Below are 72089 nucleotides of genomic sequence, written 5' to 3'. Positions count from 1 at the left end.
GGTAGTGGAAAGAAGAAAGACAGATGACTATGGCAGACTCATAGAGGTGATATAAGGACAGAAGGGCCTTGACGAATGGAACCCTGATCATCGGACATAGCAGGGCAAGGGTCAGTTGAGTGTGCACAAGAGGATAGGGTTACCAGAAGCCACCCTGAGAGATGGCAGGTCCATGGCCTTTATATGTTTGTCCATGTGTCTGAGCCTGGAGTGAGAGCGACACAGGTGCAAGGTGACATTATCCGGTACCAAGAATATGTCCATGGAAATCATCAGAACCCCTTCCATCCCTCCCTTGTAACGACTCAGCCTGGGTTCCCCCATCTCCCAGGCAGAACCCCAAGATCTCATCCAGCTCCATGTACTCCAGCTTGGTGCTCATGATGAGCTCTCCTGGGGACCTCCTTCCTGGGGGGCTGTCAGAGCAAGCTCAGTACACAATCAATGGAGTCTCTCAGAAGCAGCTGGCAAGTGTTTGCAATGAGTTGGAAAATCTGGTTGAGTGTGCCTGAAGTCTGGTGCTTACATGGAAGCCCGGGCATGGGAAGTGCTTTTCAATTAGGCCTGCCTTTGCTGTCTTCCTCCAGTCTCCTCCCCTCATTCTCCAGAGTTTTTTAAAGTTACAATGTGGCACATCTTTTATTAATAACTTGTAAGACATGCTTCTTCAAGTAAATGGTTCTTTGCCTTGGGGATCAATGTGATAGTGTGTTGGGGGGAAGGGGGGTGCTAGCCTGTGCATGAGTGTATGTGTAGGTCTGTAGGGGAGATGCTGGGCCAGTGTTTACTGACGATGCTCACCTGTGCAAGTGTTACGTTTGCATTTTTATTGCAAGTATGTCTTGCATCACAAGTACACACGCATACAGCTTTTTACACACATACAGCTTTATCCCTCTTGTGCCTTATTTTCAGTTTCTGGATGTCTTGAATGCTATATTCTGTCTGGATGAATGGACAGAAGGCACACTCATGGGGCTCTCAAAATGTCTCTGACTCACCAAGACCCGCTGCAGGAGAGGGAGGTACATGTGTCCAAGGGCTCCCCCATCTTCCTTTCTCTCTTCCCTCTCCAGCCTCTTCCAGAATTGGTCCCCTTCCTCCTGCTTCTCCATAGGTATAGAGGTATACTTGACAAGAATTCAGAGCCACAGCCATCACAACAGAAAGGCCTTGAAACCACTGCCAGGCACCCGTTCCATGGATGGGCACACTGGGGCTCAAAGACACAAAAGATTTTCTCCTATGTGCCCAGAGAGGTCCTTGCAGAGCCAAGACCAGATCTCGATTTTCCCCATTCTATCACACCACCCTGTCCTCAGCTCGGGAACACCCCACCACCCCCACCCCACCACCCCCACCACCCCCACCCCCACCACCTCCACCCCACCCCCACCCCACCCCCACCCCACCACCCCCACCTCCACCCCACCCCACCACCCCACCCCCACCTCCACCCCCACCCCCTCCATCCCCCACCCCACCCCCCTACCCCGCTCAGGTCAGAGCTGAGGGCAGAGAGTATTGCTGATGAGCGCGGCCGTTCAATGAGATGGTCACAGTATCCATGCTGATGTTCAAACTGTCTCAAGGACATGGTGACCAGGTAGCCTTTCTTCCTCAGGAGCAGGAAGGGGAGGAGAGTCCTGCTTCTCTCAGACAACCCAGTCCCCTGTGTCCCCGGGGCCCCTAGGGACACCAGCATGTCAGAGTATTGAGGCCAGTCTGTTCCACGAAAGAACTGAGGGGAAGGCACAGACCCAGAACCCTAGGCTTGGGCCCTGGAGGGGGCTTTAGAGTTGATTAATTTTTAAATAATCTCTTGATATGCAGAAACTCAACACACAAGGACTTGGTGACCTGCCCAAAGAAATATGGAGAGGTAGCCAAGTTAACAAACCCTTCTCCTCCATCCCCTATTCGGAGTTGATGCTGCCATGCTCCTATGAGAACAGTTTGATCAGCACAGGCTGATCCTGAGTGACTCACCCATGTGGTCACTACTCTCTCAAGCCCAGATCACTCTCCTCCATCTCCTTTTCTTCCCTACACCACTCTCTGCTTCCTGAGAGACAGAGCAGATGAGGAAGGCACAGGATTAAGAACGCACAGATGTGCCAGGATCTGCACCTGGCAAGCCCCGGGAGCCCTCTCTCCCAAGCAGTTGCTCTACCCTACCCTGCACCGGTACCAAAGAAGCAAAGACTTTGGGGATGGATGAGCAAGGGGCTGTGGGAGACACAATTCATTCTCCAAGGACAGGAGCGCCCTCTGCTGTTACAATGATGAACTGCGGGTTCCGACCCAACCGCACTGACTCTGACAGCTAGCCCAGTCGCAACAAAAACAGAACTAAAGAAAAGGTCAATAATAATAAGACCCAAAGTGGAATCTGGGAGGAGAGAGGCTGCCTGAATTCTTTCATGTGGACCTCAGAGCAAAGGTCAAGGTCCTGCCCATCCTCCCTTCCCACCTTTGCCCTCTCCAGGTATTTTCCAGTCTCATTTCAAAGTCAAGGCTGTGTAATAAAGAGTCTGAGGAGCCATAGAACATGCAGGGATTTTACTCTATGACCTCTTGAGTTCCAAGAGTTTATAAATATTCACCTTGGCAGCTCTGAGCACAGATCAAAACTGCAGAAGAGAGGACCCAGGACTAGGACCCTCGGAAACTGCTCCAGGTCTGCCACTTTCTGCTTGCCTTTTTCTGCTTGTCTTTGGCTAAGTCTAGGGGGATTTCCCTGTGCCTGGCTCTTCTTGTCTGTAGAATGGGTCTTCTATGTCCTAGGGAATTCCGGTTGGTAACAGATGGTGCAGCTTTGCCCTGGGGGGGGGGGGGATGTCACACGACACCCGACTGTGTGTCGGGGCTCAGTTTTCTTTCCCATTAAATGAGCAGTCCTAACAGGAAGTGATAGACAGAGCCTAGGGCATCTTCCCCCCCCCCCCCTCCATTTCTCTGCCTGGATGCCCAGAGGACAAGGGCAGCCTTGACAATTTACAGAGCTCCTACCTTAGGTAAATCATGACATGCAAATTCTGCTGGCTCCTAGGGAATACGGCACAGGAGGGCACAGAGTAGAGATCCCAGGACAGCATGGGCACCTTGAGATTGGAGCTTGGGAGGGCCAAGAAAAGGCCAGCTTCCTCTGAGTCTAGTATTTCCCTGAGGCCAGCCCTGAAATGACTTTCCTTGTCTGAGAGGTCAAGAGCGTTGGGGAGAAGCGTTGTAAGATGGAGGCGTGTCTGGGATGGCTGCTGGGTCTCTTGATCGCATTGACCACATCTATAAAGCAGAGCCATTAAGCAGACCTCGCCCATGATCAGTGTGGAGGGCATGCATGCGTTGTTATCATTATGATCATGGCATCTATCAGCCCTCACTCTCCTATTTTCTGCATGACGCTCCCTTATTTGAATTTGTTTCCTCAACAGAAATGAGAACTCTCTTTGTCCCTCTTTCGGTCCCAGAGCTGTGGTGGGGGCGGGGATATCCCAGGTGCATCTGCGAGGAAGCTTCCAGAGGGACCCAGAATGCTATTATTGAAGGCTAAATGTTCCGTGGCTAAAAGCTGCTGTAGCAATCTTGGCATCCACTCTGTTTGAATGGGTACATTACTGTAATGTCCCATTGCGCCGTCAGCACGCGGAGGGCTGAGCTATTTGTAACCACGAGATGCCTGAGCAGCATAAAGATCAAATGGCAGAGCCTCTGCCTCACCTGAGACTAGCAGGCTCAGAGCTTTGAACTTGGCAGGCCACCTGCCTCAGGAACAGCTGCCCAAGGCTTTCCTTTGGGGACAAGGGTGGGGGTTGGGGAGATGGGAGGGGTGTTAGTGAGACTTCAGAGAGGAAAGTAAGGACAGAGGGGGGCACAGAAAGACGTGGACACTGGGAGGGAATACTTTGGGTGTAACTCCGTCTCTAATCTCCTCGCACCACCCTGTTTTCTGAGGCCACCATCTGGCCCCCCACTTCTGCCCCTCAGATTGATGGCTTACCTTGAAGCTGTTCAGGTGAGCAGTTCCAGATTTCTGCCCCTGTTGTCACATGCAGACGGACAGTAGATGCAAAGGCAGTCATTCCCCAAGGTCCAACGTGGGGTAGAGGCGGGGCTGGGGGACATTAATGTCCTGGACAGGGTGTAGGGGGTAGAAGGAGATGGATACATGATAGACAGGATCAGTATGTCAAAACCTTGTTACCGCGTTACCTTAAAGGCTAGCTCTGCCTTTTAAGGCATTAACACCTTCCCCTGCCGAGTCCCTTTATAGGCTGATTGTCCTTCCTCTCTTGGGTCCCTGTCCACATTGTTTGATGTCCCTTGACACACATTTCCACATTGGGAAGGAAGGGGAAGGGTGTCCTTTGGCTTAGCTCTAGTGACCCATGGGAAGACAGAGTATTTGTCCTCCTGTTTGTGTTATTTTTTTCCTTCCTGACTCTGGGAAGATCTCTAGGTCTTGATTTTGTCCCCTGTAAAAACGAGAGCAGAAGTTGGTACCTTTTAGGGCCCTACTCATTTCTAACCAGTGTTCCTCTTTCTTTTTTCCTTTTATTGAAAATAGATTTTTCTCCCCTCACATAATAGATCCTGATTACAGTTTCCCTTACTCCTCCCGCTTCCTCAACTCCCCTCCCACCTGGATCCACTCCCTTTCTGTCTGTCTCTAGAAAACAAACAGGCTTCTAAGGGATCATAATAAGATAAAACAAAAAACTGGCACATTGATGCTGGACAACACAAACGGAAAAGAGCACAAGATAAGGCATAGGAATCAGAGACCCACTCATTTGCACACTCAGGAATCCCATACAAACACTAAACTGGAAGCCATTATACATCTGCAGAGGACCTGGTGCAGACCCCTGCAGCCCCTGTGCAAGCTGCCTCAGTCTCTGTGAGTTCCTATGAGCTTTGGTCCTGTTGATTTAAATGGCCTTATATTGTTGGTGTCCTCCATCCCCTCTGGTTCTTACACTTTCCACCTCCTCTTCCTCAGGGTTCTCTGGGCCCTGGGGGGAGTGATTTGATGGAGACATCCCACTTAGGCTGAGTGTCTGTGGTCTTCCTAATGACACTGTCACCTGACACCCTGTGAGGCCGTGCTGAGCCATCTCACCAGCCCCCTCATTCTTATATAATTATGGCCAATTACATACAATGTGCTAATAATTAACCACTCATGTCCAAAAGGGCAGCACTAAATACAACTCCAGTGTGATGCAATCACCATCACTATCTATACCCAAAGGTTTCCATTATCTATAACACAACTAAACCTTTGCCCCATCCCCATCATCCAAACTCTGCATCTTACCTCTGTGGATGTGACCACCCTAGGACTAACGCCTGAGTAAACCCACAGCGAATTCACTATTCCAAGCCTGGCTTATTTCACCTAGCACAATGCTTCCTAGATCCATCCATGTTGTACCACATATCAGATTTCCATACCAAAGTTTCATTGATATTGATATAGCCAATTAAGATCCCACTAGAAGCCACATTTCTCCATTTATACATCAGTGAATGCTTAGGTGATCCCGGGCTTTTAGCTATGGTGAATAATGAACGCTGTAATGCACACGAGTATAGGAGAAATCATTTGAGTCTCTGCTCTCAGGTTTTCTGGCTGTAGACTTAGGCGTGGACACCCCCAGCAGGTGGTATCTCTGCATTTGTGTTTCTGAGGAGTAGCCAAAGTGTTTCCCAGTGAGGTTACACCATTTACATTGTCACAGGCCGTGTGGGGCTCCAGTTTCTCCACACCTGGACCAACATTTGCTATTTTCCTTTTATTTGTATTATGCTTATGATTATGATTATCCTTGTAGATATGAAGTGCTTTTACTCCAGGCTTAACTCCGCTCAGCACCTAGGGCCCTTGTGCTAATGGTCCCAACTTTTCAGCCCATTGAGTGTAACCTATGTACTTTAAGACCGGCAATTTCTGGATGATAGGAATTGTCTGCACATGGTTCTGAGTCCCATGGTCTCATTCCCACCTGCCGTGAGTAGAGGGGGGACCACAGGCAGCTAGTCTCACCTCATGAATCTGTGTTGGTCACTACTGTCTGCTTTAGACTGCACATTTTCTGGTCCAGCTGTCCCAGTCTTTCCTGTTGATAGGATCTGGAAAAACGAATGACTTGAAGATAGCTTTTTGATAATTGAGAGTGAGAAAAAAAAAAAAAAGGAAAGAATTTTTATTTTATTGTTTTACATTTAAGGACCCCAGGATGAAAAACGCAGGGCCCAGGGGTGATGAGAGAGGAGACTGAAAGAGTGAACTAATCACAGACTCAAATCTCCGAAGAGGTGGAGCCTGCAAGCTCCTATTCCAAAACCATCAAATCTCCAGAGAGGTGGAGCCCATAGGCTCCTCCTCCTCACCTTTCTGCTGCCTTATGGACCTCAGCTGCAGAATTACTACCAAGTTCCTCAAAACCTTAGCCACCATTAGCCTTGGCCTGCTGATGGGCATGGCTTCCCCAAGGGCTCCTGCCGGGATGCAGGGAAGTCTTGGTTACATCCTAAAATCCAGCTGGAGCTCCAAGCACAGTGCTCAGTTGTTACCAACACAGCTAAAGCTCTGTCATTGCCAAGGGAGCACACTGCTGGGACCTTAGAGGACTGCAGGTTACTCTGAGATAAGAGTGTGGGACAATGGTGGTTACGGAACCTGTGTGGTCCACATAATTGGCCATACGATGTACCTGCTTCTTCTTGTCTAGACGGCCATAGGAAAGGCAGAAGAGCCCAGGAGCCCACTAACCAAAGGATGATAGAAGTAGGCAGAGGCTGGAGAGGAGGTGGCCCTGGGGGCCGAGGGAGGAACAGAGCAGAATGATCTAAAGTAAATTGACTGCAATAGGTCTAACTGCCCCCCATCACTTTCTGGTCCCTTCTCTCCCCATCTCTCTCCCAGTCACTATCAAAGCAAAATTTATGAAGGGCTCCAGGCATTGGATATTCCTTGTATTTCAATCTAACTTTTTGCAATCTCAAGTGAACAGCTTGGCTCTCTCTGCCTGTCAGGGAATTTAAATTGCAGATGGGATGGTGAACAGGCTGCCCTGCGCAGGAGCAGCCCCTCTGGTGAGCACCATCATTGCTTAGCAACTAGAAGTTTATGAGGCAGCCGGAAGTTGCACTCTGGAAAGTGCCCTTGACCCAGGGCATCTCCCAGGAAATGAGAGGAAGCTTCTCCGAGAGGGGCCTAGGCGGACAGGAGGTCAGCTTGTGTCACAGCCAAGGGACATAATCAGCGTCATCCTGCACAGCCGTTGCTGCATGTGTCTTCTGTGACATGCAGTGGCCTCACCAGATTCCATGTCATTTTTGACATTCCATTGTTTCAGAGATTGTTTTTTAACTGGACATGTTTCTTCTCTGTGTCTCCTCTTAACTCACACACCAACAACCAGCAGAGAGAAACAGTAGTGAATGGTATACACACGGACCACACATATACACCCACACCATTCACCTACACACACACACATACACACACACACACACACACTACATACACACGCACACACATACACACACATACACACACACACACACACACACACACACACACACACACACAGGGTCAGGGGATGTGCTTCTATTGAATAACAAATTGCCAACAAATACTTATAGCCAGTGCAAAAGAGAACCAGCCTACTGGGTCTGCTCCTAGTTAGACCTCAGTTCTCTAGAGCATGCGTATAGTTATGAGATCTGCCTTGACCAGAGCTAGTGAGAGGCCCGTCAAGGATCTCCACTTTCACATCCTATTCTGTAAGTCAAATGCCCCAAAGTGCTTAAGCACATTGTCAAGGCACACCCTCTTGTTCAGATGCTTGTCTTTAGGAATAGAACTAGGAAGTAGCCCCATGTGAATGGCTGGCTAATCCTACATATACTGGTACCCAGTGATGTTGAGTCATTGCACACCCCACATGCTTACCCAGGAAAACTCATCCCAACATCAGGCACACCCAGCTCCAGCTTGTGTTTGGGAGACAATAGATCTATTTCTAGATGTTGGGGGTGAATTATATCTCCCCCAATAAACGATATGTTGGAGTCCACCCGCATACCACAGAATGTGTCCTTATTTAGAAATAAGGTCTCTGCAGACTGAATGAATTCAGATAGAGCTGTCTTGAAGTAGGATGCTCAGTATGACTGATACCATTAGGAAAGGCAGAGCCACCACATGACAACGCAAAGATGCAAGAATACACATGGTGATGGAGACCAAGATGGGAGCACATAGCCCAGCTGCAAGGCAAGGAAACCAGATTCTAGAAGCTGGAAGAGGCAGGGACCTCACATGCAGGTCTTGGGAGGTGGCATAACCTTATGGAAACTTCCGTCTTGAACTTCCAATCTTCAGAAGAGTGAGGCAATACATTGCTAATGATTAGGTGGCCCCATTTGCATTCCAAAGAAACTAATCCAAAAGCTGATACACAGCTCAGCTGGTGGAGTGATTGCCTAGCTTGCAGAAAGCCCTGGGTTTACATCCCAGAATAGCATAAAGTAGGTATGGTGGTTGCATGTCTACAATCCCAGCATGGAGGTAGGAGGATCAGGGGTTCAAGGTCAACTACATAGCAAATTCCAGGCAACCTGGGCTACATGAGACCTTGTCTCACAAGAGAAATGAAACATCACTGGGTACCAGTTGAGAGGAGGAAGTAAAGTAACTAACCCAGATCCTCTGTCATTTTCCTGTGGAAGGGAACCAGGATGGTCCTACATGGACCCAGCAGCACCTAGGAATGTGATAAAAATGATATGCATAGGACAGAGGTGACAGCTGGTACTGAGGGTTGAGCCTCGGGATGTACGTGCCCAGGTGGAGGTTGGGGCCTTGAATATCTTTGTGATTGGGAACAGGGAAATTGATGCTGACTCTGGAGCTACACTGATGTTTTCCTAGCCCTGAGTGTTCGATCAGAGGTGGTGCCCTCACCCTCACCTCATCTTCCTCAGATGCTGCAGGAGAGGAATGAACATCTTCCCGGACAAGTGCTGTTCCCTACCCCTGTGTATCCCAGAGAGCGCCACATTTTTTAATAGCTGCCCAGTTCATGTGTGGTAGATTGACGCATGAGGCATAAAAATACAGGAATCGTAATTTCCCCAGACTGTAACCAGGAGAAGTCAGACTCGGCCCCCTTCATCTCTGAGTTATTACTGCTGTGACATCAGTAACTTACTGGCATGAGGATAATTGGAGCTTTCCATTTAACTAATTCAGAATATGTTTATATGAGGTACTTGACTTCGTATTCCTGGTGAATAATGCTTGCCCAAATGAGAAAGAGAATGAGTGTGTGTGCATGTGCACAAACACACAAGAATATATATGTAAACACACATACACACACATACAGAGAAAGAGAGAGAGACAGAGACAGAGAGAGAGAGAGAGAGAGAGAGAGAGAGAGAGAGAGAGAGAGGAGATGCTGCTTAATAATGAAGATCTGTCCTCTCAAAACTCAAAAACAAAAATCTCTGGCCAACTCTAATAGTCTCCAGCCTGCGTTAGGCCTGTGTGTGCCATCTCCAACTGTTTTCACAGTCAGAGATCTCAAGCTGTCAGCCATATTTAGCCCCGGCAGAGCTATGGGCCAGCTCACCACCTCTAGAGAGCCTCTCCACCTTCCTTTTAATGCCCCTCAGCATCAAGACTCATGACTACCCATCCAGTCAGGGACTTGGCCACCAGTTGTCACCTCCAAGAGAAAGGAAAAGCCCAAGTGGAGGTGCATGAGCTCTGCCTGCGTGCCGGGAGACCAGCACCTCGCCAGCCAGATGTGATGGATGGGAATAATAAGGCCCCTTGAATTACCCATTAAGTGTTGTCAGCATATCACAAGCTCTCTTTTTCAATATTGCACATATCTGGCCTCTGGAAAATGATGATGATGCTATCTCTAGCAGACCAGATCACAAGCAGACATCCTGTCCCCTGGAGCCACCACCCTCCTCCAATGCCAACTCTGAGCAGGCACAGATAGGGTAGGGAGGGGGCACGTGACCCAAGCTTCTGCATTTGAGTTCCATCTTCCCCCTCCCCTTCCTCCCTTAACAGACAAGTGAAGGGCCCTCGACATCTCTCTCCATATCTCCCTCCAGCCAGTTCTCCCTGGTGTCCGTGGTTGGGTGGCTGAGTCATTGGTGTTGCTACTTCTCAGTGACTTGTAGACTTCCCTACCCAAACGGGTACCTTCTGTGATCCTCTCTCTGGAGCACTCTCCTGTCCCTTCCTGGCTATCCTGTGCGTTTGTTAGATGCACCACACATGGTCTGCCTTGCTCAGAGTTCAACCTGCCCGGCTTCCATGCAGCCAGGGACAGGCTGGTCTATGGGAACTTTCCCAGTAGTGTTACACTGCATGGAACCACTTGAAGCACTCCATGCTTCTCACACTTAAACATGTCTCAAAACTACCCAGTTATACACCCTCTGTTCCTGAAAAGGTATGTCCAGGGTAGCCTGTGGGTTCACCCTTCCAACCACGTCCTCGGTTTGGGTAATGCAGCTAGCCCACTGTCTGTACTTTGAGAACCACATCCCTTAGCACTCACTGCTCATAAATGACACTCATTTCATGCTTTTGTAAACTTCTGGTCACGTTTATCAAAATTGTGGGAATACAAGTGACAGATTCAGAAAAACCTGGCTCTTCAAATCCAGTTGGTCCACGTGAAATAAAATGACTCTTACCCCTAGTAGGTGGGAGCTACAGGGAGGCCAGTAGATGCAAAGCAAGGCTGCGGACTGGATCTTCAGCCTCTGTTCCAATCGCCGAGCTGCATTTTGCTCACACCGACTGTAGGAGTGAGTTGGCTTCCAAGTGGCTTATTAGAGAACAAATTATTATGAGTTAATCTGCAAGTCTAAAGTCCAAGCAGGTGCCAGAGTTATTCCTGCAACTGGCACCAAACTGCATTCAGAAAGCTCAATTAGCGCTTGGTTAATGTGGCTCAGAATAGGATAATCTACATCTTACCCAAAAGTGGTCTCGGCCCCTCGGCACTTTACTGTAGTTTGCCAACACACAGGTTGCCTGGCTTTTGCCTTTGCAAAGTCCAGCATTTGCCAGGCAGGAGGCTCTACCCTTTCATTTCAACAAAACGGAAATGCCCCACCTCTGCAGTTGGGAACTAGAAAGACATCTTTCTCCTCCCCCTCTTTCCTCCTCCTTCCTTCTCCTCTTCTTCCCGTCTCTTCCCCACTACCTCCCTCTCTGTATCTCTCTGTCCCTTCCTTTCTTGAACTTATCAGTCCTCAAACCCTCAGGAGAAGATGAAAAGAGCGAGAGCCTAGGCCAGAGCAGATTCAGTGGACTCCTCCTCCAAGGCACCTCAGCTCAGGGGACCAGGTCTAAGGCTGTGAGAGAGTTCTCTGCAGGACAGGGGCCAAGGAAAGGAGCCTGGCTTTGGGTGTCACAGTCGCAGCAGGGGGAGGGGCAGTACACAAAAGGGGTTGTGGACCCAAGAAAGAGGAAGAATTTCTACAAATTCAGGGAACAACAGGGCATCAGCAAAGTCACACAGGAGGAGCACCCATGCCGGGACGGGGAGCAGCAATCGAAAGGTGGTATACTGGGGGACTGATCTGTTCAAAATACTTCAGAGCTGTGGGGACACCTCGGTGGGTAGAGCCTACCGTGTAGGCATGATGATTAGCACAAGAAGTGCCATGTGGAGATGGGGGTCAATCTATAACCCCAGTGCTTGGGAGGCGGGGCAAGCTAGATAGCTGGACTAGTCAAATCATCGAGCTCTACATTCAAGTAAGAAACATACTTAACATGTAAGGGGGGAATGATTAAAGAAGACATTCGACGCTAACCTCTGGTGTCTCGCTGCATGTGCACAGATGTGCCTACACACATCTGAATACACATATGCACATGCCCATACACACATACATGCCAAAAATAATTTAAAGATAGCCAGGGCTGAGCACTATCAAGAGAGGAACTACAAATATCAAATGGAAAAAAAGATAAAGTGAATCTCAGGTACTGCGGGGTTTGGTATCAATGTGACCTGTAGTTAGTTGGTTGAATGTATAGATGATAGATAGATGTGTGTGTGTGTGTGTGTGTATGTGTGCGAGAGAGAGAGAGAGAGAGAGAGAGAGAGAGAGAGAGAGAGAGAGAGAGAACACATATTCATAGACAAAAGTTGATTGGATGCAGCTTTATGAGTATATGTATCTGCTTATAAATATGTGTTTATCTCTTTACTCTATTTACCAAGGGGGCCTAGGAGCCACCCCTATCCCAAGGAGTATGCCTCACCCACAGATCTTTATTTCTATATCATTCTCTGCTGAAGGTGGTTAAGATTTTCTGAGTATGGAAGAAGGCAAGACAGTACCAGGTGAGACAGAATGTCTTATCAGGCCAAAAGTAAGGACAAGCTGAGAGAATGGTGGGTGTCAGTTCAGGGGTACATGCTTGTTTGTAGGGCGTGTACGCCAAAGCGTTGGTAAGTGGCCATCATCACATCAACCACACACTCTAAAAGAGTTCCGGAAAAACAAAGGCTCTGCATTCTCTTTGTGTCCTTTCTAAATGATTGAGGTTAGTTCAAGAAAGTCATTCAAGAAAGTAAAGCAACAAGAGCCACAAAAGCCTTCGGTCTGTCTCCTCCAGCCAGCATTGTCTGGCCAGACTCCCAGTGAGCTCATCTTGCTCAGAGAGTGAATGAGTCAGCCTCACCCCACACGGTGAGGTCATTACCTCCCTCCGTGCCTGCCATGCTAAATATCCTGGGCAAGAAGGAGGAGAAGGTGGATGCTGTGCCCTCCAGAAGCCTGTATTGATTTGAGGAAGGGATCACTGGATTGGGGAAGATGGCGTCTATTATGTGAGTCTTAGGAATGGCAGCCATGTCCTGGCCTTTTGACCTTCACAGCACTCCACCCTCTCCGGCTCTGCTATGAAAGACTTCCTCTTCCTTCTGTTCCCTCCTCCTTCTCATGAAGAATCACAAGGTAGAACATTTCACCCAGAGAAAATGTTGAAAGGAGCCACACCTCTCTTGTAGCTTTAAACTCCTGCATGCTGGGGAACAATAGCTCTATTTCAGAGTAGTTTGGAGTTCATATCACCACATGTGATGTAAACACATCAAAGAGAATGTGATACATGTTCATACTCAAGAAAGCATTGCTCAGGGTGAAGGATCTGAAAACCTTATCACGAAAAGACTAGGTAAAGTGGGCCATCTGCCTTGGATATTGAAGTAGTGGCCCTAGGAAGGTGTAAAGATATCAAGACCAGACCCAAAGGTGGTAAATGAGAGGAGATCAAGTTAAGTTCCGCATAAGGAAGGAGCTTTCTGGCACTGGATCTATCCAAGACGGCCAAGTGCTCTTTGAGGTCTAAGGCCACATTACGTATGCAGTCTAAACAGCAGGTCATGGTTCTGAGACAGGACTAGGACCTCCCAGAGCCTTGGATGCCTATCCCTACATAGTCACCTCCACCATTGCTAAGGTGGTCCCTCCCATGTGCTCCCATCTGATGCATTTGTTCACATTAGACAGGATTAGAGCTGGGAGTGCAGATAGGATGCTCCTGGGGAGAGAGGGCACCCTGGCTTTGGGGACTATCACTTTGTCAAAAGTAAAGCCCTGTAGGGTCCATCTTTGCTCCACTTGTTGACTGGCTGGCTGCTTCCCTAGAGGTTTGGGTCTTCTTCATGTTAGGAGAGGCTGATCTGAGCTGGAATCCCAACTCTAACTACAGCTTGGTTGTGATCTCTGGCTTCTCCTAGACTCTAGAAGAAGGCCTAGAAGCAAGATGAGTCACCTGCCTGGTGTGCCCATCACACAGGAGAACAGCAACCAGCTTCCATGTCACAGTTCCTCACAGGAACAGAAAAAGTTGTATTCTCCTTTCCAATTGACCCAGGTGAAGATGACAGAAGTTTACCTCAGCCCCTGCAGAGACACAGTGAGATGCTCCAGGTTTTGTTTGTAGCATCTCAGTTCCTGTGGAGACAAAGATTGGGCCAGCATGGAAATGTTTAGACTTTTCCACGTAGAGAGCTGTGATCTATGGCAGAGCCCATCATCTAGTACACATGGTATATTTTCAAAGTTGCGCCCATTGCTCCCACTGAACTTAAAAAAGAAGAGATGGCCGTTGTAAGGAGGCAGAGGAGGGACTTTCAATGGCACCCGGAGATGATGATAAGGCTTATTGGGTTGTCACTTTCGATTCATTTTTCCCCAGGGACCTTAACAATTACAGCAGCAAGATCTTATTTGACATTGGATTTAGATTTCCCCAGAAACGTTCTGCCTGCCCAATATGCAGCTTGGGTGCAAGGCTAAGCCACCCTGGTGGTCAGGCCCTCCCATCTTACACTCCACTAAGACTTTGAAGAGAGACCAGTTAAGATTTATTAGACATTTTTATTATCTGGCTCACACCCCACCCAAATCTATTCACACAAATCACCCTTTCAGAACCTGTGTGGTCTTGTCACCTGGCATCAGTTACTCTCATTTAGAGCCTCTGTGTTTACAGAGCAGCAAAGACCAAAGTCGAGAACTGCTGACGGCCACACGTTGGGGGTTGTTCATTTAGATTTTTAATAAATTTATTTATTTGTTTTTTTTATTTTACACTCAGGCAACAGTTTCCCCTCCCTCCTATCCTCCCAGTCCCTCCCCTTCACCCTCTGCTTCCATCCCCCACCCCTCAGATCCACTCCTCCTCTACCTCTGTTTAGGAAAGGGCTGGTCTCCTATGAGTATCAACAAAACATGGCATATCAAGTCACAGTAAGACTAAGCACCTCTCCATGTATTAAGGCTGGGCAAGGCGACCCAGTCTGGGGAGTAGGGTCCCAAAAGCCAGTAAAAGAGTCAGAGACAGCCCCAGTTCCCACTGTTAGAAGGCTACACAACTGTAACACATATGCAGAGTGCCTAGGTCAGTTCAGGTTGTTCTAATTTCTGGAAATTCTGCTTACTTTAGCTCTGTGCTGTTTCTGCTGTGCCTTGTGCAGCTAACTGACAGCCCCTCTCTGGGCATTGTCTATCTCACCCCCATGAAGCTCCCCAGTCAAGAATGGGCATGAGTTGCCAGGTGGTGGTGGCACGTACCTTTAATCCCAGCACTTGGGAGGCAGAGCCAGGCGGATCTCTGTATGAGCCCTGCCTGGTCTACAGAGTGAGATCCAGGACAGGCACCAAAACTATACAGAGAAACCCTGTCTTGAAAAAAACAAAAACAAAAAAAAAGAATGGGCATGAGTACATGGTGGATAGGCAGGATGTCCCAATCTTGGCATCCAGCTTGACCTTGTTCCTAAGGCCTTTGGAAATTCCTTTGCAAGTCTCTACTTCTGTAAGCAACCCATTATGTTTAATTTACAGGGTGGCTGGAAAGAGTAAAGACACACCTAATTCCTCAAAGCTAGCTGCTGAAGTTAAGGTCACGTTTAGGAAAGAGTTCTGAGAAGCACTGTCTCCGCCCTTGATCTCACAGGTAAGGAAGAGCCATGGGCTGAGTATGATAACCACTCACTGAACAGTGTTGCTGGTGAGGTGTGGGTGCCATGTTGGAAACCTCTCACCCTTGAATGTTTACCTATAGGCCATCTGACCGGCACGTGATAATCTGTATTGCCCAGGAGCTCGCCTCCTTAAAGGAGTCTTTTCATCCTCGGGTTTAGGCAGAAGGATGCAGGAGGCCTTTTCTCTTCTTGACACCCACTGATCCAAGTGAAAGCTGCCAAGGGACCCTGTGGACCCCATCTTCTCCCTCTACACAGTTTTGTCATGAAATGTGTTCACTATACTTCTCTCCTCAGTCTATTCATCTGTAGTTTATTTGTTCATAACTCACACAAGGCTCTGTCATCCAGGCTACTCCACACTTTGCATATTCATCTATCCAGAACCAGCTCCCAGCTCATATCTCCTGTGTGACCATCTTATTCTTGGCAGCTGACAACCTGGACATACAGGACTGCCTCAGTCTCGTGCACTCCAAGCAGCTACCGTGAGGTTCCTTAAAACCGATAGCTAATATGGGAGGGGGTTGGGGGGTCACGCCTGGACAAGTGACTCCACATGCTCCCAAGATGCTGTTGATGCCTGGAATAAATAAAGACCTTGAAACAGCCCAGAAAAGATGACCTGAAGCCTATAACTGAGCTGAGGTGCTGGTCAAGGACCCGTACTCCCCAGCAAAGAAGCATCATGCACTTGTGAAAGATGGGAAGAGACTCTTGTTGCCGTGGTAACAGTCAGGCAGCCTAGACTGCTGCAGGCTGTGAGAAAAAGGCACCAAGAAATATCCCAGTAAGATACAGGAATTTGCCCACAGCTATTACCAAAGCCACTATAGGTATGACCAAGTCAAATAGTACCCAGGCTATTTCACAGTCAGAGTCTAGGGCACAGCCTTGGGGAACAAGGCTGGCATTATCCATCCCAGGATGGGAGTGTGTCTCTGTGTGTGACAAACATTGAACTGATGCAATATACCTTTTGGGCAGTGCCTCCTTTTTGCAAGTAGAACAGTGACATTAAATGCTTGGCACAGCTGGAGTCTTGTGCCTGAGACTGAGGTAGTCACTCCTCCTCTGTGCCCCACAGCTCTTTGCCCATGCCTCCATTAACACTAATTACACTGTGCTCTAATTATTTGTTTACATGTCTGGCTCTCTCTCAGTGGAGCAGCTTGTGTGTGGGGATTGCATCTTGTTCCTGTATCCTGATTCCCAGCACCATCCTTGGCACACAGTAGGTGTTTAGAAGGCATTTCCTGGACAAATGAATGAATCTCAGCCAAGGACAAAGTTGGGAACTTTGGATTAAAATAGCAGTGTGCAAAATCAAGGCCCACTGGGCAGTAGTCACTGTCCAGCTTTGCACAAAGGACCTGTAGCGCATACTACCAGCCTGGGGAGAAATGTAAATTCACCACTCAAAAATACAACTTTCTGCTTGATGTATAATTGCTTTTGCACCATGGTAAAGCTGGGAAAATTGTAAGTCAAACTACCATAGGTTGAAGACCTTGTATATTTTTCCAGGCAAGTGACTATAGCAAGCCTTTAAAGGAAATCATAACAACATCCAGAAAGCTCTTGTGGTATACAGGGCCTACAGCAGGCAGCTAGCCTTGCTGGCATTGGCAACAAGTGAAGGGCATTCCCTACGGACAGGGATACTACACACAGAGTAATGCCAATGACAGAGCTAGGAGAAGAACCCAGAAGACCTACCCACCGAGGTACCTAGGCAGCAGAGAATAAGAGAAAACCTGACTTACCCTATGTTCAATTAGCTCTTTCCAATTTGCATACAGTGCAACCACTTCCGCATACGGGTCTACGCATTTTGGCAAAGGTTTGCAGTCAGAAGCTGTGGTGAGGATACAGAACAGTCTGATCCACTGTCCTTTTCTTCATCCTTTATATTAGTAGCAAGTTGCCCATATTAAACATGTACCCACGGCTCCTTTATTCCCACTTCTAGTGGAGACACGTCACTAAAAAGTAAATTGGGCTTTTGTAGCAGTCTAACCAGACTTGCTCCTCTGGTAAGTCCTACTGGATTTACCAAAGGAACAGAAGGACCACAGAAAAGGCGACTGTCAACAGAGATTGGTACTGAGTCACTCACAGAGGAGAGCAATGGCGTTGTATAGGTATCTCGTCTTTAATCAGAAAGATGTACCAGCTAGGGAAGGACATCAGTGGGGACAGAGCTTGCCATATATACCACAGGTTTACTCCAGAATTTTACCTACATTGTAGTTTTGATATAAAATGTCCCCCACAGGTTCATGTGTTTAAACACTTGGTTCCCAGCCGGTGGTACCATTTTGGAAGGCTGGGGGACCTTTAGAAGGTGGATCCTCAATCTAGGACAGGAACCACCCTGGAATCCTTGGGGTTTGATAGGCTGGCCCCTCTTTCTTCCACTCTGTGACTGCAAGCAAGAAGTGACAGGTTGGGGTTGGGGATTTAGCTCAGTGGTAGAGCACTTGCCTAGCAAGCAGAAGGCCCTGGGTTCAATCCTCAGCTCCAAAAAAAAAAAAAAAAAAAAGGAAGTGACAGGTTGCTTCACACTCCTGCTGCTATGTTCTTCTCTACCAAGATGAATTTCATGTCCGGGAACTGTGAGACAAGACAGACTGAGCTGCCTTGGGTCAGGCATTTAGTCACAGCGTCAAGAAAAGTAGCTGATAGAATCCAACAGCAGTTCCATCAAAGTGCGTCAATCCTTGTTCATGCCCGTCCCCAGGTCTCACTTTCCTCCATCCTTCCAGTCACCTACATGCCTTGTAGAGTTTGAAGTAAGCAGAAAATTGATCAGATCACTTGTGTATATGTTTATATATTGAAGATAAAGTACTATTACTGGAAAGGCACTCTAAAAAAAATCTTCTTCTAGAACTCTGCACAGATGCCTCTCAAATTATGATGGCTTTATAACCTGATAAGCTGATACATCTAATCTGTGGAACATCAGAACTTGCAAACACAGAACACTGACTGAGAGGTCCCAGTTATTCCCCTCATGGTCACATGACTGACTGGAAACTACAGCTCACTGCCACTGACCAGCATCAGAGGAGAGAGCCACGGCTCCCATGGCTAGCTGGCACCAGATGATAATTCAATATTCACAACACAATTGCTGCCTGATGCATGTCACTTCAGCACCACTGCGACACTGAAAAATCCTGTCAACCCTGAGAAGTCGAGGACCTCCTGTACTTTTCCAGGCACAGGGAAGCCTTTTAAAAAACCATAACAGATGGAATTGGTACATTTCCATGACGGTTGTTGCTGAGGCTGCTCTGTGGGATTTTGACTGCTGATTCCATGTTTACTATGATTGGGAATAATGCTTGAACCTGGCCTCTGTAACCGCCTTCAGAACTAATATATGAGCAGGAGAAGCAAACCAGCCTCACTGCCGAAGTCCCATGTATTTTTGTCAAATATGTTTGTCCTTCGCTGACACTTCTGAGGCTCAATCTCCATTGATTTTTGTTATCCTACTGACCGACCTTGAGCTGACTGAACAGAGCAGTCAGCAATGATGATTTGGAATCTACTCCTTTGGAATAAGAAATAATTCAGACAAATAAACTCCGGCCGTACATCTCCCCTCTCCAAAGGAAGAATTTGTGAAGGGAGCTAATCACATATGCAAGTCAAGAGGAAATTATTTAAAGCTGCTGAGAAGAACACACTGCTCTCAGTAGCTGGCAGTCGAGGAGACACTCCCAGCTGATCAAAGTGTGGGGAGTAAGTGACTGGTGAGCTCTCAGTCCTAAAGTAGACATCGATGTCACTCGCTCTAAGGCTCTGGGAACTACACAGAAGCAGCATGGAAAGAATGTAAGAAAGGGAAGATGGGGAAGGATGAAACACTGTCTTCCGGATCTGACATGGTCATTGTACACACAAACTCACAGTGACTGCAGTTGCCTAAGACCTACACAAGACCAAGCCAGTCTATATTCCAGCTCAGGCAGGGAACAACTCATGAGGTCCCAAGCCCCACTGAGAGACTATGGGGCAGGAGGTGTCAGTTCCCCAAAATTAGTCCAAATCAGATTTGAGTGAATTATACCAACCACATGAAACTGGTGATAATCAACTAGTTTTTACCTAAAATTAAATTAATTAATTAATTAAAAATTGACAAGTTGAGATCCAATATAATATATTTCTTTTCTGGTCTTCCTTTCCAATGCACTGGAAAGGTTCACACTTCCATGCTCCTTTGTACAGCTAAAGATACACATAGGAGAGTGAGATTGAGTGTCCCAAACCCTGCCACCTGTCCCTCAGCACACAAACACCAAAACCCAGAAGCAGAAGGGAAAGTCATCCAGAAAGCATGCTTTGATGTTGCTCTGTAAGCCACATATCTTATGAACTCCACGCGTTTATCTTTAGTTTCGTGGCCTGCACCTTTGGTGTTCGGTTTGTGAAACCGTTAAGAGCAATGTCATGATGCTTTAGCCCTCTGTTTTGTCCTAGGAGTTCTGAAGTGTCGGGTCTTACATTTAAATTTTTGACCCACTTGGAGTTTGTTTTTCCCTGGGGGCTAAGACAAGGATCCAGGTCCAGCCTTTTGTGTGCACACAACACGGCCTTCACGATACTGTTTATTGAATATTCAGGGTCCTTCCCCTGAATGAAAAAAGGAAATAAAAAAGGAAGGCCATGGCTGCTCCTAGGTATTGTGGAGGAGAAAGTTTATTGTAATAAAAGGGAGAGCATAGCCAGAGGCAGGGACATCTGGGAGAGTTCAGAGTGAACATGACCGTGAGCCAGGACATGTGAGGAAATGAGGGAGGAGAGAGGGGAGAGGAGTCACCAACCTAGAGGGTGGCCTGGTCCAAGACAGTAAAGGGTAAACCAACGCCGGGCGGTGGTGGCGCACGCCTTTAATCCCAGCACTCGGGAGGCAGAGCCAGGTGGATCTCTGTGAGTTCGAGGCCAGCCTGGGCTACCAAGTGAGTTCCAGGAAAGGCGCAAAGCTACACAGGGAAACCTTGTCTCGAAAAACCAAAAAAAAAAAAAAAAAAAAAAAAAAAGGGTAAACCAAAAGGCCAGGTAACCAAAATGTCTGCATTATACAGGGAAGGGCAGCCCAACCCCTGGGCTGGAAGAGTTTAGGGTAGGGGATGAGGTATGCCAGACAGGAGGACCCTGTAACAGGTAGGGGCTGAGGGACAATAAATATATCAAATAGGCACCTCAGCCATTTGTCCCAGGTTTGAGTGAAACCCAGTTCGTGGTGTTTGTATACATTTATTTCTGTGCTCTTTGCTCTCTTCCAGAACCAAACTGTTTGGTAGTAGAGCTTCACAGAATGTCTAGAAGCCAGGAACAGCATGTGACGGCTCCAACTTTGTTCTTTCTCAAGATTGATCGGACTTTTCAGGGTGGAGGTGCTGGTTTCTGGTTTGAGTGGTTTTGTTGTTCTGTTTGTCTTGCCATTTCTTCGAGTTCTTTTGTGTGCTTGGTTTTTTATTTGTCTGTTTTTATTACTACTATGTGAGAGTGAGTTCCGGCATGGGCATGCCCTAGCATGCTCTCAAGAGTTGGTTCTCCTCTTCCACTGTGGGTTCCAGGGGTTGAGCTCAGAATGCCAGCTTTTTCCGGTAAGCGCTTCTACCTGCTGGACCATCTCACCACCCTGGTTTGGTGTTTTGGATAGAGTTGCTTTGTAACTAGCCCAGGCTGGTTTTAAATTATTAAGCCTTAAGTCTCAGCCTCCCCAGTACTGGGATTATAACCAGTCCCCACCCACACATCCATATAAACTATAGAATTATTGTTCTTCTATTTCTTTTGAGACACTGATGAGAACTATATGGAACATTTAGGCTGTTTTGTGTGATTTATTTGTGCTTACTTTAATTCTTTTCAAGTTTTGCTGCCTTAAGTTTATTCCTATTTCATTATTCTTAGAGATATTATAAATGGACTTGCTTCCCACTTTTCCTTTTCCTTATTAGAGTATAGAGATGGGAACGCTGCGGGGCCAGGCCTCCGTCTTGGGCTCTGCTAGGACCAGAGAATGACGTACAGCCATCTTAACTGCTGAGGCTCCAGCAAGAGTGTGAGTGGCTCCGTTAAACCTGCTGTTTGATTTGTGAGTTAAACCTGCTCTCTATTTGTGAGTTAATTAGAAGAAAGTGAGGGAAAACAAACAAAGAACAGAAACGCAACAACTAACAGAACAGAAGGCAACCTAGGGATGCAAGAAAGCCGAGAAGGCCACCTAGGAAAATGTCAACTCTGTGGATGATCAGTGATTAACTCCAAAGTTTGTTGGGGACTCCCACAATATCAAAAATTATGGTCACTTAATTCAAAACCATGATGTGAAGACTCAGATACACAATTCTCAAAAAAAAAAAAAAAAAAAAGCAACAGCCAACAGATACATAGAAAGTACTCGAAGTCAGTGCTCATCAGAGAAATGAGAATCAGATGCACAGTGAGGCATCATCTCACACATGCCAGGAGACTGTTTTTAGAAACGAAAACCAAGTGCTGTGAGACACTGAGAGTCTGGAGCCCTTCAATTATGTTGGTGGGGAAGCTATGGAAAACAAGACGGAGTTTCCTCAAAAATATAAGACTGGAACTGCCGAACAATTCAACAGTCTCCTGAGTATTTATCTGAAAGAATTGAGATCAAAATCTCAAACCCATTACCAGTCTGTGTCCACTGTAGCATTATTCACAACAGCCAACCCATGGAAATGGCCAGACATCTACCCACAGTTACATGGATACAGAGAGAGGGGTGGGTCCATGTTGTGGAATGTTTTGATCACACTCTGACACTCCCGAGGCTGCCGATAAAGTTTACTTTGAATCAGAGGGGGGAGCTAGCAACTAGCGGACCAAAACTAGCCACAGAGGTTTTAGAGGACCCAGGACAGACAGAGAGACAGGAAGTAGTAGGGTGGGGCTTAGAGAGATGCTCAGCCCTTTTAGATCAAGGAAGGAGAAAGAAAGGAGGTTACTGGTCACTTCTCTGCCACTTTGCTGTTCAACCAGGTTCTTATCCCGATATCTGACTCTCGAGTTTTATTGATAAAGAAAAATTAGATAAACATTTCATCTGGCATCCTACTTGGGGCACAAGATTGCCTGCCGGCTTTGCAGCTGCTGGAGTCATCATCACTGGGGCAACCTTTTCTTCCCTCCCCCCAGGCCCTCTGCAAGAGTTTGGGGTTTTCCCATTACAGCCTCTCTATAGCAGCTTCCAAATGCTACCCATCCTGGGCCCCAAACACCACAGGCCGCTGGGCCCCAAATGCTGCCAGAGTTAGCCACCCACCACCGACCAGCTCTGTCATTCAGGCAGCCTCATGCCCTTGCTTCCTGGCATGCAGGTTTCTTCTGCACATCCCTCTGTGTCTGCTTTTCAGGCAGCTGGCTCCCTCTCCCTGTGATTGTGGGCTTCCCCTAGACCCCCTCTTGGGGCCACTGCCACACTGGGTCAACCACCTCAACACCCACTCTGGCTTTTACTGTTGTGGCCACCACACACTCTTAGCCATCCCCCTCACTCCTCTCTGTCCCTCTCCGTCACACGCCATGTTCTCTGTCCACCACTGCAGTACAGCAGTAACAGCCAGCCTCACACTTCACTGCGGTCACCAGCAGATCTGGAGAGACACCTGGGAATTCTTAAAGAGGGAATTAGCTTTTTTAGAAAAAGAGTATTTACCCACATTGAGAATGGCAAACAATATTACAATGCAGTGAGTTAGGTCTCTGTATGGTTCCATAATAGATGATTTGAAAATGGAAAAATTAAATGAAGAGATAATCAACTTAGTTGGGTTTGGAAAATTAAAGTATAGGCAACATACCATAGATACAATTTCAGGATTTCAATGGGCAGCTGCTTTGAGTTCTGAAAAGGCTGATTCTGTAATTACATATTTATTGGATGTTATGGCCATCATGGGTATACCTGTAAAAATTAAGACTGACAATGCTCCAGAATATGTCTCTAATAAAATGAAACCGTTTTTTGCATATTACAATATAAAGCATATTACAGGTATACCACACAATCCTACAGGACAAGCAGTTATAGAAAGATCTAATTGTACTTTAAAAGATATGCTTAATAAACAGAAATGGGTAATAAAGACCCCAGAGATAGATTATATAATGCTTTATTAACTTTAAATTTTTAAATGCTAATGAGAAAGAAACAACAGCTGCAGAGAGACATTGGATAGTAGAAAAAACTGCTGAATTAAATCAGCCTGTATATTTTAAAGATGTATTGACCTCAGAATGAAAACCAAGGTATGTTTTACATTGGAGAAGAGGTTTTGTTTTGTTTCCACAGGAGAATAAAAGCTATGGATCATCAAAATTGATAAAGATGAGATTCGAACAGGAGAGACCTCTTGATTAGGAGAGGCAATAGTTCATCAATCAGCATGGCCATTCAATCTAAACTAAGTTATAAAACTAACAAATACACATCATTTGATCAGATATAAACTGCCAAAGGGAAACTCCTCAAAGTTAGGATTGGGGCAGGGTTTTGTTTTTGTCTTTACAGGAGAATAAAAACATCCAACTAAGGAATCTGAAGACCACTGGTCAAGCGAGACATCTGAAGAAAAAGGACGAATCATCCAGAGAAAATATCCCCCCAAACAAGAATAAATTGGTCTAATGGTACAATACATTTCCAACAGGATAAAATTCCATAAATCTTCCCAAAAATTTTTTTCTGCTGTTCTCTACAGATGTATAAATCAAGTGGACTTTTTGTAGTCCCAATTCAATTAAAAATTAAAGCTTGCTTTGGAGTTGGAGTGTGGCTCTCTCCTTCTCTAAACCCAAGCATGCTTGTTAAAGAAAAATCCAAAATCTTTGTCTCAAGTCAGAAGAGACACCTGGTACGGAACAAAAGAAAAACCAAAATTAAGGAACTATTCTTTTGCCACTAATCTCATAATCCTTTGGTTTTATTTTGACTCTTTAAAACTTTTCTTAAAGTTTAAATATTATCTCAAAATTTATAATATATTATAAATATATATATTCTGTCATGATATTAATGGTCGTATAGAGCACTGATTCTAGATATAAGCGTCATCTAACTTCCTATACATGATCTTGGGCTTGAGCCTGAATCAGGTAACTAGGAATTGGGCTTGTGTACCCTGGATATATTTAATAGATTGTGATCTTTTAACCTCCCCAAGATCTGCTGCATATGACATTTAAAATGTGTAAGTTTTCTGCAGTGAACCATGATCATTCCTAACAGCAACCTTTGAAATCTCCAAAAGGATGATGCAACCCTACAATGATGATTCCACCTGGATTGTGGTAACACCACCCAAACTGGCAAACACCACCCAAAGATCAGCTTTGGACTACAAATTGCTCAGGACAATTTCAAGTCAGTGAGTTAAGATGGTCCAGCATCACAAACTACTCTAGCTAGGACTTCAAGATAAGCCCTGCACTTTTCCATTATGCAGAGACTGGACAACAAATGATACAGCCACCTCTCCCAGCACTTGACCATTGTCTCAATTTTCTCAGAGTCACCTAGAGATGCTATCACCCTTAGACAACAGGAAGTAATTTTAAGAACATGATGCCCACATTCCCAAGAGGTGGGGTGGGTGGTCTTTGGTCATTCGGTGTGTTATAGATGCTTATCATCATTTAGGAGGTTGGTTGCCAGTTGTTACTGGTCATAAGCAAGGGAGTTTGGATTCAGGGATCTTGTTCTGAAAAGGAAAGGGGATGTAAGAATGATAGGATAAAGGGGAAGATTATTGAATGTATTTTTAAACTAAAAAAGCAACTGCTAATCTTAAATATTTAACATTGGTATGGACTTTTCTTATTTATAAAAAAAATTATTTTTGTTATAATGTGTATATATATATATATATATATATATATATATATATATATATATATATATATTTCCACTCTTATTTAAGATATTTTTGTATATTGATACAAATGTAAGGTCATTTTTGTTATACTATATATATGTTTCTACTTTTGTTAAAGATATTTTTGTATATTGATACAAATTTAAGGTTATTTTTGTTTTAACACACTGTATATATGGTTCTACTCTTGTTTAAGGTATTTTGCCTATGCAGCTCATTTTAAAATGTAATGCAAAGTTCTAGTCCTTAAAGACTATTTTTACAAACTGTTTAAGATAATTAAGAATTGTGAGTTAGTAGTTAGTCATCTATAACAATCAAATTTGTGACCATGTTAGGTATGTTTTCAAGGTCAAGCAGGTATATATTTTAGATAGATGGTCTTCAAACACTTCAGAGACCTACAGAATATGGCATTTCAAATGTTTTGATAACATAAGGCTTTTCATGACAGTGAGACACATATGCTCCTGGCAGCACCCATCTACTTCAAAAAAAGGATGATAACCATTGAAGAACTTCCATATGGAATTTGCTTTCATCGTGGCAAAGTTAGCTATTGAGCAAGAAACTTCTTTTGCTTACTGTCCAAAATGGACAAGTATGACACAAAAGAAATCAACCTCTGAACTTTGCCAAGACAAGGTAGGTCATCCTTTAAAATTCTGCTTCACAAAAGTCTGTCAGATATTCTAAGCTTGTAGGCCAAAGGTGGATGCCCCCATGTTGCAGAGGGACTTTGGGTGACTGTCCAGGAAGCCAGATATTTCTGATATTTCTATAGTTTTGGAAGTTGTTTGCTCTTTACTTCCTGTTTACTCAAGTAATACTTTATCCTTCTTGGGTCTCTGATTGGGATTGAAGACTAGATAATTATACAGTTTTTCTTGTTACCAAATTCAGAAAAAAACTTAGATGAAAGATGTAAAGTTTATAAGGTAGAGAAACATAAAAGCTGCCCAAGTCCAGCTCCAGATAAGGGCAGGGTCTGAAGATGGGTAGATGCAAGAGTGAAGATGGAGAAATCAGACACAGGACACTTCTTCATTTTGATTTACAAGAAATGGACAAAGAGGAAACACATCTCAGTGTGGCTTGACCTACTCTGACAACCCATCTCTCTCACAGGCTTTATATACAAAATCATTTTCTCATATACTTTAATCATTGATTACCAAGTTTTTTCATGGTACATACTTTTCAAAGTAAAAGAAAAAAATGAGCAGACAGCAAATTTCATGAGAACTAAAATCTAACATGATAAAATCAATTCTTTTAAGTCAATATCTTTTTCCTTAAAATTGGAGTTGTTATAAAGGCTTGCAGTTGCAGAAAAGCTAGACAGGATATTTCTATTTAAGTTTGACTAAGTTAATAGATCAGAAGTTATTTCCTACTACTTGTTATATCAGCTTCTCCTGTATTATTCTATTGATCTACTATAATGAATGTCTGATCTTTCTAAGGAAATCTATTTCCTCAGTCCCTTGTTTAAATTCTTTCTTTTATAACTGACATAAGACCACCATCCTTTCCCTTGACTTCTGAAATACCATGTTCTGCTCTTTATTCTTTCTACAATCAGAGAAGTCCTGATCTGACAAGTCTGCTCAGGAAGCCAGGCAGTTCACTGAGCCAAGATGGTTCTCTTTGTGTCTCTGTCATAAACTCTTGTTTCGATATGGTCTTTATCTTTATTATAATCCTACGGAGAGTAAAAGAACATCAAGATTCCTAAAACTGCTTCCTTTGCCTTCAGAAGGCTTGTCATTAATTTTATAATCAAAATATTTTCTTTGTCTATGCTAGTTCTGTGTTTCTGAGGCAAAACATAGAAACCTAATGATTCAGTTATAGTTTGTCAGCTTCTTAATTTGCCTAAGTTTTTTTTCTTTAATGATTGGTTCCAGATTCTATGTCTCATGTTTACTAATACCACTTAAGTAATAAGTTCTATAAAGGACTCCATTTCTTGCATAGCTAATTCTCTCAGGGAATCACCATAAGTTTTATTTTTAACATCAGCCTCTATAAGAATTGTTACATTGTCCTAGTTCTGGCCTTCCTTAACAGCAAGGAATTGAAACGTTGAACATGTCAAAGACATAGGCAAGAGTTGTACATCAAATTCTACCAATGGCAGTGAAGGGTCAGTCCAAGTTGTTCAAGCACTGTGAGCTTCATCAAGCAGCACCTTCAAGATGCTTGGCATCACCAAATAGCTTAAGTTGTTTATCTAAGAAGATATTTTAAGGTCTAAAAAGATATTTTTAGGATGATAATGGTAGTTATGGTAGAAAATGGTTTAGGTGTAAAACTTTGGACTTATCAAGATAAGATAGATAATGGAGTATTTTCTCTGAATTTGCCAAATGCAAATGGACTAGACATTTTGAATATAATTCTTACCTGATAATTGTTCTTATTATATGTATCTCTACTGTGTTAGAGTTAAAAATCCTCTCTTTTTATTTAGACCAAAAGGGGGAAATAGTGTGGGATATTTTGACCACATTCTGACACTCCCAAGAGACTGCAAATAAAATTTACTTTGAATTAGAGGGCGGAGCTAGATACTAGCTGACTAAAATTAGCCATAGAAGTTTTGGAGGACCGAGGATATATAGAGAGGCAGAAAGTGGTAGGGTGGTGCTTAGAAAGATTATCTACTCTTTTGGATTGAAGAAGGAGAGAAAGAGAGAGAAGGTCACTGGTCGCTTCTCTGTCACTTTGCTGATCAATCAGATTCTTACCCCAATATCTGACTCCTGAGTTTTATTAATAAAGAATAATTAGATTTCCCCCACCCACCTGTCAACACCTGAAGCAAGTGGGGAAGCTGGCCCAGAGGTCATAAGAGAGGGAGAGATGTCCCTGCCCCCACATCAGCTGTAATACTAGGAAGAACAGGCCCTTCACCTCACCTAGGCAGTACAATAAAGCCAATCCTGTTGGTGGAGGTGTGGGTAAACCAGCCCCATGTTGTGAGCATGGTAGAGCTGTCCCCACTAATCTGTCTAGTGGTGGCATGGGCAGGGGAGAGATGCCATCCATCCACATCAACACCTGAGGCAGATGGGAAAACTATCCCTGCCCCCCACCAGATGCAACACTCAGGAGAGCAGGCCCTGCACCTCACAGCACAGTAGAGCTGACCTTGTTGGTGATGGAGGTATGGGTGAGCCAGCCCCAATGTTGTGAGCATAGGAGAGCTGTTCCCATTACTCAACTGTCATGTGACAGCATGGGTAGGAGAGAGGTGCCCCCTCTCCCACCCCTCAATGCCTGAGGCAGGTAGGAGAGCTGGCCCTGAGGCTATAAGAGTGGGAGAGCTGGTCCTGCCCCTTATCAGCTGCAGCACTTAGGAGAGTGGCCCCTATGCCTCACCTGGGAAACACAGTAGAGCTGGGCCTAAAGGTGTGGGAGAACTGACCCTGAGGGTCTGAAAGCTGGAGTACTGGCCCCGCCTTGTTGTGGAATATTAGCTTAAGATATGTTACATTTGTTTATGCTGTGGAATATTTGTTTAATGATGCAAAGATGTGTTGCATTCTTTTATGTTGCATTTGTTTAACTCTATAAAGCTGTGTTACTTTGCCTGCCTAAAACATCTGATTTTCCAATAAAAGCTGAACTGCCAATAGCTAGGCCAGAGAGAGAGGTAGGCAGGGCTGCCAGGCTGAGAGAATAAATAGGAGGAGACATCTAGGCTTGAGCGAAAAAGAGGAGGAAGAGATGAGAAAAGAAGGAGAGGAGGACGCCAGGGCCAGCCACCCAGCCAGCCACTGAGTAAGAAGGAAAGAGAAGTATATAGAAAAGGGAAAGGTAAAAGCCCTGAGGCAAAAGGTAAACGGGATAGTTTAAGAAAAACTGGCTAGAAAAAAAGCCAAGCTAAGACTTGGCATTCATAAATAAGAATAAGTCTCTGTATTTATTTGGGAGCTCAGTGGCAGGCCTCCAAAGAGTTTAAAAAAAAAATCTATACTGCTTCTTGCTCATCACTGCAAGGGGTGAACTAGCAAGGGCAGTGCTGGAGAGCTCACCCTGGTGGCAAAGACAGGGGAGAGCTGGTGGGCTGGCCAACCCTGCAACTACCCAGGCCCAGAACCAGGACTATGTTTTGGCCCACCCCACCATCCACCTCATTGTGATGTGCTGGAGCATGGGGTAGGGGGCCTGGGTAGATCAGTCCTGTGGATCCCGAGCTGCAGGATCTCAATGACATAGGGCAACAACGAGATGTCCAGGAAGAGTCCCAGTGAAGGCCCAGCATCAATGGTGCAGCAGAGACCAGGGGCCTCAAACCAGACCAACGATTCTTTTTGATGAACGTGTATATGTAAAAATGTATGAGTAAAGGGGTTTACTGAGTGACTCACTGTGTCACACTGCAGCTTCCATGATGAGATTTTCCCCTTCTCCCCCTGCCCCCTTTCTCTTAAATTTCATTTTGGGATGGGGCAGGAGATGGGTGGGATCGGGAGGCATGATGTGAAAAACACAAAGAATAATTTAAACACAAAATAATTAGATAAATGCCATCCTATGCAGCCTCTGAAAAAGGAATTCCCTCAACATGAGCCTGCAGCAGACTTTGAGGACAGTGTGATGGGTGGGAAGAGGTGGTCACAGAAAGCTTAAGGCTGTGAGCTTCTTCTTGTATGGGTTATCTGTGATGATCCAACCTGCAGGATCAGAGTCGAATGGTGGCTGTCTGGGACTAGAAAGAGGGGACTGCAGAGTTACTGACCAAGGGACAGCAAACTTTAGTTAAGCAAGGTAAAAAAAACCTGTAAAGATCTGCCACACAGTGTTGTCTCTGTGGCCAACACTGAGTCACATATTAATACTGGAAGTGGAATCTCCTATGAAGTGTTCTTACCACCAGAACACAGGAAGTTTTAAAAACACACAGTTACTGCAAGCTGGGAATGAAAAGAACAAGACAAGAACAGATAGAACATTGTGTGTGTGTGTGTGTGTGTGGTGTGTGTGTGTGTGTGTGTGTGTGTGTGTGTGTGTGTGTGTGTGTGTCACAGGTATGTACATTTACTTGTGTGCAGATGGGAAGATGCACATACTCACATATGCATGTGTGTGGAGGTCAAAGTTTGATGTTGATGTTTTCTTCTATCTCTCTCCATCTTATGTTTTGAGACAGGATCTCTCACTGAACCTACATTGTTCAGCTAGATTGACTGGTCAACAAACTTTAGTGATCCCCATTTCCAAGCACCCAGCCCTCGGATTACAGGCATGTGCCACCACACCCAGGTTTTTATGTGGGTGCTGGAGATTCAAAATCAGGTCTCTTCTTCATGCTCAGCATTTACCAACCATGCTATCTCCCCAGCAAAGTATACAAATAGAGCTAAAAAAGAAAAAAAAAAAACTGCAGCTTTCCTGTCACCCAAACTTGTATCCCCTTGAATGACCTTTCGCTGCCTTGTTGGTTCGACAATCTACAAATCACTTTAGACAATTCATTTTGGACAGACGATCTATCTCTCCTTTAACATGTGTCTATTGGAACCTAAGAGAAGCTGAGTAAAACTTCAACATAGGACTCCTGAAAGGGTTGGAAGAGATGGGAGCTGATGAAAGTGCTATAGAATGGATTCTTGGGAGAGGAACAAATGTAAATTAAGATAGAGAAACAAATTAATTCTCATTTTCAAAGGCCTCCTCACCAATGCATTGGGTAGAATTCTGAGAATTTGTGTTAAGTATGTAGAGATGCAGAATCTGCCCCTGGGCAAGGAAGTGGATGTGTGGAGACGCACTACTGATGCCTGTTAAAAACTCCCTGGATTGTGAAGGTTGGAGGAAACAGAGGAGAGGGGATTACATTAGACTGTGAAATCTCTTTGTCCGGAGGTATTTCAGTAAAGCAGTCCTACTTAGACACATCAGGACTCATTCCGCCTCCAGTAAACACTCTCTCGCCTCTGACAGAGTCCCCACGGCTGGGTGACAGACTGTCCTCTTGGCCACATGCGGTCTCTTTGAAGAAGCTGTGACCACTGAGACAGCTGTAGGCAAGTGCCAGACAAGAGCTTCCTCTGCAGGGCTGGGGAGTTCCATCCAGCCTGTAGAACTTCTTCAAGATTTCCCTTCTACCAAAAAGACCGCCTCCATGGCAGCCATATGGTGCCTGCTGCTGCCAGCCTCCCCCGGCACACACAGCTCCTGCAGTCGAGAGGGAGAATCAGCTACCTGAGGGGATGTCTCCTCCATAGTGTGAGGTAGAGAGGTACCAGGGGGGACAATTGGTGCTTAGTTTATTTTTAAGCAACTGGCAGACAGGAAGAACACAAAGGCAAAGTCGATTTGAAGCTGTCACCTTTGGAGGAGAGTTGCTACAAGCTCACTCTCCATGGAGCTGCTCTCTTTCCATATGCTTCAGGATACCAAAAGGGAGCACTCCACATGCCTGAAAAGCCAGACAAACCTGCCACTTGAATCCCCATCACCCGGTCACTTGGGCAGAGCGTGGCAGTAGATGGCAACTGAATTAATGTGGCTCTAAGGTAATTTGAAAATGCCAAGAGCAGCAAATGATCACGTGAAAATGCAAATCGCTGCTTATCTGGACGGTTCCACAGATGCTGTGATTCATCACTGACTTCAGCTGGATTTCTAAGTGAGATCTCAGTGAGCGGGTGGAAAGGCAGAGCGAGCCACGTTCTGCCTGCAGAGATTTATAGCTCCTTTTATCCAGATGTAAAGCACCCGGATTTGGGAGGAAATATTAAATGTATAAAATCTCAATCTATCATGTAGTCCTTATTCGAGGAGGAGCAAAGGACACACAAACATGCACTCACATCCTTCGAATTTGCCTCTCTACATGCATACACCTTTTGTAGAATGCAGCCACCATTCTGCTTCTTGCCTGAGTTGAGGCAAATTCTTCCATCCAGCTTTCCACTCAGCCTTCAATCTACCCATCCATGTATCATGCACTCATTCAACCAGTTATCCATCCACCCACCTATCTATCCATCTACCTGTTCATCCATTCATTCACCTATCTACTCAGTACTTATCCATACATCTACCCATCCACCCACCTATCCATCTACCCATCTGTCTACCCATCCAGCCATCTACCCATCCACTCATTTATCTATCCATCCACCACCTACATATACATACATAAGTACATATATACATACACCCATCCACCTATGCATACATCCATCCACTTGTCTACCACCTACCCCTCCATCCATCTACCCATCTGTTCATCCATCCATCTATCAATTTTTTCACACGTTTGGTTTTTAAAAAATATGCTGGGCGGTGGTGGCGCACGTCTTTAATCCCAGCACTCGGGAGGCAGAGCCAGGCGGATCTCTGTGAGTTCGAGGCCAGCCTGGGCTGCCAAGTGAGTTCTAGGAAAGGTGCAAAGCTACACAGAGAAACCCTGTCTCGAAAAACCAAATATATATATTTGTTAGTGAATCCACCAAGGCTTTCCTGCTGGCTACAGGCCTAATAACTTACTTATAAAGGGTCCACATGTCCCAGTGATGCCCACAACCGTAGGTATATGGACAGGACAAATTAGACTAGGTGGGTTATAAAAAAAAACAAACAAACAAACAGAAAAGTGACATGAAATTGGAAGGAGGTGGAGGAGAGATCCAGGGGGTATGGGAAGGTGAATACGATAAAAATACATTTCATACAGGGATGAAATTCTCCAAGGATTAATAGAATATTTGTATTGAAATAGGGGTTTTGAGGGAGCTTGCCCACTTTCTCCTCTGCTCACATTTGTCAAAATCCTTGCTACAGAGAGAAATCCAAGGCTGAGAAGTGGCCCAGGGCTGAGTGTGTTAACAGAAAGCTAGCATTCCAGGCACCGTCCCTCAGATGGGCAGGAAGCAGGCTCTGCACTGCATCCTCTGTGTGCCACTTGCCATGGCACACTTCATGATTGGTTACTTATCCACACTCCACTTCTGGGATCATCAAAGAGAAGCATCTTTTAAGCTCATGGTACTCCCCAAGGTGAAATCTCAGGTCTTCTGTGGTATCCCAGGATATTCCAGTGTCCACAGAGGTCCTTCAGACTCTTGGTGAGTTTTGTCCTTGCTCCTGAGAACTGACCAGTAAACAGCCACCCAAAAGACTATCCCACAGACAACTGCCACAGTTGCAGCATTTCTTGGATACATAATTCCTGCAGAGGAACATGGGCAAAGGCCAGGGCTGTCTTGCACTGATTTGTTGGGGCCTCAGAACAACAGAAATGTGTTACTAATTCTTTCTGGAAAAGTTTGATCACACAGTGTTTGCAAAGCCCAGCTCCCAGCTCTCTGAATGCATTAAGTAAGCAGGTAGCAAGACACTCAGCTCTCAGTGGATCCTCAGTCTACTGCAGGACACCTCCAATCCGTGTGTGTGTGTGTGTGTGTGTGTGTGTGTGTGTGTGTGTGTGTGCCCATGCATACAAGTGTGTACCTGCAGGATAGAAGCCAACCTCAGATGTTATTCCTGAAATACCATCCACCTTTTTAATTTTGAGAAAACATCTCTTGAGGACCTGGAATTCACCGATTAGATTAGGCTATCTAGCCAGAAAGCCCTGGAACCCACTATTTCTGCCTCCCTGGCACTGGAATTACAAATGTTTGCCATCATACACACATACATGCACACACACACACACACACACACACACACACACACACACACCTTTTTGTTTACGTGAGTTTTGTGACTTGAACTCAGGTCCTTCAAACAACAACTGAGCCATCTCTCTGGGCCCAACCTCTCCAGTTTTATATGATATTCTCATCCTTTTCTAGTCTAACTTCATCTCAACTGACTATACCTGCAATCACACTATCTGCAAGAAGGTACTGCAGCCCTGGGGGCCTAGGACTTTGACATGTGACTGGGGAAGTCACAAGAGATTGTCATAGGACTGACTATAGCTCTGATTACAAAGTGCTGCATTTGAAATATGGCCTTCAAAATCCATTTTCCACAGATGTGTAAAAGCATTCACAAGGGGCCATGTCTGAGGCCTCCTACCTTGCTAAGTGGGCAAGCAGAGAGCACCATGTAGGCATTCCCCACGTGCCAATGGCACTGCCAGAGATGCCTCAGTGTCCCAGCTTGCTTTCTGCCCTTGACTCCTTTGACATGCAGTGGGTACCGAATTTCTTCTCCTAGCACTGTCCTCCAGGATGGAGCCACACCAAGAAGGTTCAATTGACATCCTTCTCACACAGATGCTCAAGAGGCCTCAGACATTGCCACGCTCCATTTCTTTCTTCTCCTCTCTGGGGATTGCTCCACAGAGACCAGCATCTTTCTAAAATCAAAGAAGCCAAGAGCTGCCAGTAATGAAGGTAGGAGGTCTTCTAGGACCCCACTCAACCCTCCACCTGTAAATCAGGCAGAGGGGGCACAGTGTTTCAATCAGCTTCCAGGAAGTGCAATTGATAATATAAAGCCCACTGAGTCACAGACCTGATTCAGTTTTGACAAATGTACCCCGATGTGTACCCAACACAATCACAGTACAGAATAGTGCTGTGTTGGCAGTGTACTGATGAGCATAGCTGCTCCCAGAATACTCCTGGGACCACAGAAAGTTTCTTGGTGCTCCTCTACCGTCAGTCACCTTTTCCTTCCCTAGCAACCCTGCATGTGGTTTTTGTCCCTCAGGTTTTGTCTTTTGCATAAAGTCATTTAAATGAAATAACTGAACAAATAATAGCCTTTTGTCTTTGGTTTCTTTCAGTAGAGAAAAGTTTGTTAGATGTGTCACATTGTCACTTACACTTACAGTTCAGTTCTTTTTCATTGCTGAATAGTATTCAGGTATTTGCCACAATTTCTTTGCTTTACCTGTCAAATGGACATCTGGATTGTTTTACATTTGGAGCTAGCAAGAATAAAGTCACTAAGAACATTTAAGCACATCTCTATGACTTTTCTTGGGCAAAATCCTCAGAGTAGTCTTTGAGTGGAATGGAAAAGCATGCTCAACTTTTTAAGAAACACCTCAGTTTCCTTCCAGAGTGATTGCACCATGGTGGTTCTCAATAGCAAGGGCAGAGATTTTCTGTTGTTTTCTGTCTTCATCTAAACTTAAAACTATGAGTCCCTTAAGTTGTAGTGATATGGTAGCTCCCTGCAGTATTAATTTGGATTTCCTTTTAAATTTTATTTATTTTTTGTTTTATATGCATTGGCATTTTTGCCTTCATATATGTCTGGGTAAGGGTGTCAGATCCCCTGGAACTTGAGTCACAGACAGTTGTGAGCTGCCATGTGGGTGCTGGGAATCAAACCCAGTTCCTCTGGAAGAGCAGTCAGTTCTCTTAACCAGTGAATCATCTCTCCAGCCCCTGGATTTCCTTTTTGTTTTGTTTTTCTAATTACTCATTTATTCTATGCCAGTACTCTAACACAGATCTCTAATCTTTCATTCTAACACAGATCTCTAATCTTTCATTCTCAAGTAATAGCTGACTCCCATTTTACATGGCAATGAATTAAGTTTCAATCATTCTGTTCATGTTCTCAGCTTCCACTGTATATTTGTTTTTGAAGGAGTCCCAACCATGACTTGAGTTTGTCATGAAGGTGGTCAGTTCATCTTTAATAAATGATTCTATCATAATGTATCTAGTCTTGCATTTTCAACCATTCGTTGCCCTATTGATTTTTTTCACTTTTTCCTCCTTTTATTGAAAATAGCTTTTTTTTTTTCTCACAATTATATCCTGATTATGGTTCCTCCTCCCTCTACTCCTTGCAATTCCTCCCCACTCCCACCAGGACCCACCCTCTTTCTGTCTCCCATTAGAAAACAAACAGGCTTCTAAGGATAATTTTGAATTTTCCTAATGATTACTGATATTGATCATCTTTCCATATGTTCATCCACTGTTTACACACCTTCTTCAATACAGTATCTATTAAAATCCTTTGCCCATTTTCCATATTATTATTAATTTTTATAGGTCCTAATCCATGAACATAGTACATACCTCTACTTACTTAAGTATTCTTTAATTTCCTTTAGTACTGTTTTATAGTTTTAATTTAATTTATTTATTTAATGATGTATTTCACTTCTTTCATTTGTCTGTCTCTGTGTGTATGCTGTTATGCCCAGATCACAGGGATCCCCAAAAGACCACCATGGAGACCAAATCCCATATATAAAAGCAAAGAGTCTTTATTTTCAAGCTACGGGGCTTGGTCTGTCTGACACAGCGGTGGAGGGCAGAGAGCCCCAAGCTCAGGTGGGGTGGGTTTTTATCATAGCAGAGGTTGGAGTGAGGGGATTTCCAGGGTTCAGGACCCTGATTGGCTGACAATTGTCTAGGGGTATTTTGGTGAGGGGAAATGAGTGTGTACTAGGCTCAAGGACATCTGGCTACCTTATCTAATGGTTGGAATGTTCGGGATGTTAGGTACTTCCTCACCCCTGGGTGGATCCCTGGGTGGTGTCAGCTTATGGCTTTTCCTGGATCTGGGTGTTGCCTGCCAGTAAGTCTGTCACAGAAGCTATGTCTAGGCCTCTAAGCCTATCATGGCAGCTGTGTGGTCAAGCTTTTTTGGGGCCCTCCACATATGCCACATATCTATGGGCACCCTAACAGGGTGTTGGATCCCCTGTTGCTGGAGTTAAAGGTAGTTGCAGCTGTGACATGGGTTCTGAGAAGAGAACTCAGAGAGAATTGAACTGAGAGAACAGCAAGTATTTTTAATCACTGAACCATCTCTCTGTTCCTTTGTTTTACAGTTTTTAGTGGCAAATGTTTTCTAATTTACATAGTATTTCACAGGTTCCTCCATTAATTGCGATAATATTTCCACTTTTTTTAAAAATTAATTCAGTATTAAATGTTAAACTAACTAAGCATTCCTGGGACAAACTTCACTTGTCATGATATATGGCAGTTTTCACATACAATCATGGAGGATTTGCATTTAATAGTTTTTTATTAGTGCGATGTCTGCATTCATACTGAATGGACCAGTTTTCTTTTCTTGCAGTGGATGATTGGGTACTGTTAGATCAGGAGTGACTGAGAAAATAAAAGAAAGGGACTGTCTTTTAATCAGAGCAGTGGGGGCAGTGGTCTTTTCAGAAGTGAGACTGTGTGCTCAAGTGCAGAACTTGGGGATTTTTTTTTTCCTGGTTTGGGATTTGGTTTTTTGGTTTTTGGATTTTTGGTTTTTCAAGACAGGAGCTCTACCTGTAGAGCAGGTTGGCCTCGAACTCAGAGAGACACCTTAAAGGTGTGTGTTGTGGAGGGCCCCAAAACAGCTTGACCACACAGCAGCCATGACAGGCTTAGGGGCCTAGACACAGCTTCTGAGACAGGCTTACTGGCAGGCAACACCCAGATTCAGGAAAAGCCTTAAGCTGATAACACCCAGGGATGCACCCAGGGGTGAGGAAGTACCTGACATCACAAACATTCTAACCATTAAATAAGGTGGCCAGATGTCCTTGAGTCTAGCACACACCTGTTTTTGTTTTACAGATACCCCTAGACAATTGTCAGCCAACCAGGGTCCTGGAACCTGGAAATCCCCTCACCCCAACCTCTGCTATGATAAAAACTCTGCCTCACCTGACTGAGCTCAGGGCTGTCTGCTCTCATTGCTGCATGGGACAGACAGAGGGATTGAGCCCCAGAGCTTGAAATAAAGGCTCTTTGCTTTTACATATGGAATTTGGTCTCCATGGTGGTCTTTTGGGGGGTCTCTGCGATCTGGGCATAACATGTATCACCACCACCAGGCTTAATATCACCAAGACTTCTTAAGCCATGGCTTGACCTCTGGAAAAGTCCTTGACATTTCCAAGTACTAGCTTTTGTCATAGTAGCTGGATTCCATTACATTTTCCTGCAGCTTGCAGCAAACTTTATTAATTTCTTCATTTTGCATAGTTACTTTGGACTTAATGTGTCCCTATTTTAAACTTAATTTTTTAACAGTTTCTTGTATACATACAAAGTGTTGTGATCATATGATCATATTCACCCCACACTCTCTCTCTCTCTCTCTCTCTCTCTCTCTCTCTCTCTCTCTCTCTCTCTCTCTCTCTCTCTCTCTCGTCCCCATTCTGCTGCATCCCTGCTTCTTCTCAACTAGCCCCTCCTACTTTTATGGTGTTTTTGATGTGTGTAGGTCTTGTGCAGGTAGCCTCAGCTGCTGCATCTTCATGATTGCAATAGCCACCTCATGTCCAGCAACCAGCATTCTCTCTACCCTTCAGCTCGTACAGTCTTTCCACCCTCTCTTCTGCAATGTTCCCTGGGCCTTAGAGACAGTGATAGAGATGTCTGTCTAGGGCTGAGCACTCAACACACACTTATTCTTAGCACTTTGACCAGCTAGGACTCTCTACAAAAAGAAGTTTCTCTGACCAAGGCCAACACAGCTCCAGTCTAGAGCTATAATCATAAATATTTAGAAGGTAATTTTACTACTAATTTATGTTTCTAAATTACATTTGTTTTTCTGGCTTCTTAAGAGGAAGGTTAGACCATTAATTTTAAAACTGTCTGTTTTTCTTCTATTAGTATTTAATGCTAACAATAGCTCTCTTATCACTCCTTCAGCTGTGTACCACACACTTGCTTTTCATTGTTCTCAAAATAAATCCTAATATATCTTATGACTCTTCATCTGACCCATGGTTTACTTTAGACTACTTTATTAACTTCCAGATACTTGAGGATTTTCTAGATACAGTTCTTTTGGAAGTTTCTCATTTAATTTGGTCATGATCAAAAAGATTTATTTATACACTTAATCTCAGATTTATTGAGTCTTATTTTATGTCTCAGTCTGACTTGGTACACATTCCAGGGGCATTTGAAAGGAAGATACATTCTTCCCTCATTGGGTGGAATGCCTAATAAATATTAATGAGGTCCAGTTTAGTAATAGGGCTCAGGGCTTCTGCAGACTTTTGTCTAATTGCTCTATAAATGTCTCTGTCAGACCTATGGGAGTCTCTGGCTCTGTCTGCCGGGCTTCCTATTGTCCCTTTCATTCTTACCCTTTTTACTCTGTGTGTTTCAAAGCTGTATGCCTAGGAGTATATGAGCGAAGGATTTTTCTATGTCTTCTTAATAAATTGGTGCTTTGGGTCATTGCCTAATGTCCTTCACTGTCTGTGGTAATTTCCCCTACACTGAAACCCAAATTGTCTGACGTTAATAAAGGCAACTGCATTTTGCATTAGTGGTGGCACAGCGTGTCTTTCTCAGCCCTCTTCCTTTCAGCCAGTCTTTGCCTGTACACTGGACGTGAGGTTTTTTGGCTGCTTTAGCCTGTAGCTGGATTCTACTTCTGTTTAGCTGTGTTAAAAGCAGTGTTTGTTTACTGGGCATGTTCCTGAATTCAGTTTGCTCATCTACATGCTGGGGGTGGGGATGAAGCCAGATGACCTTTAGGTCTCTTTCTAATAGTTCCTGGTCTTCTTTTCTGCATGGCTGGCTTTCGCACCGATCATCCTTCGTTGTCATCATCTGTGCTGTGAGTTAACACAACTTCCCTCAGTTCTCTGCAGACTTCCATCTCAGGGCTGCAGAGCGGACTCTGTGGGACATTCCTTTCCATGCTCTCACGTGAGCTGAATTCAAAGCCATTGTCTTCTTAGACCACTTCATATTTTGCTGAAAGAGAGCGAGAGCAAGCGACCATTTATTTGCCAGGTCCTTCATTCCCATCAACAATTTGCCCCCACGCATGTTCCATTATCCCTAATTAACTCCAACCTGAAAAATTCTGTCTTCATTCCTCTCCCCAAATGCCACCGAGTGGAAGAACTTTCCTTCCCCACTCCATCTGTTCCTGCCTTGGCAACTGCCCACTGGATGCTATCCTAGTCAGTGAACAACAGCTCAGAGCCCAACCCAAGGAGAAGAGGACTGAAGTAGAAGCCAGCAGGGGTTGCTGAAGCATCTATGTGTCTCTCCTCTTCCGTCTACTCTACCCTGAGCTCACCCTGCGTTGGCACCTCTCTCCCTTGGACCTGGGTTCTCTTCCATCTAAAATGGGGTGCACCATTGCCGAACCTCCTTAGACTTGGGGGTGTCGATAGGACAAATAGACCACAGCTGAAGGGTAGAGTTGGCTGGATACAGGGTAGTGGCGAGAGCACTGAGATAATTAGCTTTTCTGTGCTGACAAGCTGCAGATAGACGCGGGATCTTTCTTTTCAGGTTTTCGGGCTGTTAAAAGACACTGTGATCTCCAAGTTCACCCCTAGAGTTTCTTTGTGTCCTATAAAGAAAAGAGAGCGGAGGGGGTGCGATTGACTCCACAGTTGCTATTTTAGTTTCCAAAGGAGCCAGGCTTGTTGATTGCAGAGATTGTTATCGTGTTTAGGGCTCCACCAAGGTGACCTTCAAATCCTTTGCTAAACTGAAGGCTCCTTTTTCCCTTATGCTCAGTCTAGGCAAAACTTGGGGCAGTGGGAGTCGGGGTGCTGTGCAGAAGAGCCCAGGCTCTCTGAGAAAGGCCAAGGGAAGTAACGGAGGCAGGTGAGGAGTTTGTATGCTACTCCCCAGAGCAGGATGTAATAGACTCCTAGGATAATCATCTCAGAAGCTGTTTTAATAAGACTCTTTATCTGCACTGGGTCTCCCCAGGGAGCCATTGGCTAACTGGCAGAGCTTGGCTGTAGAGCTGGACTCATCTGCCTTCCATTGGTGTCTGCAGGTATATCACCTCCTCACGCCAGCTCTGAGGAGGGGAAAGCAACTTCCAGAACTCCAAAGATGTCTGGGGTGTAACGTGTTTGTGTGTCTGTGTGTGTGTGAAGATGGAGTGCATGTGTGTGTGTGTGTGAAGATGGTGTGTGTCTGTGTGTGTGTGAAGATGGAGTGCATGTGTGTGTGAAGATGGTGTGTGTGTGTTTGTGTGTGTGTGTATGTGTGTGTGTATGTGTGTGGACTTACCAAATGTCAGGCTCTGGTGTCATTCCTCAGGTGTCACCCAACTTGATTTTTTTTCAGCAAGCTTTCTCACTGACCTGGAAATTACCAAGGAGGCTAGGCTAGCTGGCCAGCAAACCCCAGAATGAGTTACCACACCCTGCTTGCACCCTACTTTTCTAAACAAATACTTAGACCACACTCTTGCTGTCTCTCTCAATGCTTTTCTGCAGAAAGGGACCTGGATGGTGTCAGCGTCAGGACATTCAGAGCCTGGTGCTCTTTGTCTAATGTTATTCTTATCACTGTCCCCATCCCCTGAGCCTCTCTGTCTTCACTCTCCATGTTCCTTGGGTGTCCCCCATACACTCTCTAAAAACAGAAATCAGAGAAGCCTGGGCTTTCTTGAGAAGGCCACTGTGAGCCTGCCTCCCGGCTTCCCTGCGAGCTCCACCTCTGCAAAACCATCCATCAGAGATGCCTGGAGAGAAGGCTTCCTAACAGTGTCTCTTCCTTACTGGAAGAAGTATGGAACTGCCCTGTGATGCTATCTCTGCCTTAAAGCCAGAAGAGTTCTATCCTTGAGGCTCTTCCTCGGGGCCAGGGGCCAGGTTATGACAGGCAGGGGCTGTGAGTAAAGGTCACATCTGGAACACTTATTCACCTTCTGGAGACTGAGTTGGCTTCTGGGAGCTGTGGCAAGGAGTGTTCTAGCATGTACTTGGGAGTGAGCTCAAGTTCATGTGCTGACTTTGCCCAGTAGGTATCACTGACCTTCAGGAGTGATGTCTCCCGGAGGCTGTCTTCTGCCAGCCTCTTCATCAATCCGCTCATGGTACAGGAATCTGTTTTAACAACTCCCTCTGCAAGTCAATAAAATGCCAATTTAGTTCTCCTTTGGTTAAGTCTACATAATGCCTGTCCTTTTCTTTGCTGGTTAAATGAATCTCAGGGTCACCTCCCAGCCCCACTCTCCTTCACTGTCCTCAACAGGCCATCTGCCCTTGAGCCTAGGGGCAGTAAGCTGCCTTATGTTCCCGGTGCTGTCCCCTTCCTCCCCAGTCCCCATTCTCATGGAAGAATAGGCACCAGGTAGCAGCACAGAGGGTCAGGTCAGAGGGTGAAGGTAATAGGCAAGAAGGAGGGAAGATGAAAACCTCCATCATGAAGAGGCATCTGAACTCTTAGCACCTCTTATATTTGTCAAAACTCTTGAATTGGGAAACAGACTCGCTTAAAGGAAGCTCCCCAGATGGAGAGATTAGAGAACAGGACTGGTCACAGGTAGCAGCAACCCAATGCTTTTAGTCTCTGTTCCTATGTCCAAGATTCGAATCTCTGACAGGTACTTCCTGTGGTGAGGCTTGTACCATATGTCCTTCTGTTGTCTGGAGAAGGTAGAGGGTCCAGTTCTATCACCCACAGCACACTCACAGAGATCTAATTCCATATAAAGAACTGAGAAGCTAAAGAGAGGCTAGGTAGCAACAGGCCAGGAAATAACACCGTAGGTGCTGTGGGTTGAGTAAGGGTAGTCTTCCAAGGGTGTGTGCTGGAAACTGAGTCCCCTTCCTCCTGCCAATCAAGGATTCTTGCCACATAGGAGCCAAAAAAAAAGAAAGAAGGAAAGAAAGAAAGAAAGAAAGAAAGAAAGAAAGAAAGAAAGAAAGAAAGAAAGAAAGAAAGAAAAAGAGAGAGGGAGGGAGAGAGAGAGAAAGGGAAAGGAAAGGAAAGGAAAGGAAAGGAAAGGAAAGGAAAGGAAAGGAAAGGAAAGGAAAGGAAAGGAAAGGAAAGGAAAAGAGAAGACAGTTCTCAAATCCACAACTTTGCAGATCCATTTCCTACAATGCATTGTCTCTGGTCTTCACTCCCTCTGACCAAGAACCTCTAGAAACCTGTGCTTCAACCAGACCAGCTCACCGAGAGAAGTCCTCTGGAATGCAGGAACTCATTTGCCAAAAGCAGCTTTCCACAGATCTGAGAGGAAACCCAAATCAGCACTTGGCAAAATGAAATTAATGAACTGAATTTTCTAAGAGTTGATTGATGGTGTCTTTCCACAGGGCTCCTGTGCCCGGGACCACACCTGCAATCACCCTCCGAGATGGTCAGAAAGTTCTAAGGTCTTTTCCAGTAGCCAAGAAGTCACTTCAAGTTCAGGAACAACCTGCTGTATCCCAGAAGCCTCATACACACAACAGGGTTCCACCCTTCAGAACAATGTTAGAGAAGATCTAGAGCATCCCCTACAGGCTTGTGAGTTAAAGGCTTCATCTACTGGTGGAGCTATTGGGGTCTGGTGGAACTTTCAAGAGCTGGAGCCTAATATAAAGAAGTTGGGTCACTGGGATGTGCTTTCTTCTGTCCACTTGGCTACCATGAAGTAGACAGACTTTCCCTGCTGCAGGCTCTCCACCAGGTCGCCCTGCTACTTGAACCAAAAGGGATGGAGCCAGACATACAGAGGCAGCTGGGACGACAGGGTCAAAGTGAACCTTTCCCCCTCTCAGGTGTCTATCTCAGGTGATTTCACTCCAGTAACAGAAAGCTGACTGACACAGCAGGGAATTGTTCCTTTGAGAGGTACCCTGCCGACCTTGAGAGGTACCCTGCCTGTAGTTTCTGCCTCCAATACCCTAGACTTCTCCATTTTGCCCTCCATCCTTGTTACCCACCTCTCCCCCATCCTCAGCTGGAGAGAAACAGCTCTGGAGGACCACAGAGGGAGTGTTGGAATTGTTGTCCCTCAACTCATCCACATCCAGGCCAGGCCCCTGTTTCTTCCATCTGGCGCCAAGCAGTGGGGAACACTGAGGCCCTACATCATAGAATCCACCACTTAGCCGAGACCCCTAAAGGTCAGGAGATCAGAATTCCTGTTCAGAACTCAGGCAGGGTCCCTCAGTGTTGAGGTGGCAGGGACAGGCTGCACAGCTCTGCTGTCACGTGCCTTCTTCCCGGTGCCATTTGAATCCTGGTCTTAAGATGCCAGGTCTGCAGCTCCACGTTGTGAGTCGATGAAAGCTGAGGGGAGAAGCCAGTGATGGCCATCCTGTCTCAACAGAACAAGCGTCGTCTCAGCTCCCTGTGGGAGCACAGGGCCTTCCTGCCCCACCTTCTTCAATCCTTCACTATCACTGCCCTAAAGAGTGGCTTTCTTTCTTTCTTTCTTTCTTTCTTTCTTTCTTTCTTTCTTTCTTTCTTTCTTTCTTTCTTCTTTCCTTCCTTCCTTTCTTTCTTTCTTTCTTTTTTTCTTTCTTTCTTTCTCTGTTCCTGTTTTGTTTTTGTTTGCTTGTTGTTATGGTTTTCTTTTGGGGTTTTTGAGATAGGGTTTCTTTGTGTAGCCTTGGCTGTCCTGAAACTCACTCTGTAGACCAGGCTGTCTTCAAACTCACAGAGATCCACCTGCCTCTGTCTCCAAAGCACTGGAATTAAAGGTATGCAGCACCACTGTCCTAGGAAAGTGATTTTCTTTTCCAGACATCGAAGGATTAAAGACTTGCCTATTGCCAGTTACCTTCGAGGAACTCTAATCCCACTCTGGGATCCTGCTGCTGGTTTCAGTTAACTCATCCTGAGGAAGGGTCCCAGGTGACGGACTGATGGGTGTGATGGTGTCATAAGAACAGAACTGACCAAGGTGAGGAACCCGGATGGCAGCTGAGTCATGCTCCAGGTTTCAGCAATATCTGTACCCATCAAGGCTGTCACAGGAGGGTGTTGCCAACTAGATATTAGCCATTGAGAGAGATCAGACTGGTGTTTGGAAGTACCCTGGGATTGGATAAAAGTGTCAGTGTTCTACAGGGGACTGAGGGACCTGGAGTTGGGAGACAACAGACCATGGCTCTGAAAGACAACACAGCTGAGAGAGGATAATATACCATGATTCCTTTCGCTCCTGGCTGTTCCTCTGTGAGAGAAACCATGGAAGCCATCTTCTAACTATCTCTGAGTGCCTTCATTTCCTCCCCTCCCCTACACCTTTCTTTAAGCTCTTGTCCTCTCTTGTGAGGAGAATGTACCAGACTTCTAAATGTTCCTTACCTTGGGCATCACCCCTCCAGCTCCTCTCCCACATGGTAATAAGTGGCCTATCTAAATTAAAGTCAATCTAAGACACGGTGTTCCTGCAGAAGAGGTCTCTAAATTGACATATCCATATCCCAGAAATGCACAACATGCATTGGAGTATAAGAAAAAAAATACAACTAACACTCCTAATGACTTTTCCAGAAACCAATCAGAAATAAATTGAGTTTTGCTAGTACATAATCTGCATCTTGGCACTAGCAATGCTGTTCAACCATGAGATTTGGAGAGGGAATGAGAGTCTTTTTTTTTTTTTTTATAAGAGAGCCTCAGCTGCACTTAATCAGATTAATCATAATCTTTGACTCACATCTAATCATTAGCCCATCATTCATTTACATGTATGCTTTTCACAGTGTGATAAGCACCCATAAATCTACCAGCCAACCAGAAGGCTAGCATCTCTGCAGAATCTCCATCAACATACACAGACATCCCATCCAATCCCATCCCCCAGCTGTCCCAGCCTAGGTAACCACCTTTCTCAAGCACAGATGGCTCCATTGTTCTCTTACTACATTTTAATATGGCATTAACTAATTATATCCCTTTAAGGATTTTTCAGGGGGGAGAGTTGTTATTCTTAGTGTTGTCTGTGGTCCTGGGGATCAAACTCAGGGCATACTAATCAAGTGCTCTACCACTGAGCTACATGACTTAGTCAAAGGTAAAGATTATGTTTTAGATGTTTTTGTCATTTTAGAAACGACATTATACTGTATTTTAGCAAGGACATTATACTGTATTCTTTTTGTCTTCACTTAGTATAACTTTGCTAATATTTATCCATATTTCTGCGTTTCCCAGAGTGTCATTCATTTTAATGGCTGTGCAATATTTCCTTGTGTGACTATGTAACAGTTTATTCATCTACATTTCTATTCATGGGTCTTTGAGTTGTTTTTATTAATAAGTAAAGTTTATTTTAAAAATTTTAAATGTAAACATAACCAATACAAACTCCACACACATAAACATATCCATATATATTCTCAAAACAAACTCATGTGTATAAAGAACATAAAATTTAAATAAGAAGACAAACTATTCAGTACAGCATGGATAAAAAGATTTGAATATTTCATTACGAAAAAAAATCCAAGCAGATAATAAGTAGATGAAAAGACATTCAACATGCAAAGAAATGCAAAATATAACTATAATGAACCACAACTTCACCCAACACAATGATGAAAAATGAGAATATCTTGGCTGGGGTGTAGCTCAGTGGTAGGACACTTACCTGATATTCAAAAGGTTTGATCCCAACAATGGCAAAAACAATGTCTAGATTAGAGAGAGCTACGCCACTAGACTTTGGTGAAAACAGAGAAACCAGAACTGTTGAATCAGCTAATATTTCAGAAAAAATGGAATTATCTACCCCAGTTGTACTTCCATAAACTAGATGTATGCTCTAACAATTCTGAACTGTAACCACAGAAGTTCTTATGCCCTTGAAGACACACATGAAAATGAATTATAAGTCTTCTCCAGGTGTATAGAGTTGTCCTTCAGTATACAGAGGGCTTTGATTTCTGGATCCCTTACAGATACTCAAATCCATGGAAGTTCAAGTCCTTCTATAAAATGACAGTATTTGTATATACCCTATGTACCTCCTCCTTGGATAGATAAATCACCTCTAGGTTATTTATACTAACTCTGTGTAAGTGTGATGTAAATGTTCATTTAATTGATTATTTAGGGGACAGTCCAAATAGGAATTTAAACAGATGCACTTCAACCACTTCTGATTTGTGGCTGGTTGAATCTATGGATGGAGACCTTGTGGGTCCTGAGACCCACCTGCCTCTGCTTTAGTTCCTAAATATGGACTCCCTGAAGCATATCCACTGCAGCCTGGAGGAGACGCTTTACAACAGGGTGTGTGGCAAGGTGACTTCAGTGCTTGGTGGGTGCGCACTTGCAAGCTCCATTTAAGAAAAGCATTGGATTCCAAGAATGTCAATTTGAGTTAATAAACATCTACACAATAATAGGTTTCTATTTCAATGAAAAACATTATGTTTTGGCATCTACGTCCCCAGCTTATGTTAACTATTATGTTTGTTCTTGGACCCCTCTAACATTGTTGCATGTGCGGCTTGTTGGTTCGCCACGCACGCATTCATTCGATACCTCTGGCCACTCTCCTCTGCCGAGGTGACCACCCTGCTAACCCTTCCGCTCTTCTTCATTTTGATTTTCTGTCCAGTCCCATCACCTGCAGTGCCTGCCTATGCTGCATATTTTAGTTTCAGCCTTGAGCTTAGGTGCGTAGCCTTTCAGAGTTTGCCTTCCCATTCACTGGGTTCTATTTACATTCACACTGCTGTGTGGAGTTCATTTCTTTCCATTCCTGTCTCATTCCATTTGGTGGATAATGACTATTTATCGACCCGGTCTTTGCCCCCCTCCCCCAACAGACTGTTGAGTTGTTCCTAAACACTACTGTTATGGAGTCTCATTTATGACCTAGGACTAATCTTTCCTCACAGCTGTTGCTAATGCCCTGTTACCTCCCCGGACCTGTCTTTTGGAAAAGTGATAATGATCAATAAACTCTGGGCTGGTGACTGCTGACGTCAGTCTGATGTGTCACCTGTCTGTTGTGTGACTCTTTTCTCCCAGTTGAAACATTCCTTCCTAGAGGAAGAATGGGTGGAAGACTGAGGAAGTAAATAAAACATACGAAGAACACAAAAAGTCCTGGAAGTTACACGATTCCTGCTTTCTAATGAGAAGAGACTCTCTGACAGATCCAGCTGTCCACAAGGCCTGCAGAGAGCTCCAGGGATGCAGTACTCATGAGTGTCGCCCATGCTGTGGTGGGGTTTTTGGTGGCATAAGAGACCTTTCACTCATACCACTGAGTGCTTCACTAAGCGAGGCTTGAGCAGAATCATTTGGTCTGTTGTGAACAGACACTTGTAATGTCTCCCCAGGAAAAGTCACACACCACTATCACAAAGCGTTTTATCAATATTACCTAGGTGGACAGCTATAGGCACAGGCAGGTCAACCAGAGGGTTATGAAACGCAGCCAAATTCACATTCTTTTCATTGGTACCCAACCCTCTGACATTGTGACATGATGGCATCCACAGACGTGTTGGGCCACACTCATAGATCCCCTATGATACATGTAGTCGTAGACCGTAGATTGGACTCACCTGCTTATATCTTGCTTAGCAGCTGTTCTGATCCCCTCTAGGACCTTGCTGTAAACCCTAATCGCATTTCAGTGCATCTTTAAACATGGGCAGGACATGTTACATCAGGGAATGTTCGAGAAAGCTGAGGCCTCTAAGAACGCCATCGGGGTGACTAGGTTGAGAATAACCCCACAACTGCTTTCCAGTTCTGTAGCGGAGAGGAGCATCTGCAGGAGCTGGGAGGACTGCAGCTGCCTGGGAGAGCACTCCGTGCACCAGACACCCGTCTACCCAGGGTGAGAGCTGTTGTCCCTTTGTCATCCAGGTGTCTGCCTGTCCCAGCTCACACTTCACAATCTCCTCCTTCGAGGCCAAGTTCAACTCTGCGGCAGAATGCCAGCCCTTCTCTGTTCCCTATCCCACCACTGAGTAATGAACACCAGCTCAGAGATGGGCTGGTGCCAGCGACCTCCCAGCAAATACTCCCCCTGGAGCTGGATCAATAACACTTAGCCGATCTTTTTCAGCATGGCAGGCATGCAACAGGAAACCCAGCCCGAGCCTTTCCCTCAGGGAGAGGCTGCTCTGACATCCCAGGCCCACTCTCGCAAGCTCCTGATTGCTCCCAGCCTCCAGTGCAGGTTGAAATGATGTGTGCACAGAAGACTAATCACCCTCCATCCTCAGCCCTGGACTCCACTTCCTCACAGAATGTGATTGTTATGCTCCGTCTCCAGGGCAGGGTTCTTGTCCTGAAAGTTCTGGCTTTGGAAGCCACGGGAACTAAAGGGACATTCTTCTGGTTCCACTGGGAGCCATGAGCTATCTCATGAACTTAAGGTGCTTGGATTTGGATTAAGGAGAAAGAAAAAAGGAAGGAAGGAAGGAAGGAAGGAAGGAAGGAAGGAAAGAATAAATACCTATACATAGGTGACAATGTTACAACCCTGGTCATGTTCCCTGTCTAGCCTGTCACTGTCAGGTCCAGCCTGACCTCAGAGACCCTGTAGAGACAGGGAGTGATGATAACCAGTAGTCTCCACTTCCTTTGTGCCTGCTCTATCCGAAGCCCTTTGCTCCCAGCTCACGGAAGCAGTGGACCTGCAGCATGTAACCCTAGGAAGGGCAACCAGTTCAGCTGAGAGACGACGAAACTAAAGCAGTCAGACCTGAAGGGACCGGACCAGGCTCACAAAGCTGATGAACAATGAGGTCAGAGGTTGAGCCACCTGAGACAATACCCATGACTCCTCCAATCCACCTCGGGGCTCTAGAGGGAGAGGTTCCTGGATCTGAATCCAGCTGCTATTAATCCTTATTAAGGTAGTTTAAATAGATAGTGCTCCAAAGAGCCCATGTGTTAAAGGTGTGGTCCCCAAGATGATAGTATTGAGAGATGTTATGGACTTTAAGAGTTGGAGCCTAGTGGGAAGATCTTAGGTCATTGGGGTGGGGGTGGTAGGGTCATCCCTCATCTGTCTCTTTGCATGGATTTCCCTCTCAGTGTGTGTGCCTGTATCCCAACTTCCTCTTCTTAAGAGGACGCCAGTCATACTGGGCTAGGGGGCAACCCCAAGACTATACTTTAGTTTAACCATCTCTTTAAAAATCTCATCTCCAGGGGCCTGGAGAGATGGCTCAGAGGTTAAGAGCACTGACTGCTCTTCCAGAGATCCTGAGTTCAATTCCCAGCAACCACATGGTGGCTCACAACCATCTGTAATGAGATCTGGTGCCCTCTTCTGGCCTGCAGTCACATATGCTGTATACATAATAAATAAATAAATAAATAAATAAATAAATAAATAAATAAATAAATAAATAAATAAATAGATCTTAACAAAAAATCTCATCTCCAAATAGTTACATTGTGAGATCCTGGGAGTTGGGACATCGTGTGGACTGGGGGAGAACAAGCATCCTCGTGAAATGATAGCTAGTTTTCCCCAGAAGGAGTAATTGAAGAGACCAGGATGGATGCCATGATGTCTTCTATAGCTGAGATCAGAAGCTACACAGCATTAATTCTATCTAGCTCTGTTAATTATACAGAGCATCCTTGTTTAGTGTGGGAGGATACTATAGGAAGGCAGGAATTCTGGTGAGTAGGTAAGCTGTGGATGCTGGCTTATGTGTCAGCAATCACATGAGAAAATGCAAGCCTTCTGCCACACTTATCCATACCACAGAACAGCCACCTCTGTGGAAGAGAATCCAGAGAGCACAAAGCCACTGTGCCCAAGGGGCCCCAGACTCAGCAGTTAATTGGGCGGCTCCCAAGAATGGGATGGAGAGGAAGCTTGTCTCTCATGGCTTGCCTTTTACTAGGACCATTCCATTCCTTTCACGGAGAGCTACTAACCTTCCATCTGCGAAGAGACTTCGCTTCTAGTCCTTTGATGGCTCATCTGCCATGTTGTAGGTGTGCAGCTCAGCAGCATCACCCAAGACTCAGGGCAGATAGACAAGGCCAGTGAACATAGATGAATATGACATTCGCTCTTTTCAAGGAGCTGGTCATGTGTGGCACATGGTACAGAACACTGCACAAAACAGTAAGTCCCATGTTAACTATGACTATGAATTCACAGATCACATAGGACTCTAGTCACAGTGGAGGAAAGAGGGGTTCCAGTGCTTTGGTCTGAGTAGATGTTATTCCTTGTCCCTGATCTGATCGATCTATAGGAAAACAGAATCATGGCCTTGTTAGCATCTGCTACATTGTCAAAGGTCTAGGTCTAGACCCCTACATTATCTACAGTCCATTTACTGACTTTCCCAGACATGGAATGGGCCTGAGGCCATAGGTCAGTGCAACCCTGACTTAGCAGTCATTTAGCTTTGAGGACTTCTCCACACTGATGTCCTCCTTGTAGTGGCCCTGCTCTGGAGTCCTAAAGCACAGCTCCTAGGCCTGTCTTGTAGTATTCCACAGGGCTGCCAGCCTTCCCCTACCTCCTCCTGTGTTTCCAGCGCTTTTCACCACCACAGTGAGTTTTCCCCAGACTATTTGCCTTACCTTCTTCCTAAACTAGCACTCACTGGCCCAAGTCTGAGGACCCAGGGAGAGAAAAGCTCACCCTGTGCCAGGCTTCTTTTTCCTCATAAATGGTGGGACTGATTTAAAGTTCCTGTGCTCCTCCCTACTAGAGAAAGGGGGATGCCTTGCAGCCCCAGCTGGCCACATCCCCCATTCACCTCATCCATCATCCCGACAGGTGGGCCCTAGAGAGAAGCCACAAGCCGGACAAGGGTAATTAGGATCCATTAAGGAGATGAGGCTGAGCTGCAGGCGGGAGACTATCCATTCAACAGTGCCTTCTTCTAAATAGGGCCATCAGGCACGTGGGAATGGCTCCCTGAGTTCCTGGGGAGGCCAAGACAGCTGAGTAAATGAGCACTTTGAGGCCAGAGAGGATTGGAGCTGAAGCAGAGCCCGTAAGCCTGCTTTCAGGCAGAGAAGGCAGGGGGCACGTGTAAAGAGCGCAGGACTGCCCAGCTGGATCCCATGTAGGCACTTGTTCCTGACTGGAGGCCAACGCTTCTGACTCCAAACTCTGCAATCAGCTGCTTTCAGTGGCTTCCCCACAGGGCCATGTACAGGGTCAACTTTGCCTTCTTGCAGAAGGCGCCATACTGGTGCCTGCACAGCTCTCCAGTGCCGTCTCCAAAAACCTCTGACAGAAAGCATGCTTCAAGAGGAGTTACAAATCAACCTCTTAGCAGCTCATCAAGCCTGTCCTCCTGATTAACCTGCCACACAGGCTGGCCTCCCCTTGAGAATGGGAAAAATGACGGCATTTAATCAGATCAGAACAACTGGAGGTGTGGTGGACAGTGATGTAATGGAGGGTGGGCCAAGGGGTGAGGTCCTAAAGCACTAGCTGCTGGGTACTAGAGTCAGTGCCCACTTTTCTCCTAAACCCAGTCTGAGGAAGGCATGGAAAAGCTATTCCAGGATATGGAGGCAATTCTGGAGTGAGCCAGGAGCCTACATATGTACATACATGTGCATGCATTCACAGTCACATGCACACACACACACACACACACACACACACACACACACACACACACCCCTTCTGTATCTAAGGCCTAGAATGACGATTCTAGTCCCCAGAAATATACAGAAGCTTTGCAATGAACACTTGTAGTCAGATTTTTCTTTGGGCCGCCAGCTAACAAATAACCACACAGAGACTTATATTTAATTATGAAAGCTCAGCTTTAGCTTAGGCTTGTTCTTAACTAGTCCTTATAACTTAAATTAACCCACATCTTTTAATCTACATCATTTTACATGCCTCAATTACTTTTACTCTGTTACTGCCCATCCTGCTACCAACCTGCATTCCTTAATTATTCTAAATGATTTATAATAATAGCTTTTAAGAACTAGAACTTTACACTACATTTTTAATGAGCTACATAGGTATAATATCTTAAACAAGAGTAGAAATACATACAGTATGCACCTGGCTGGTGACTCTGCCTTCTTTTTCCCAGAGGTCTCTTTCTGTCTGGAAGTCCCATCTATACCTCCTGCCCAGCTATTGTTTGTTCAGCTTTTTTATTACACCAATCACAGCAATACATTTTCACAGTGTACAAATATCCCACATTTCTCCTTTTTTGTGTAAATCAAAAGGAAAGATTTTAACTCTAATACAGTAAAATTATATGCAATAAGAACAATTATCAAGTAAGAATTACATTCACAATGTCCAGTCCATTTGTATTTGTCAAACTTGGAGAAAATACTCTATTATCTATCTTATCTTGATGAGTCTAAAGTTTTATACCTAAACTATTTTCTATCATAACTTGTATTACCAGTCCAAAACTATCTTTTTAGAACTCAAAAGAATTTCTTAGATAAACAACTTAAGCCTTTTTGTTTCTCAACCTTATATATTCTACATCTCTTTTGTGAGTTTTTTTCTAAGTTTGGTAACAAAGAAAGCTATAACTATCTAGTCTTCAACCCCTATCAAAGACCCAAAAAGGATATAATATTATATGAGTAAACAGGAAGTGCAGAGCAAGCAACTTCCAAAACCATAGAAATGACAAAGACAGCTAGCTGCCTGGACAGTCACTGAAGGTTCTCTGCAATGTTGGGGCATCTATCTTCGGCCTACAGGTCTAGAATATCTGACAGACTTTTTGTGAAGCAGAAATTTTGAAGGACTGTCCTGCATTATTTTGGCAAAGTTTGGTAGTCACCTTCTTTTATGTCCTGTTTGTCCAATTTGGACAGCATACTGTCAGCAGTCAAAGCAGGGGCAGTTTCTTGCCCAGTGGCTAACTTTTGCCACAAAGAAAGCAAACTTCATATGAAGGTTTTTCAGTGTCCATTATCTTCTCTTAAGTAGATTGGTGCTGCCAGGAGCATATGTGTCTCACTGTCATGAAAATCCTTATGTTATTAAAACATCTTAAGTGCCATATTCTGTAGATCTCTGAAGTGTTTGAAGACTTTATCTATCTAAAATATACGACTCTGAAAACATACTTAACATGACTACAAGTTTGATTGTTATAGATAATTAACTACCAACCTGCATTCCTTAATTATTCTAAATGATTTATAATAATAGCTTTTAAGAACTAGAACTTTACACTACATTTTTAATGAGCTACATAGGTATAATACCTTAAACAAGAGTAGAAATACATACAGTATGACAAAAACAACCTCAAATTTGTATCAATATACAAAAATTCATATCAATTTAAAATATTTGAGACTAGTAGCTATTTTTTAGTTCAAAAGCAGACTCAACAATCCACCCTTTTATCCCATCATTTCTATACTATATCCCCCTTTTATCCTTCAGAAAGAGCTAGTTGAATCTAATTTCCTTTGTTCAGCTTTTTCCCTGACCATGACTAATAGCAACTTGTAACCAACCATGCTAAGTGATGACAAATATCCATAACCCAGTGAAAGACCAAAACCACCCACCCCACCTCTTGGGAATGTGGGTGTTGTGTTCTCTAGACTGCTTCCTGTTGTCTGAGTGCTACTGCATCTCTAGGGGACTCTGAGAAAACTGAGATAACGGTAAAGTCCTGGGAGAGCTAGCTGTATTATTTTTTGTTTAGTCTCTGTATAATGTGAAAGTGTAGAGCTTATCTGAAGTCTTGGCTGGAATAGTCTGTGAGGCTGGACCATCTCAGCTAGCAGCTTTGAAGTTGTTCTGGATTCAGAATTTTGAGGAAACACCAACAGAGGCATTCTAAGGGGCTACTTGTCTTCATTGGTATCTGGTCCTTTTTTTTTGTTGAAAACACAAAAACTTTCAAAGACAACATACATATCTGCATTAACACAAGTATGGAATGTGCAGTGTGCACAAGTCAGTTAATGATGATTTTTTTGTTTTGCTTTGTTTTATGTTTGAGCAGGTAAAAGGCATCTGTTAACTTTATAAGTTTGTTTGGACTGTATAACCAAACCTCTATCCATGTTATATGAAATGATGGCATGTAATAATAAGTCATGAGGACTCTGTAGCCAACAAGATTTATCATGTCTCATTCAGTCTCAAAGCTGTTCCCATAGTAGAGGGATCAGCATATATCCCTGTCCTGTACTTTCTTGTTTGTTTGTTTTTTTTCATGTCTGTAGCTAAGATTTTCAGGATATCTCCCCCAATCATATCTGATCTTCATTAATTTTGATGAGAACCATAACTTTTTGTTTCCTATGGAAACAAAGGCATAATCTCTCCCCCAACATAACATATTCTCTGACTTCCATTTTGAAGTTAAGACATTCTTAAAATATATAGGTTTGTTTAATTTAGCAGTTTCTGTAATCCAGTGTCTCTCAGCAGCTATTGTTTTTTGTACATTTGCATTTACAAAAGTCAAAGTCAACAAAGCACCATACAGGATCCTGTGTATTTCCCATCTTTACATGGTTTATTCTTTTTATATTACTTTATTCTTTCTTGGAAGACTTCATTATTTTTAAACTATTTTTTCTATGACTGTCTATACCCATTTTCTTTTCTTTAGCATCTAAGCACATTTCTAAACATACTGTCCCTTTTCAGAGGTTTTCTGTGTCTGGATCTGGCTTTACTAAGCACCTGCAGCGTTCTCTGATGGCATGAGACAAATCTTAAACTGCCAGATCAGCCACAGCATGGGCTTAGCTTAGCACATGGCACTGGCACATGGTACTGGCAGCTGGTTCCAGCTCACAGGCAGTGGCCAGTAGCTGTGCTCCTGTATGCCACTGAGCACCAGTCCCCCTGAGAGACTGCACAAGGAGCCACATCTGGCTCCTTGCCCAGAACTTATCTTAATTTTCTCAGGCCCTATGTTTGGATATTTGAGTTCCCACATTGGACACCATATATAAAGAGTCATTTTGTGTCCCACCAGCCAGTTTGCAAAAAAATGACACAGAGACTTTTTATTAATTATGAAAGCTCAGCTTTAGCTTAGGCTTGTTCCTAACTAGTTCTTATAACTTAAATTAACCCATATATTTTAATCTATGTTCTTTTATATGGCTCTGTTACCTTTACTCTGTACTGCCCATGCTGTTTCCTCTGCACCTGGCTGACAACTCCACCTTCTCCTCCAGAGTTCTCTCTCTGCCCAGAAGTGGAAGTCCTGCCTATACCTCCTGCTTAGCCATTGGCCATTCAGCTTTTCATTACACCAATCACAGCAATACATTTTCACACAGTATACAAATATCCCACGTCAGACACTGTCTTACCCAGCCAGTATTTTCCACCCAATGAAGAAAGACAAGAGAGCCACAGTCCAGATACAAGCAGGTAGACTCTCAAGACAGCAATAATGACTCTTAAATTTAGAAGTTGCATTCTGTCATGTACAGCTCCATACTCACGGTAGCAACAGTAACCACTACCCTCAACTTACTAAAGCCAAGAAACAGTGTGTCCCTAAGGAATAATGCCAAGGTCACCAAGCTTGTGAATAGCAGAGTCTGGACAAAATGAGATCATTTTTAAATGTTCAGGCATGCACATGGTGCACACACATACATGAAGGCACTCATATCTACACATAAAATTAAATTAAAAGAATTATTTTCTTAAAAATTTACAAGTTACATTTGTGTGTGTGTGTGTGTGTGCGTGCGCGCATGCACACACATACATTTGCACTGTGAGAGGGTAACTTGAGGGAGTCAGTTCTCTCCTTCTACTATATGGGTCCTGGGGATCAAACACAAGTTGTCAGGTTTGGCAGCATGTTTACACACTGAGCCATCTCAGCCCCTGAAATGATCTTACACACACACACACACACACACACACACACACACACCTCCACACCTCCCCAAAGAAAACATCCCAAAACCTCATTCAGGACCACAGACAGCAACACACTCTATGTCCACTCTACCCTAAACCCTGGGAAGGCTTCCTTCAGCTTCATCTCTCCTTGAGTCAGGAGCAGGTGCCTTTGTCTGGCTGGGCCCCCTGCAGACATGGGTGAGGCCAACTGCTAATATGATGGTGGGGGGAGGAGTGAAAAAAATCCACACAAATCATTATACTGAGTCTTGATGTTAAGTGCGAGGGGGACTAAAAATTCAGACAGAAACTTCTGCATCTTCCACAGAGCTCCCCAAGGCAGAATGGTGGTGAATGGCCACACACATTTGCATAATAGCCTCTTTGTTGTTCCCTTTGTTCTTTTTGTTGCTTCAACTAATTGCTTTTAAGTACTCTGTTATTTCCCTCATCCTCTGCAAAGAACCAGCCTAGTCATCACCAAATGGTAACTTTTGCAGGGAGTTGCAATGTGCTACCTTTATAAATGTGGGGATAGGATGTAGCACGAATCTTAAAAGGTCTTATTAATAAAATCAAACCTGAAGCCAGGTATTGGGGTGAACGCTGAAAGATCAGAGAAACAGAACAAGCCACAGCTACCTCATCTTACCAATTCCTCAGTTGATCCTGTTTCCTCAAACTGGAAGTCTCTAAGTCCTTATCCAGAATGAATCTCAACTGAACTGTTGCTCAAAAGCCTAAAAGCTTAACCAGACTCTAGTTCCTGGTCCTCACACCTTATATACCTTTCTGCTCCCTGCCATCACTTCCTGGGATTAAAGGCGTGAGTCACCATGCCTGGCTGTTTCTGGTGTGGCTTTGAACTCACAGAGATCTGGATGGATCTGTGCCTCCAGAAGGCTAGGATTAAAGGTGTGTGTGCCACCATTTTCTGGCCTCTATGTCTGTCTAGTGGCTGTTCAGTTCTCTGACCCCAGATAAATTTATTAGGGTGCACAATATATTGAGGAACACAATATCACTACAATAGGACAAGAAACAAAGCTCTTGATGAAGTCTGGGTGGGCTTCACAGATCTGCCACCTGTACTGTGGCAAGAAAGGCTCTGCTGTCACTATCCAGCATTTCTCAATATTTTTTCTCCTTTTTATTTGTTCTGTGTGTCTTTCACATCATGCATCTCCATCCCATTCATTTTCCCTTCCCTCTGTATCTACTCTCTGCCCTTGCAACCTCCTCCACCCAATAAAATAAAATTTAAGAGAAAAAGAAAAAGAGAAGGAAAAAAATCAGTCTTGCCATGGAAGCTGTAGTGAGACACAGTGAGTCATGAAGTAAACCCTTTTGTCCATATATCTTTACTTGCAAGTGTTCATTGCAAAGAGTCATTGGTCTGGATCAAGAACTCCGGTTTCGGCTACACTAATGATTCTGGACCTTCACCGAAACTCTTCTTGGTTATCCTGCTGCCACCCTGTGTTATGGAAATCCCACAGCTTTGGGTCTGTAGGACCAGTCCCTTCACATGCTTCACCAGATCACAGATGGGGCAGATGTTGGGATGGGCCAACATATAACCCGATTCTGAGCCTGGGTAGTAGCAGGGTTGGTCAGCTGGCCAGCTCTCCCTTGTCCTCACCACCAGGGTGAGCTCTCTTGTATTGTCCTGGTGAGTTCACCCCTTGAAGCAATGAGCAAGGGGCCAGTTCTCCTGCTTTCATGTCCTCAGGGTTGGATCTCCCACACCTACAGCCCCTATGCCACACCTACAGGATCAGCTCTGCTGTATTGCCCAGGTGTGGCATAGGGGCCACTCTCCCCAGTGCTATAGCTGATGAGAGGCAGGATCAGCTCTCCTGATCTTATGACCTCAGGGCCAGTTTTCCCACCTGCTTCAGGCATTGATGGGGTGGGGGTGAAGGGCATCTCTCCCCTGCCCATACTGCCAGAAGACAGATGAGTAATCGGGACAGCTCTCCCGTGCTCACAACTATGGGACTGGCTCACTCACACCTCAGCCAACAGGATTGGCTCTAGTGTGCTGCCCAGGCAAGGTGCAGGGCCTGTTCTCCCAAGTTTTGTAGTTGGTGGTGGGCTGGGGCAGCCCTTGCACCCTTCTGACCTCAGGGTCAACTCTCCCACCTGCCTCAGGTGTTGATAGGCAGGGAGCAGGGGGAGGGAGCATCTCTTCTCCACCCATGCCACCATATGGCAGATGAGAGGCAGGGCCACGTCTTGGCCAAGGGAGGCAGAACCAGCTGTGCTCCGCTCATGTTCTCAGGCCTGGCTCACCCATGCCCCTGTTCACAGGGTCAACTCTAACATGCTTTCCAAAAGAGGCAGAGGGCCTGTTCTCCTGAGTGCTACAGCTGGAGAGGCGTTGGATCAGGTCCCCCACCTACTGCAGGTGGTGAGGGGTGAGTGGAGGCATCTTTCCCTCACCACGTGGCAGTCTGACCTGCTCTCCCCTTTTCCCTCCCTTAGGGCCAGCTTGCCCTTGCTCCTGTGAACAGGGTCAGCTCTATTGTGCTGCCTAGGTGAGGTGCAGGACCCTCTCTCCAGAGTGCTTCAGGTGGTGAGGGGCAGGACCAGTTCTCCCTAGTGTTATAGTCAGTGAGGGAGCAGGGCCAACTCTGTACAGCCCTTCCTTCTCGGCCTTCGGTGGTATCAGGAGCCATGGACATCAAAGCAGCCTGGGATTGCAATAGAGCCATGAACCTAGACATGGCCTGGCTGCAGCCCAGGCCCAGATAACACCACGGCCCTCGGTGACATGCATCAGCCCACTCCTCGCCACTCTCATCTCCTCAGATATGCCTCTATCCACAGGACATGAACCATTCTGGCTCTCTATCTCCCTCCCATAGTACACCATACATTTGATCACCATAATAGCACCCATCTGCCTGGCACCACATGTGGGCCTCATTGTCCACTCCATCCATCATGGTGCTAAGAAGGACACTGCTTCCAAAAATTATAATGGTGCGCAACTGCCCACTGCCACAGCAGGCTCACGGGTGAACTTCTTCCCGCCCTAAGTCTAGTGACCTGGGGTAGAGCTGTGTTTGCCCTCCAGGGTCCTCTGGGGCCTAAAGCAGCAGGCAGGCTCATCCTCAATATTTTTTAATAGGGCCTTCACAATGTCATAAAATACTTAGCCCTGGATCCCTGAAGAAGAGGGGGAGGAGGGATTGTAGGAGCCGATGGGGTATAGAACACCAGAAGAACACAGCCCACAGAATCAACAAGCAGGGCTCACAGGGCTCACAGAACCTGAAGTGACAAACACAGCCCCTGTGTGAGTCTGATCTAGGTCCTCTGCATATATCTTATGCAGAGGTGTATGTAGCTTGGTGTTCCTGTGGGACTCCCAACAGCGGGAGTAGGGTAGGTTTCTGACTCTTCTGCCTGCTCTTGGCACCCTTTTCCTCCTACTGAGTTGCCTCGTTCAGCCATGATATGAGAGTTTGTGCTCATCTTATTGTATCTTTTTAGGCCATGTTCAGTGGATATTCCTGGGAGTTCAATCTCTCTCTCTCTCTCTCTCTCTCTCTCTCTCTCTCTCTCTCTCTCTCTCAAACAGAGGAGGAGTTGATCTGGGAGAGAGGGGAGTGGGGAGGAGGGACTGGGAGGAGTGGAAAGAAGAAAATTTGCAGTGGGGATGTAATGTATGAGAGAAGAACAGAAGTTAAGGAAAACAAAAACTTTGCCCTGCATTTTACTCATGTTTCTATGAGTCAGGTCTGGTTGGGGTATTGCCCACATAGAGTGGCAAAGTGGTACCATGTGACAAAGGCTTCCAAGAGTCAACTGGCCGTACCCTGTCTTCTCATGTTTATAGAAGCATCCCTACCATGCTTAGTGGCTATGCCTCCTAGAAAAAGCAACAATCCCATCAAGTCAGGACCCAGCCTAACCCCAGACTTCCTGAGTTCCACTGACAGTCTAGCCTGGCTCTTTCATGAAGAAATAAAACCAAAAGACACATGAAGACTTCCATCTGGGTGGGGCTCTCCATTGATGGAATCACTTCTCTTGTGAACAAACCCTGGCTGGATTCAAGAGAGCTGTCTTTGGTCTCAAGGATGCCATTTGTCCTATTAAAAGAGTCACAGTGCTGTCCTCAGCTTCATGCTTCTCCTGCTCTCTCCCAGCTTCTCCATTTCTCAAGGTCAGCATCACTAATCTGTTCCTAAAACAAGCAACACCTTACTCCTGCAGGCTGTGCTGGGCACTGGAGACCCACAGGTGAATGAGAGAATCTACCTTTATGGCTCTTATGGTCCCATCGAAAATGAGACCCAAATACCATACATTACCCATGTGGAAATGACTGACTCTCACATTCTGCCTTAGTTAGCTCACTTGGGATGTCTGTTCCCTTTTCCTGACAGCTTGTGTCCAGCAAGCTTGATCTCCAGAATTCATATTTAAAAAATCCCTCTACTGAGAGGCCCCCCATCTAACTCCCCATCATGGCTCTGGGCTGTTTTCTCAGTAGCCTCTTTTCTGCACACACCTGCACACCTCCTGGGACTCCACGTTCTTCAGCTGTCATGAAGATGGTTTTTTTTTCCTAGCTTGCAAGTAATCTCAAAGAGACCCAGTGTCTGTTTGCCTCTGTCTCTTGATCACTGACCTTGACAGAGCAGAGGCCAGACACTGTTCACACAGTTCCACCCCATTGTTTTGATATTTATTTTTTCTATGAGACCATCAGCTGAGGAAAGTGACCTTCTCTCCGTCTCCTCCCCTGGCTTTTGATTGGCCTGTAGTGATCTCATTCTCACTATTGGTTCAAGAAGGGTCATGTGATATATATAGTCTTGGGCAGTGAAATGTTAGAATAACAGTAAGGTGGCTTTCAAAAAAATTCCAATTGATAGAAAGAAACTGACAGAAAGAGTTCCTTTTCTTCTGTTGAGGGGTGTCATATCAAGATCAACAGGTTAATAAGGGCAATGGATGGGTTAATAACAGTGGAAGGAAGGGGAGGCCTTAGCAACAGGGACAGGTAGATATTAACCGACCTGAAACCAGGTATTCTTGCCTTATAACTACTAAAAAGTTACCATTTAGTAAACATTTATTTAGGTGTCCTTTTCTTTTTTTGCTGAAAATATCCTAAGTGATAAGCAGGGATTTCCCTATATTCAGTGTGTCTTCTGGGCTTGTCTCATTAAATGTTGGGCACAGGCAGGCAGATTCTGTCCTTGGAGCTGAGCTAACCACTCTGCTTATAGGGAAGGTGAGTGCTTAGCAGAAAGGGAACGAACAGTGGACTCCCACTGTTTCTGAGGTTGTTCTCTCTCTGTTCCTCACTGACTGGTGGGATGAGGTATGGGGAAGTAAGGCATTTAGAAAGGAAGTCTTGACTTTAGTTGCCTCATAAATCAAGGAACTCAATCTAGATCACCTACTTGGAACCAGACCCATGTGAAACTGGGGCATAAGAAAAATTAGTCTTTGGTGTACCAAGACCCTTACCTGTAAACCTGTTCAACTCTCTAATGGCAAATGTGTCCCAGATTATTGCTCCAGTTTTCTGAATGTCACTAGGTCTCCTCTTCCTTCTCCTCCTCCTCCTTCTCTTCTTCTTCCTCTTCCTCTTCCTCTTCTTTTCTTCTTCTTCTTCTTCTTCTTCTTCTTCTTCTTCTTCTTCTTCTTCTTCTTCTTCTTCTTCTTCGTGTGTGTGTGTGTGTGTGTGTGTGTGTGTTTGTGTGTGTGTGTGTGTGTGTGTGTACATGCATATCCCATGGGACATGGATGGAGGTCAGAGGACAACCTCTGGGAGTTAGTTTTCTCCTTCTACTACAAGATCTGAGAACAACCTCAGGTCACCCAGCTTGAGGAGCATTTCTATCCACTGTGCCATCTTGCTGGTCTCCACTGTGCCATCTTGCTGGTCTCCAATGTGCCATCTTGCTGGTCCTGGGACCTATTTTCTATATCCTAGTCTCCGTTCGACAAAAGGGCCTATTCCTAAATGTTTTCATTTAAAAGACAATATATGTAGCCAAACTAATGACTCTTTAATGAGAGTCTTTTGGATCATACCAGTTTTAAATGGAGCAATGTTAGACCAAAATGATATTTCTAAAATTCCACACTGTACCAGTTGGCACCAGTTTCCCCTGCTTAAAAACAAACAGCCTCAACTGCCTTTTTGCCAAGAAATTTTTTTAGATTTTTTTTATTATTAAGAAATTTTCTATTCATTTTACATACCAACCACTGATCCCCTCCCCTCCCTCCTCCCACCCCCTAAACATTCCCCCCCCCATTCCCACCTCCTCCAAGGCAAGGCCTCCTGGGGGAGTCAGCAAAGCCTGATACACTCAGTTGATTGCCAAGAAGTTTTTCCTCCTCTCAGCTGTCATGACCCACTGCCCACTTTCTGCTCTAACACAGATTTAGGCTAATCTACAGGCCAGGGTGTGGTGTTTGTCTTCCCTGTTCTAATGAGTATGTTGTGGTGACCACAGAAGACTGCTAGAAAGCCTATGTCTAGCACTGAATAAACTCATCCCTTCTCTACCTAGCAGATGCAGGAGGAAGAACAAGATGGCTCCGCCTCACCCAAATGAGCTCTTCACAACTCTGTGGCTGCCAAGTCAGGTAGAGAAGCCCACAAACGCATCAGCTTTCTGCAGAGCCCTGTCTTCAGAGAAAGACACACTGGCTGTGAGTACTATTCTGTTTTGTAGTCTCAGTAGAGGCCCTGATGAGAAGAGCCAGTCTCATAAGGCCAGGGGTGGGTGACTGAGGGCACAGAGCTATTTCGAAGGAGACCAGAGGATGGTGGAAGGGAGATACAAGCTCCTCTGCTAAACCTCCATAGGAGAGAGGAGGACTCAGAGAGGCTGGTGGATCCCCCATCCATCACTCCAATCAATTCACATTGCTGACAAGACTCCCACCCCACCCCCCTACTGTCAACTTGCTCATCTCAATGGCCTGCCCTGGAAGTGGCATGCTGCTTTTCAGCCTGCAGCTATACTCAGTTTAGGAGATTTGGATTTGTAGGAAACAGCTGGACTTCTGGGCATCCTTGCCAACCATCCGCAGCTTTGGAGAGCCCACGGAACAAATGAGAAGGACTGGGCAGCAGGTATTCTGATACTCACAGAGCATACCATGAAGGGCACCCAAAGTCAACATTCACATGCAACAGGGCAGATGGCCCCATAACCAAGTACCTTGCCAGGTCCAGTCTCTGAAGTCCCTTTCGAGGTCAGAGGTGAGTGCCTTGTTCACTCTGTGATAGACAAGAAGGACACGCCTTTGTTAAAGATACCTGTAAACTCCCCCCAAACCTGTGGATATGCTTGCCTTGGAGCTAAGAATGCTGAGATTAAGCATTGCAAAGGGCTCCTTCCAGGGCTCAGTTTTCCTAAAAAGCCAATCTAGGCTGAATCCTCTTGGTTCTGCCCATAGGCACCCTAAGTATCCACAAGATCTCAAGGGATACAGGCTTCTTGCCCTACATCTGGTGGACTCTCAGCCTCGGAGAAGCACCATGTTAATGGGAATGATCACAGACCCCTGTCTCTGTTCTCTGGGCCAGTGAGATGGCTCCATGGGTGGAGGCACGTGCCATGCAAGCCTAATGATATGACTTCAATCTTTAGAATCCACATAAAAGTGAGCAGAGAAAATTAGCTCTACAAAGTTGTCTTCTGACCTCTACCCACTGCTGTATCCATACTCCCACACATATCATGTGTGCAACGCAACCAACCAAGCAATCAATCAAAATGCTCTGTCCAACAGATTTTCCTGATATGATGGACATGTTTCCTGTCTATACAAGCCAAGACATTGCCCTTAGCCACATGTGGCTAAGGAGCATTGCAAATGTAGCTAGTGGGACTAAAGAGCTGCATTCATAACTGTATATCATTTTATTAATTAAAATTTAAATCCAAGGACTTGCCTGTCACCATTGACTGATGTTGGCTACAACAAGAAGAGATGAGGTCATCTACAGGCAGTAGCAGAGGGTACATTCAAGTAAGAGGGGACAATGGGCTACCCCATCACCAGAAAAACACAGAGGGAAGTAAAATGCTTTTCAGGGGGATCACAAGTCTCCCTCCACCATAGAGAATATGCAAGAAGCTGCGCCACATGGACCCAGAAATGTGTAGGAAAGGAATTGCCTACATATATTCAAATGAGCACAACAAATAAGAATGGGGAACTGGGGCTGGGAAACACACCCAGCAGGCCTAGAGAACAGGGCCAGGAAACCCTTCATTTCCCTTAAGTCCCACAGGCACTTGACACTGTAGGAGCAGTGAAGGCCACAATTAAACCCCAGTGTGTACACACATTGGGATGGACATGAATTGAAAACTACCTTGTGCTCCGCTTGGGACGGCCCTACTATGGGGTCATCTCTCTGGGAGAAATGCCACTGTAATAAGACCCTCTGTTTTCTTTTGATCTAAGGTTCTAAGAGGCTGAGCCAGAACCCAAGGTAGCCTTCTCTTCCATCACCACCCATGAAGGTAGAGTCAGGTACCAGTCAATTAGCATCTTGGTAGCTCTGGAATTCTGAGAGAGTGTGTGGAGTTTTTAACCTGCTTGTATGCACTGAGCTCAGGTTACCTGAGATTTCAGGAGACAGTTTCAGGAAGGAAGCCTTGGAGTCTGGGATACCATGCTTGTGGGGCATGCATCCTGGACAAGAACACCACAGCAGAGGAACCATGGGGGTTGGGGAGCCAGATGGGTCATTGGATTCACTGGTACCTACCTTAAACCTGTCCCCTGTACCTGGTCTGTAGAACACAGCCTATGGTCTGCTCACTCCAAGAGACGTATGCAGGACCATCAAGACTCATCTTGAACACTCCTCCCCATCACAGCCTATCAAACACTATTAATTCTACTGTAGTCTTGTATCTTTCAGCCCTTCATTCTGACCCCACTGACTCCATGAGGTCCACCTATACCAGATCTTTTTCTACCCTCCCTCATTCATCTTCCTTTGCTTGCCATGGTACCAGAATAAAATTTAAACCACAAGGTGCCAACGCTCTTCTTTCAAGTCTGGGTTCTGTCCATCCCAAATGATAATGCCAACACTCTTCTGTGTGACAGGTAAGGACTCTAAGAAGCTGACTCAGGTCCTTTCTTTCCTCATCTCAGACAAGCCTGCCTCCATGGGTCAAGCTCCAGCCCACTCACTCTCCCCATCACTGCTGTGGATGGATGGATGCCCTCAAGCCTCACCTTACCCTGCGCCACCTCCTTTATATAAATGTTCCTCTTTGCCTCACAAGCCCCTGTTCACTCTCCAACAACAGGCAGATGCAGGTGGAACTGGAACCCATCCTTTTTCTGCTCCCACAATGCTCTAGAAGAGATGTGCTTCCTTGGTCCAAGATGGTTCTGCCTCTGAGTTCTGCAATGTAGCCAAGTGAGCAGTATTGTTGTTGGAGAAAAGACTGGGATCACAACTCAATAGGCCACCACTCAAATGGAGATATCTCAGCAAGGCAAACTTTACTTCTGCAGAAGGATATGTGGTCAACAAAAGCTAAGGGCAAGCACACATGGCTACAGTGGTCTTGGCCTTTTATCCCTAACATGAAGAGGAATGTGGCTATTCCTCATTGACTGTGGTCCAAATTTAGAATCTACATGTGATCTACTAGTTAGGAAAGTAGCTTGAAAGAATGTTGGGAGGGGTGGTTGACAGTCATTCTTGGAAGTTGTGGCAACAAGTCAGGGTCTCAGACATATGAACAGTCCAGGAGGCAGATTAAATCTGGCTGAACACACATACATTCCTCATGTAGGATAAACATGAGGAGAGACGCTAAATTCCTTACACTGTGGTACAGGGGAGCCATCTCTGGGGGCCCTGTTCAAAGATGGGTTGGATATTGAGCAGTGACCAGGACCCCTACTGCCTCCAGAGACTGAAGGGCCACATCATAGGGTGTCCTGACCCTATGTTAGCCACAAAGACACCACCACCATCCAGAGCAGACAATTTTCCCAAGGCAACATTTTAAGAACACAGGGAAGTGACATGGTACAAAAAGTGAAGGACACCGAGAAGAAAAATACCTGAGGGACTCTGTGCCCACACTACTTTGAACACACACCATTTCATCTGCTTGACTGGAAGAAGCATCTGAGGGGGACATCTGTTGAATGACAAGATACTCACACAGCTTCAAAGTCCCCGTCCACAAACGTCTTGTGAAATACAAAAGAAAATACAAAAGAGGAAAAAAATTTAAAAGAAATATGGCAAAAACCAGCTTTAAAAAGGGATCAAAGAGAATGCCATCCACAGTGGGACAACCCATGCCATGTGCTTCCCAAGGCCATGCCTTCCTGTGGAGATGCAGCTTAGCTTTACACCTGTGTCATGCCTGATCCAGAGAGACAGGCAGCCCAAATTCAGAGACATTCTGCAAATTATGTAGTTTTGCTCTTTACAAATATCAAAGCCATATGTAATAATAAAATAGAGAAAAGGCTAAGGAACATAAGCAAGGGGGAAAACATAATTTCCTAATAGCCATGTGTGATCGATCATAGGCCAGAAAAATATACTTTAGAGGACATTTTTAAGATGAATGCTAAAATTGGAATATGGAGCCAGCAAGATGGTTCAGTGAGTAAAAGCACTTGCCACACAAGTTTGTCAGCCTCAGTTCAATCCCTGGAGCCCCATGAAGGTGGAAAGAAGAAACGGACTCTAAGAGTCGTCCTCTGACCTCCACACATGCACTGTGACATGCATGTCCCCATACCACACACACACACACACACACACACACACACACACACACACGAAGAAGAGGGGGAGGAAGAAGAAGAAAATAAATAAATTTTAAAAATAAAATATTTTTTAAAAAATAAAACAAATAAGAATATGGATAAAATATTAAATATCAATAGCATATCAATGTTAAGTGCCTTGATTGAGTCCTTATGATAAGGTTATGAGGGAAAATGTTCTTTGGAGAAATATGTGTTAAATTATGGAAGCATAAAGGGACGTTTTACATGAGGCTTACTCCTAAATGGCTCAGAAAAGGAATGTTGTGCATGTATATTTAAAGAGGATGTAACATAGAAAATGAGACAAAATGCTAAAGTGAGCAAATTTGGATAGATAGAATAAGGCCTCCTTTGTACTTTCTCTTTTAAAAAAATAATCTATTCTCAATTTAAAATAAAAAATGAAAAACAGAATCTGGAAAAGAGTGTTTTGCTCAAGAGACACATAAAGGAATAGCTCCCATCCCACGTGTAGTAACTTGGACCAAGACATCAGGCCAGACTTCTCAACAAGGAACCACTAGAAGAATGAGCTATTTTCCTAAACTACTTCCTCCAGAAACAATAAAAGGCCCTTCTTACCCCTTTGTCTCCGTGTTCCCGAAACTTCCCCCACAGCAGCCTCCATTGAGATCAAAACTGAAATCTGTCTTCCTATCAATGACTCCATGAGACTTTGGAATGTAAAGGTAGAAGGAAAAAGAAGCTAGCTGTCCTGTAGTTGGCAGCAGCCTGGTACCAGAGCTAGAAATATGAGTGATAATTCTTACAAAAGGCTCTGCAAACAGCCTGACAGAATCCCTGGGAAACAGCAGCTGGTATGGGGCTGCTCTGAGGAGAGCCATGGGAGTGATATGAGAGCTGGGTATAGAAGCAGGAGTTTGCCAGTTAGATGGAAAAGGAGCAGTGACATTCTCAAAAGAGTTAATTCAAAACCAGGCAGGTTCTAAAATAACCCATATGCATCAAGAATGTGGGACACAAACAGCAGGAACAATAAAACCATGGGAGCCTGACAACAAAGGTTTTGTCTGCACACCCTAGAGTTTAGATGAAGCAGAGTCTATAGTGAAAGACAGTAGTGTGGTCAGATGTGATTTGCTATGGAAAATTCTGGTTGCCATGGGGAAAATGTACTGGGGAGGGACAAGATGAGTGACAGGGAGAATAGTTAAGGGTGTGGTGCAGTGATCCAGGGTTGAAGGGGTGAAGCAAGGCCAGAACTTGCACAGTACTAGAATGGGACACCTCCATAAGTGTCACATCCTGACCGCCACATTATCTCAGGATGCCAGACCCAGAATGGGAGCTTGAATATGGGGAGAAGAAGTGTTATTCGATAAAAATAATCAGAGTCTACGGGCGTAGAGATGACACAGAGGGAAGGAAATGCAAGTTTAAGAAGATTCCTAGGAACAAGAGGTTGTTCATCACCCAGTGCAAAGGAGACATCATAGTATTTAGCAGATAGCAGAATGGGAAATAAAAATGGCTCTTCTCTTGGCAAAGACACACAGACAAGCCCTGCTGAGCCGGATGAACACCTCGCTAATGAAGGTGGTAACGGGTGTTGTGTAGCTACTTCTTCCTCCTGGAGAGAGGAGGACACCAAACTTCCCAGTCCTAGAAACTAACCAAAACTCCAAAACTTACAAGTCTCAAAAACTTCCTAAGACTTACAAGATTGGGGTGTGTGTGTGTGTGTGTGTGTGTGTGTGTGTGTGTGTGTGTTATAAACATCATTGTGTATAAACGCCAACAATTGCTCAGGAGAGAATAGTCTCCAAAGTGGCCTGCAGGTTTTGCAGAGAGCTCCAGGGATCCAGCTTTCATGCGTCATCTGCCATGATGGGGTGGGCATTTCCAGACATGCAGCTGCCTTTGAGGCGCCCATGCTCCTCACCCATGCTTGTACAACAAACCCCACTAAACTCGCTAGTCACATACTGGACTTGGGGTGAATCATTTCTTAGGTCTGTTGTCAAGGCTCTGTTGGGGTAAAGAGACACTTGTTCCCGTTTCCCCAGGAAAAGTTACAGAGTGGGGTGTCACCTCTCACCGCTTCTCAGCTTAGTTGCCCTGAGACAATACCAGCCAGTTGAACAAGGACTACTGAGTGAGGGGGAACTGATAGGAAAGAGGCTGGTTCTCTATGCCCCTGGCCCCTGAGGACAATAGACAGGAAGAGTTTCCAGGCCCTGCGGGCTGGCCCTGATCCTGGTACCAAAGAGCAGCACTGGCCTTCATCAGACAAGCACAAGTATTGTAACTATCCCAGGTCCCTTCCTCCAAGGGCCAGAGAGGTGGGATGACCACTTCCTGTTTTCCAGATGGAACACTGAAAATAAAAGTCTGTCTAAGTCTGTTCAGGCTGCTGTAACAAAACGCTGGAGCCCACAAGGCTTGTTCCTGGGTGGGGGGAGCAGAGGGAGGTGCTCTAGGTCTCTGAGACCTGCTTTTCAGGGACACCAGTCTGTTCATGGGTGCTCCGACCTCAAGACCTAATTACTATCCAAAGATCCCATCTCTTTAAACTATCTCCTTGGAGGCCAAGACTTGGCATCAGGAGCTTCAGCCTTTGACTGTATTCCTTCACACTTTGAGCTATCTTAAGCTTTATCATCCTGTGAGTGCATCTCTCTAATCAGGGAGATGGTTGCTATTTTCTGTCCTTAACCCCTGTCTCATGGTGAAGAGAGGAATGTTACAGAAGACTAACCAAATGCAAGACAGTAATGAAAGAATGCCTGCCCCGTGTTTTCTGACATATCTGTGCACATGAGACAATGAGACAGTGCCTGTGATACTGAAAAGAACCTTCAGTCACCTGAACGTAGCATGACTTCTTCAGGTTTACTTGCATGACAAACACTGAGTCTGGGTTTGCTTATTTCCCAATATGCCAGGGACCAAAGAGAGGTGCACAGTCTTTCAGAAGCACAAGGCTCTGGTCTCCGGACCTCTTTTAGTTCTGAGTGCTCAGCTTGGTGATCTCACCCAAGTAGCTGATGCAATTTGTGCCTCAGTTTCCTGCACCTCCACTAAACCATGGATCATAGAAATGCAGGTCCTGGATAGAAGTTGTTGTAGGGATGGAAGGAGCTACCTGCACTCACAGACACCTGGGCTCATGTGCCTGCATCCACAGCTGGACTGGCACCTCTCAAACATTACATACCAGTGTGTCACCACACACATTTTGTCTCAGTGAGGCCGGGTAAACCCAAGCTTCTGCACGTCTACCAGACTGCTGATGCCGGTGCAGTTGGCTCACAGACTATACGCTGAGTCATTAAGATGCAGCATTTCTGGGGGTGGCAAAAACAAAACCAATATTCCTGTCTACCAATCAACCACATACAGAAGATGTCTCCGCTATTTCAAATGATGTTGCTTTTATCGCTGTAGAATATGCTAACTGAGCAGAAGTAAAGCAGAATATATATATATATATATATATATATATATATATATATATATATATATATATATATATATAATAGAATTCTACAGTGTTTAAATATAGCCAGACAAGGAGAATGATGGATCCTATCAGATAGAAAATGGGACGGGGAGAAAAGACACACACATTAGAAAGTATTAATAGTGGTTATGTCTGAGGATGGAATTAAAGCGCTTGATTTTTTTTTTTATTCTTTGTAAGAATTTGAGTTTTTCCATTTTCTACCATCATCATGCATTCATTTTGCAACAAGAAAAAATGTATTTCTATCAATATGTGAATTCTCCGATTTCTTAAAAAAAAATACGCCAATGTGTCGCTCATCTATAATCAAGGTTGCAGCTGCCGTGGGACAGGGTCCTTGGCCCCCACTTAGCTCTTTGAGAAGGAGGAGGGGGGAGACGGTCGGCAGCACCAAGAAAAGCCTCTGCCCAGGCTGCTGCCAACCTCTCTGAAAACTGTTCCCAGCATCCAGGGACTCTTGCAACTGACTGGGCAGCTTCCGGGGCACCATTGACAAGATGGGAGGTGACCCTGAGCCCTGGGATAAAGCCAAACACTGTCACTGAACTAACCGAGTGGCTTGAGGCTGGAGCAGTGCCTGTCGCCTCTGACTGACAGCCCCTAGATTAGCATTCCTGCTGAGTCCTCTGGCTTCTCCCCAGGGCTCCTTCCCTCCACACCAGGCTGTCTCAGTCTCTCTCCTCTAAATAGTTTATTTAAGCCCTGAAGATGTTGTCCTTAATAAGTCCTTCCTTCTTTTTTCACAGAGACATACACACCCTGATGAATCCAGTTCTTAAATGAGAAACACATAAGGCAGGGGACAGCCCAGGGGTGGGC

General features: G+C 45.1%; 1 long non-coding RNA gene and 1 other non-coding gene across 2 annotated transcripts; one reads left to right on the top strand and one right to left on the bottom strand.

Moving 5' to 3' along the window:
- The first annotated feature begins 18012 nt into the window (after window positions 1-18012).
- Trnaa-agc (transfer RNA alanine (anticodon AGC)) lies at window positions 18013-18085 on the top strand. The gene has a single exon. It is a non-coding gene; the product is annotated as a tRNA-Ala (tRNA).
- Window positions 18086-39180: 21095 nt separating this feature from the next.
- LOC131905729 (uncharacterized) lies at window positions 39181-49402 on the bottom strand. The gene is made up of 4 exons (XR_009378031.1): window positions 48696-49402; window positions 42202-42290; window positions 40567-40774; window positions 39181-40164 (listed from the first exon to the last, which is right to left on the bottom strand). It is a non-coding gene; the product is annotated as an uncharacterized LOC131905729 (long non-coding RNA).
- Window positions 49403-72089: the final 22687 nt, after the last annotated feature.

The sequence above is a fragment of the Peromyscus eremicus genome, chromosome 3, assembly GCF_949786415.1.
Source record: "Peromyscus eremicus chromosome 3, PerEre_H2_v1, whole genome shotgun sequence".
Lineage (NCBI taxonomy): Eukaryota > Metazoa > Chordata > Mammalia > Rodentia > Cricetidae > Peromyscus > Peromyscus eremicus.
Note: the sequence above shows the minus strand (reverse complement) of the source record. Positions and strands in the feature narration are given on the sequence as shown.